Below are 70272 nucleotides of genomic sequence, written 5' to 3'. Positions count from 1 at the left end.
GACTATATATTTAATTCAATCAACATATTTCTTTTGTGTTTTTGCTATTCCTATGTTATGTACTGAAAATAATATAAACATAGTTTTACATTCATCTATATCAATAAATAAATATAAAGAAGATTTACTTTTTTTGTGTTCATATTTATTTCTCAATTTAATGATATTTTTTCTTTTTTCAACAAAGTTAATATTTTTATTTTTAAAAGATATATATATGTATACAACTAAATATTATTTACACTTTTCTTATAATAAGTATAAATTTATTTCGTATATTAATTTAGTTAAATTATAATATAATTACCTATTAATATAATATTATATTATAGATATTTAAAAATACAAACTCACATGTGTTTTCATTAGTATATATAAGGATGATTTTATTTTTGTTGTTCACATTTGATTTTCAGTTTTATCTATCAAACATTTTTAACAAATAAAATAATTATTTTATCAATATTATTTTATATTTATAAAGAGGACTTTTTTTTTGTTTTCATATTTATTTTCCAATTTTACTTTTTAAATATTTTTTAAAATTAAAATAATTTTCTTATCAATATTATCACGGTTTGTTTAAATTTAATTATTTTTTTAAAACTTACAATAAAATTATAAAAATTATTTTTATTCAACACAATTATAAATAAAAATAATTTTATTAATAATTCTATTATTTTTTATTATCATAAAAAACCAATTGTGTCTTCCCTATTTACTAATAAAAAATTTGTTATAAGATAAAAATATGTAACTGTCATTGATATAAGCTATTTTTATTGTAATTCTTTTAAATAAAAAGGAGTTGGTATATAATTGGTGTCTTAAAAAAATTATTAATAAAAAATTTAGCCGTTAAAAGAAGGACGACTGTTAATATATATTGATTTTTTAGACAATATTAATTTTTTTAATATATTTTAAAATATCAAATAATTTATTTTAAAAGTATAGGAAAAAAATAAGATAAAATTTCTGTGGAGAATCTAAATTTTAATGGGACAGTGTTATACATAGGGAAGAAAGATAATAAATAATAAATCATCAATATATCGTAATGCAGAGATTTGATTAATTTAGTTAATTATTTATATAATATTTATCAGTTGATTTGGTCATTCATTAAAAATGATGTAACCGTGTTTCATTATTTGTCGGTGATGATGGATTGGATTCTGAAAGGTGAAAAAGATGAGACGAAGAATACGCAATTTTTTTAAAGTAAGATTTTCTGAAACTTAATTTGTCGTCCCTACCAATATCACAACTTGGCTACAATTTAGGTTGGTGGCCAATTTCTTTTTTAAGATATATCATCACCACAGCCTTGTGTATGGTTTGCACTCTTAAAACTCAATAATTAAAAATATTTTGTTTAAACAAACAATAATTTCGCTAAGAAAAAAGCCATTTTGTTATAAAATGACAACTTTCCGTTTTATCTCTTGTAAAATCAAAATAAGGATAAATGAATTGAGGAATATGTAATTAATGAATAAAAGAAAATAAGTTTTTGGATATATTTGGATAAATCTCTTTTTAAGTTTTATTGGAGAAAAAAAATATATTAAATGTAACTTTAGGTCTATTTTTAGATCTAAAATATAAGATCACCAAATTTTAAAATAATTTGTCAGTGTGAATAAATTACTTGCATTAAGATTATGATTCATAATTGTTGAAATTTCATCTATTATTTTTTATTTTAAATTTTTTTTGGTGTTGAAAATTACAAAAACAAACTAAATTAAGATAAATTTAACTGAAAATTAACGGTTTGAATAAATATTAAATGTATCAAATTTTAATATAATTTGTCAGTAACGGTTTGAATAAATTACTTGCATTAAGATTATAATTTTATAACTAGCTAGAGCTTATTCCTAATATCTAAAAATAAGAGAAGAATCAATTAAACCACAACTTGGATTATTTTTTCAAAAGTAAGTATAGATAAAAACTTTTACAAAAACTCTTTAAAAGTGTCTCAAAATCTATCCCAAAAGGGTTTGTCTAAAATAGGAGTACAACTTTATTTTTATAAATTGTTCAAGACGGTGTTCGACAATGCACTTGTGACTGACTCGGTAGAGATTTCCTTCCTATGTATGTTTGCTTTTATGCTTACTCTCATGTTTTGATGCTAAGCTTCTGAGCAATTTCTTTGAAAATGAGTCTTTACAACTCAGCCTTAGATTTGATGCATGAAATTTTTTCTTCAAAAAAAGTTTACTCTTTCGTGACTCAATCTAAATTTTACTTCCGAGCTACACCAGTCTAGTTTGTCCATAATTGTTGAAATTTCATCTATTATTTTTCATTTTAACTTTTTTTTGGTGTTGAAAATTACAAAAACAAACTAAATTAAGATAAATTTAACTGAAAATTTACATAATCAAAATAAAATAAACATCTAATTCATTTCAAAATTATAGTTTAAATTAAACACTTATCAAAGTTAAATTAGAAATAGTCTAAGATTTTGATTTTGAGACAAGTTAAAAATCCTTTATTATGAAGTTATAGATGCGACATATATGTATTCGAGTTAAATGTACTCAAGATATAAAATTAAATTGAAGATGTTTCATGATGAACAAATAAAAGTCATACATCAAATTATACAAATATAGACAAGTTGTCAAGCACAAGTCAATCTTGACAAGAAAGGATTTTTTTTTCAACTTGTTCTTCTTTACCTAAAACTTAGTGTTTGCATCCATATGGGGTAATAAAGGATTCGTGTGAAATTTGTTTATATAAAAATTTAATTATAAGGTGTGGGTGCGTCCACATCTGTGTGAGAAATGCGCTCATACAAGACAAAATTTGACTAAATAAGTATAATTAGGTGTTAAATAAACCATATTAGACTTTGTCCTCCTAAATGTAAAAAATATATGAAAAAATAACACTTTAGATTCATTTATAAAATTTTACAGCTAAGGTTCTATTACAGGAAGTAAAAAATAAATTGGTAAATTTGGTGGAGAAGATTTTTTACTGATTTAAAAACTAAAAACATGTAAAATCCGCGTTTTACCTTGAAACTATCAGTTTCATCCAAAACGGTCCAAAGGAAAGAATTTGGATTTTACTTTAACCTTCAATTTTCTATTTGTTCTTTATATATTACTCATATACAAGATTATTTTTGTATTTTGTTTTTTTTACTAATTTCTTTAAACTTAAACAAATTTTTTAAAAAATATTTATCGTCAATTAAATTTCATTAAAGAATTCAAAATTTTAGTTTATTTCTTATATATATTTCTATCAGAATATATATGTGGTCTATTTATTGCATCTACTCAAAAGATGATGTTGTGTAATTTTTGAAAACAAATAAAGTTCATTTGCCTTTTATTTTCAAAAAACTGTTTTTAGTTTTCAATATAAAATAGGAAAAGCTGCTTATATATATAGTTGGTGATGAAGGGCTGTACAAAAAAATATAGCAGATCGTAAAATTGAAGGAGAAGTTAAAAATAAAGATGGAAAGTAGAAGAAGATTTTGTACTTGTTTTTGCTTTTATTTTTATTTTAAAACACCTGTTTAATTTGAAAATAATTTTCAAAACTCAATATATTTTGAATGATAAATTGATTGTTTGTGAAAATTGTTTCTATTTTTAGAAAATAACTTTTAAAACTTACAAAAATGAAAAGTGAATCAAACAAGCCCTTCTATTTCTTTGAATTTCAGGCGTATATATTCATAAACTCCCTTGTAAGTCATGGTTTGATGGTTCAGTACATAAGAAATATTCTAATTATTTTAAAAAGATTGAATTAAGTTATAAAATTATTCTTCAATTATAATTAGAACGGATCTTAGCTACAAAAAGCAAAATTTGAAAATTGAAATCATAGACTTTTTAAACCTTTATATGAGGCATGCACATCAAGTTGGAAAAATCGTATTATTTAATATAACCTAAACTGGCCCGACATATAGTGCCACACTCTCTCTGCTGAGGGCACCACACACAAACTTTGGATGCTACATTTATCTAACAATAGTTTTTAGAATAATATCTCTATCCATTTTCAATATTATATATTTCTGAGAAAACATATTAACCATTTCTGCCTATATTCTTCACTTTTTTTGTCTTCTTCCGCTTTCTCTTTTCTTTCTGTGCTGCCCTTTGCAGAAGTCAAGAGCCGTAATATCCATCAAACTCTTCATCAAGCAGCATGGCTTCTCTGTCAACTGAATCCCTTCAAGTTTTCAATTTTCTCACACACCATTCTTTCTGCAATCCTACTTCTAAAAAATCAAGCTTTTTTATTTTTCTTCATATTTCTGTTCTCTGGATGTTGAGAGTAGATGTTAGCTAGCCAACTGTTCAACACTCCCAATGAAAGGCGAATCAAAGAACACCCAAAAAAAGTCTTTACTATGTGATTATATATTAATGCTTTAGACTATTCATAAAGGATTCAAAAGGGTATATATATATATGCTATAAAAACAATAAAATGTACAATATTGCAGAGTGATAGTTAATCTTGTCTTTGTGTTAAATTGAGGCACCAATAAGGCAAATCCATGCATATGATTAGAAGATATGATTAATTAATCAGAAATTTGGGCTTGAAAATGCATAGGGGAAGGTGGAACTGGGGGAGAAAAACATCTGTCAGATAAGTTCAAGATGAATAATAAAGTGGTGTGTATGGGTAGAGGAAAAAAAAAGAAAAAAGAAAAATGGTGAAAGTTACATGAACATATTGATCTATTACTCTGATTATTTCCACGTAGCGGGTGATGTCATCATGAAAAAACGACCAAACGAACGGTGGATATGCAAAATGGCTTATAAAAAATAAGGAGTGAGTACGACAAGGCGTATATATAAATGTTGGTAATGGTTGCATAGGAGGCAGCAAGCGATAGATAAAGAAAGAAAGAACCCTGGAGAGAAAAGATTCCATTTACAGAAGTAGTGGTGTGTGAAAATGGTTCAACAGGAAGTGCGTAAAGGTCCATGGACAGAACAGGAAGATTTCAAACTGGTGTCGTTTGTTGGCTTGTTTGGAGACCGTAGATGGGACTTTATTGCTAAGGTATCAGGTTTGAAGGTGGCGGGAGACAGTAAAATAGGCGTTAGGCATGCATTATGGAAGAACCACCCTAGCTTTAACCACCTCACTTTGTTGTAGGTTTGAATAGAACAGGTAAAAGTTGCAGATTACGATGGGTTAATTACCTTCATCCTGGTCTCAAACGTGGAAAGATGACACCCCAGGAAGAAAGACTCGTGCTTGAGCTTCACTCAAAATGGGGAAATAGGTTTGATGATCATAACCAAACATATTATATATGCTCAACTTCACTATACTTTCTTAGTTCCTTTGTCTTTTTTCTTATGTTGTTTCAAACCAAAACTTATATACATGTATATATAATTAGTATTTCGGCAGATTGCTCAGGTAAAACTTCGAATCAACAGTCTGAAACCATTATAACTGAGTTTTATGCTTTGTATCATTGACCCTTTGACTCAAAATCTAATGATATGCAGGTGGTCAAGGATCGCTCGCAAGTTACCAGGGCGCACTGACAACGAGATCAAGAACTACTGGAGGACTCTGATGAGGAAAAAGGCTCAGGAGAAAAAAAGAGGAGAAGCTGCATCATCATCAACACCGACAAAACCATCTTGCAGTGTTCATTCCTCAATATCAGTATCCTCAAAGAAGCATGAAGTGGATCCACACGCTTCAAAAAAGGCAGGAGAAGAGAGCTTTTACGACACAGGAGGAGCTTCAACTCAAGATGAAGGTGAAGGTGAGTTCTCAATGGATGATATATGGAAAGATATTGACATGTCAGAAGAGAACAACAGTTTTGTTTATGGAGAGAGTGAAGAGGGTTGCAACCCATCTGCATCATCGTGGGAGTATTGTTGTGACCATCTGTGGGTGATGATGGATGAGGAACCATATTTTTATGCATTAAGCGGCTAATAGTATGATATTCTATTCTTTTTTCCAACCAATATTTTGTTGATAGCGTATGTGTGGCAGTGGCATGCAGCTAAAGTCTAACCTGTATAGCATTGTTGCGTCTTTAAGCTTTTGGAAGGGTTCGGTTTCACAGTAGGTAGTAGTAGTAGTGAGTGTGACCCAGCTGTAATAATTTTCAGATTAGGCGTAACTCTAGTTTATATCTCAATCTTGGTTTCAGTGCTTCTACTTTCTAAAAACACCCAATAGGATAGCTAGTTGGTCATTCTCATTGTAAAATATCAAGCACTTGTTTGCATCTCAATTTCAGTTTTAATTTCAGTCTCATCTACACTTCTCCCACATCTCACATGCTCCTTTTATTAACAACTGTATCAATAGTATAAAGCTATGCGATCGACATGCAGATGTCAACACAAACATATGTGCTCATTTCGATCCAAAAGGGTCTCATAAACAAGCTTTAAAATGAAGCTTAATATCGAGGAAACAGTGCTATGATTCACTGCCGATGAATCTTAGTTTTCACGGAAACACACAGTAGGAAAAAAAAATAAGAAAGTTTTATCTTAAAAAATAATAATAAATATTTATAAGTTTATAATTAAGTCTTGAATCATTCTTAAAATTAATTTATAAGTTTAAAAGGTTAACATGTATATAAAAATATAAATAATAGATTTTGTAAAAATATTAAAAATAACACATTTATAAAAAAGGGTCTGGTAAACAAGCTTTACCTTGTTCTTTTGAGTGGATTTGAGGGGATTTGAGAGGATTTGAAGATAATTTTTTTTTTGTCGTTTATTTGAATGAATTTGGAGGTAAATGAGAGTGAATTTGGAAATAAATTTTTTTAATTTGTCACGTCAATACAATTCTATACTAATTCTCACAAATTTTATTTTCAAATTCACTCTCATTTACCTCCAAATTCATTCAAATAAACGACAAAAAAATTTATCTTTCACTCCGATAAATCTTAGCCTCTGTTCGCTTGAAGGTGAAACACTGTTTATGAAGAAAAGAGAGCAATGATTTGCGAGGCACAAGCTGTTCGTTTGCGCTGATTTGTGAGCGAAGAAAAGCGATCATTTGCGAGATGAAGCTCTTTTTTTTATCTCGCTATCAAGAGGAGATTTGCGCTGATTTGTTCACAAATGACATATGTGCCCTCTAAACTGTCTGCACATTATTCTCTGTCCACGTCTCTCTTCCTCGTCCTGGTGCTGCCAAATCTACCGTCGCGATGTTGTTGTTTCTCGCCACAATTTTTGCCAACAAATCGACCTCCTGGAGCTTAGCCGCCATCTCGCCGTTTCCGTGGTGGACCTCCACTTGCGGTAGGGAGGCGGGAGGAGCACCACCGCGTGTTTGAGAAGATGATGAACAATACCAGTCTCAGCCGTAACCGGTTACATCCTTTGGTTTATCGGTTACAGTGGTGTGAAGGAATGTGAGCATTTCTGTAATCGGTTACGTCTACGTGGTAACCGATTACAGAACTTCGTTGTTTTGGTTACTTGGAGGGGTATTACGTTGAAACTGGAAGCCTGTTTCAAAGACGCGTTTTTCCCCATTTTCAACCACAAGATACCAAGTACGCAAGGGAGCAGCATCGCCGGCGGACGCGATTCGGGCGCGGCAGTCCTCCGGTTCCCTATCACCGGAGACGATCTTCACCGGAGCGAGCACCATCTGTTACAGGTTCCGCTGTCGGATTCATCGTCTTCGTCGGAGGCGGATGAATTGGAGGGAGTCCCGGCAGCTACTTACTCCATATGGACCGGGTTTCGGGCTGGGTGTGTGGGGTTTGTAGGCGGGGAGGGGAGAGAGTTCTGGGTGGTGGGAGGGTACGGCGGTTGAGGAATATTTTTCTGGTGAATGAGTATTACAGAGATGCGGATGCAGTGGTGAGTATTACAGAGATGCGGATGCAGTGGTGATGGAAGTTGGGGGGTGGCGGGGTGGCGGGAGGTTGGGGATGTGGGATAAATTTTCTTGAGTATTACTGCGGATGCAGTGGTGATGGAAGTTGAAGAGGGGGGGGGGGGTGGGTGGCGGCAGGAGGTTGGGGATGTGTGGGGGGATAAATTTTCTTTCTTAATTATAGGTTTTTAATTCAAATTTTATGGGATAAATCTTCATTTTTTAAAAATTCAAATAAAAATAATAAAATGCTCTTTATATTACAAAGTTACTTTAAGAAATATTTTTTGATTCTATTTATTTGGACAGAAATAAATTATTTTTGTGAAAAAAAAGAAACATTTTATTATAAAAACAAAACAAAAAAATATGTTACAAACAAATACTACATTTAAAAATAAATTTATTTTACTACATTATAATTTTTATAATTTTAAAAATTATTTATAATTTTTTTCTCTTTATAAACATTTTTATAATTAAATATAACATTAATAAATAACATTTTATATTACTTTTATAATTAGGGGCATTTTGGTAATCTTTAATTTATACCAATTAAACTAATTTTTTAAATCTATCACATCAATCAAATCCTACACTAATTCTCACAAACTTTACTTCCAAATCCACTCTCAATTAACCACAAATCCACTCAAAAAAACAACAAAAAAATTACCCTCAAATCCACTCAAATCCATTCAAATCATCTCCCCCAAATCATCTCCCCCAAATTCTTTCAAAAGAACACACTCTTAATTTTCACGAAAACACAACCGTAGGGAAAACAGAAAAAAAATGAAAGTTTTATCTTCATTAAAAAATAATAAATAATTTTAAAGTTTAGAATAAAGTATTGAATATAATCATTCTTAAAATTAATTTATAAATTTTAAAGTTGATATGTCTACAAAAATATAAATAATAAACGTTTGTAAAATAAAATAAAACATTTATAAAAATACAATAAACTTTGTAAAAACTAATTGTTGAACTCGTCTAATTAAAATATTAACAAAATTATTTAATATATTTGTTTAAAGTAGTTGAAATATATATTATTTAATATGGACAAACTTGCGTAACTTTGTCTAATCATATAAAACAAATAAAATCATTGTATTACTAAATTTATTTCATATATATTAATTGATTTATTTAATATTTATAAGACTGGTCTTGTATTATAATATATAATAAATATCTTTTGAATTACTTCTCAATAAAATAAATAGATAATAAGATTAATTTGCTAGTATTTATTTTTATAATAGATAACTTTTTCTTATAGTACAATAGATGTCAACTATTAACTAAAGTGTTTCTTCATGAAAAAAAAAGAAGAAGATGTTTTTGTTAGCTAAAATTTTATATAGAGTCAAGGAACTATATATATGTTTTCAGAGTTAAAACTGTCAACTATAGGAACATACACTTTATGATTTTTAAACCTCATGAATCTGTCTCAAATCACCAATAAAATAAATATATAATTAAAATATGAACTGCATATGTTTAACACGTTATAATTTTTACTTTTTTCCTTAGTATTTTATTTTAAAATATTTAAAAACTTTGAAAGCATCTTGATGTTCATTTAAAATATACACAATTTGATAATATTAAATAACTCAATTTAAAAAAAAAAAATCAATATCCGCATGATAAAAAAGCTTGATATATACCACTGAAAGATAGCATTTGCATATAAAAGGAAAATGATAATGGAGTGTAATGCATACTTTTTTTCACCTCACTTTCTCCCCAATGTCAATACAGAAGAAAAAAAAACATTTTTTTTTTACATTCGTTTTGTCCTTTTAAAAAAATTCAAATATCTTATTCTCTGTAATTGATGATCTTCTTCTTTTAATTTATTCAGTTGATTTGTTTTTCATTCATCTCTTTCACGTCCAAATAAAGGGCGCCATTAAATATTTTATTTAAATTAAGATTCGAGTCCTGAAAATAAAAATTTAAACTGACAATGAAGTTTCGCTAACAGCAATATATAAGATGAAATGAACGTCACATAATGAAAAAAAAAAGAGATGTTCTTGTGTTACAAAGTTGAAAGGAATGAACAATAGAAACAGAAGCAAATGCTAGAGAAAGAACAGAGGAATGAGAAGAAACATAAGCAGAGAGAAAGGCATGGCAGTTCAATTAATAATCAGTGACGGGGAGCTGTTCATGAGTGTTTTGGGTGATGAACAAAATCTCGTAGACAACAGCAGCAATGGCAGCACCGGCGAATGGGCCGACCCAATAAACCCAATGGTTAGCCCAAGTCCAACTGACAACAGCAGGCCCAAAAGATACAGCAGGGTTCATGGATGCACCGTCAAAAGCACCACCGGCTAAGATGTTAGCACCAACTATGAAACCAATAGCAATGGGAGCAATTATGCCAATGTCACCCTTCTTTGGATCCACTGCAGTTGCGTACACCGTGTAAACCAAACCAAAAGTCATCACAATCTCAAACACCAGAGCGTTCCCTGCTCCAACACCGGAAGAAAGTGCAAATGCAGATGTTTCCTACAATTTAACACACAAAACATAAATTTAACACAAGTACGAATGATGTTGAGGAAAGTGAGGTTGTTTATGTTATGTTATGTTATGGTGTGTACCATTCCACCAGTGGCAAATTTAAGGAGCAAGCAAGCAACCACAGAGCCAAGCAACTGAGCAATCCAGTACAAAATGCTTCTGAAGAGAGTAATGTGGCCTCCGACAAAGGCACCGAAAGTGACAGCAGGGTTCACATGACCACCAGAAATGTTTGCACCAACTGAGACAGCAACAAAAAGTGCAAATGCATGTGACAGTGACGCTGCCACTAACCCTGCTGGTGTTGCTGAACCATTGTTTGTCAGCTTATCTGCCAAACCATTACAACTTAGGTCTTAACAAGGTGATTAAGAGTGATACGAAGAATTACATCATTAATTCTCCTTGTTCAGAAGATAACCATCAACCAATTATATACAAACTATGATACTGTTATATATATTGTTGTTACTGCTACATGCATGTTCATAGCAACACAAAGTTTAATATTTAAAGAGAAGGTGCTCACTAAAAGCCATGCCAGAGCCTTCCCCGGCGAAAACGAAAATGAGCATCGAGATGAACTCGGCAAGAGCAGCCTTAAGCGCGTCCACATGGCTCAACTCCGAAGAATTTCCAACGGCAATTCTAGAAATCGGCATTTTCTTCTTCTTCTCTCTGATTCTATGTTTTTGTGAGTTTGGAATGGAAGAGAAGAGAATGAATGCCTTAACTTGAATGATGTAGTTCGTTGTGAATTTTTGTGGAGTGGTCAAGGTTGTTTTATAGTACTACAAAACACTAGTGTTAGCGAAGTTTAAGGCACGAGGAACAAAATGTTAAGGTAAAAGAAGGAAATTCAAACTTTTGCCACCTGTCTATTGTCTAGGGTGGCGGAGGGAGGAGCCTCCCGGTTGCTCTTGTGATGACACGTGTACAAGATGATTTGGACCGGTCACTGGACACCGACCAATTGCGTATGCGTTGTGGGCCCTTCAATCAATTGGCAGCTTTTGGACCAAACCTACCCTTTGAATTTTTACTGGGCGGTGATGTGGACCGGCCCAATAATGTTGGATTCATTATTATTCATCATTATTAGCTCACTCTCTAAAGTAACCTTGTCAACTGATTTGTTTTGCAAACAAAACTTGATTATTATTAATACCTGTAATGGGTGTGTGAAATGCAGTCAATGAATTTATTTAGGTGGATTGGTTCATACGCATACAATTATTTCTTCTTTTCAAGAATGGGAAATGAGTCAAATACTAGTGTAATTGATTTATCTAGCAACTTGTTGTGAAGTTGGAGTTGTGCCAGATTGGTTTCAAGCTGTGGGATGGAAAAATTGATTAGGTTCAACATTATTGAAACATTGCTCTGAAGAGGCAAATATGAATGGAGTATTCAATTATATGTGAGCCTACCAATATGATGCATGAGGAGCCACAAGTATTTTCAAACATTCCTGACCTACAGCCTTTAAATTATCTTTATTTTTTAGCTTATCTTATTCTTTCTTTATTGTTATGGTCGGCTTAAAGGACCAAACTTTGAAACCAAGCTTGCATTTTCTTTTTCTGGTCTGCCAATACTGAGAGAAGAAAACTATTTCAAAATTATGTCGCAACTTGGAGGCAGCCAGCAACTCCCCTAACGTATGTATATGTATGTACGAATTATCTCTAAGGATTAAAGTAGATTTGTATTTTAGGATGAACGGTCTCAAAAGTATCTAATGTTTTATTTTTAATTAATCACAGTTTTCTGTGATGATCATATTTTCGTTGATATACTACTGTATATTTATAGTATAATGTTGTAAATTATTTAGAAAAATAGTAAACTGTTCATTTAGTATTTAGAATTTACTCGATATTAATTTAATTATTACAAATTTTATCTTATCAAATAAGTCCATCAAAGAATTGTTTAAATGTCTAAAGCTAATTTTTCAATATACAAGCATGATCTTTCAGTTAAGTTACTTATAATTAAAATGGCTGTGAGTAATACTCATGATAGCTTTAGAGACGAAAACATATAGATAAGGGAAATGTAAAACTTAACTTTCTTTCACTCGATATATTTTCACATATCATAGAACTAAAGCCATATTCATGATAGCTAGTGAGTGGTCATACTTGATTGAGCTTATACTAACCTTACGCATCAAGATAATTGGATTAAAAGCTAACAACAATAATAAAAAACAATCATTTGATTTTCTCGAATTTATTGTTTAAAGTTAAAAACAGTTTTTGAAAACCATAATTTTAAGAATCATAACCTAATTCGCAGATTAAAACATAATTTATTCAAATTCGCACGTCCTTAATTTGGATTCTACATCCCAGATAGATACCCCGCCAAGGGATTCATCCTAACAGATAATAAGAAGACGAACAAAGAACTAAGTGAAAAAATCAGAATTGAATGCACAGCATGTTTTTCAGATAAAGGCTGCTGAGTATTTCATAATTGCTCTTAGTATGGATTCCTCAATCACATTAAGTAAATAACTGAAATGGAAATGGGAAAATGGAGTGTATACAACGTCTTCATTTATTACAATTTGTAAAACTTAAACAAGAAAAGCTCTCTTCAGACATCTAATACGATGTGCAAAGGCGGTGCAAATCTTCCATTCCGAAATCACCTGGAAATATTACAAACAGCATAAATTTTCCATGCAAAGACTTCGTGAAAATTTTAGAGCAGAGTATGTTCAGAACATGATCTCCTGACATAAATGGTTTGGGAAAACTACGGTATAGTATTAAAAGCTGCTGAAAAGCAAACTACAGAAAGTCCCAAAAACATACACGATTGATAAAACTATTTTCCCTTTGGTGTTAGCAATCGAGCATCATTGTAAGAACAAAAACTCCAAGGTCCCAATAATTATCACATTAAAGTAATCATAGAGTGCATCCATTCATCAGAACTGCTTGTTATGAACTACTCAAGCACGTTTAAGTAAACAACCAAAATGAAAATAGGAACACGGAGAGAGTGTGCAACATCTCTTTTATTACAATTTGTAAAACTAAAACAAACAAAGCTCACTGAACACATCCAATACAATGTGCAAATCTTCCATTCCAAAGTCACCTGAAAAGATAGGTATAGCATGGCATCCTATTAATTGAATCTACAAATTTATGTGTGAATATGATTAAGAGATAACAGGACAAACAATTGCCAAGATTGCAAGAAGTGGTTCAAACATCAAAGTCCATTGCAAAATAAGATAAAAATATTTGTAGAGATATTTAACATTCGGTTCCTCGGTAAGGTTAGCAACAACTAAGCAAACCCAATATCATGAAAAATCATTCATATTATTGAAATTAATTCTTAAATCATCGCCTGAAATTCCAAACCTAAAACACCTCATGATCTTTCAAAAAAATATAATATCACACATTGATCTTCACCGGAATCATGCTTCAGTAACAACTCATTAAATAAACCGCGCATTAAATAATTCACATCCATAAACTTGAAAATTGCATACACTTAGGCACATCCACAATATAAGATTTGAATTTTGAATGACAGTCAAGTTTAAGGGCCATCACACTTTTAATACATCAACAGAGCCACATCAATGAAACTAAAGCAGAGGAAAGACAGTAATGCAACATATAAAGAAATGGGACTAAGAAAGAGGATGAAAATGAGTATGAGAAGCTTTGAACTGCTGTAATAGTTCATAACGTGTTTGTAATGGTATACCATTTTGTTTTATATCAAATCAACCACGTCAATTGAACAAATATAATGACTGCGTGGGCCAGATTATGCATACTTTCAACCACAGATGCTCTCATTTTACCAGAATTCATGAGCATTTTTACCAAACTGATTGTTCGGGAAAAAAATTATAGCTAAAATACTAGAATGTCCAATTTCCGGCACACGAAGAATCTGGTATATTGCATCAGATATGTGCATTGAACTCCAACGAGTTAAAAATTAAATATCAAAAATCGAATACACGAGAAGCGCATTTGTATAAAAAGAAAATAAAAAAGGGCAAAACGTGTGAAAAAAAATCTAGGGTTTGGTGGGAGGAGCGTTACCTCTTGTGTGCCTGGACGAATTTTGAATTTTTGGCGTCCTCCTCTGCGGAAAATGAAACCATGGGAAATAAGATTCAAAACAAAAATCAAATTTCAGGGGAAAAAAAAAGAGGATTGGGGATGAGAAAAGAAGAAAGTGGATTTACCAGTTAGGCCAAGAGAAAATTTGGTGATCACAGTTCCGGTGACGGCGAATCCGACCAGGAAGGGCCAATTTCGCTTCCATTCCCGCTTGAAGAAAACAGACCAAGGATCGAACAGACGCATTTTTTCTTCGCTTCTCTTTCTCTTCCTTTCACTCTCAGCTCCACTCCAACATCTAATACCTGCTATTCTCTTCCGCTATTGCCTCACCCTCAAACCCAACGGGCTTTGCTAGGCCCAACACTCTTTAGTGGGCTTGTTATCGGGACCAATCAAAATTACCTGTTTTAGAAATTTTCCTTAATAAACTTACTATAATTTCTGGAATATGATTTCTGGAACAGATTACCAAAATAAGATTTCTAAAGTAGGGTTTTCCAAATGAAATTTCCGACATGAAATGCATTCAAAATAAGTTTACTACAATAGGATTTCCAACTTTTTTTGAAATGGAATTTTCTGAAATGATATTTTTTCTACAAGACTACCGTCTCTTATTTTTGTATCCTCAAATATTGTTTATAATTGTAATTTTAAAAATATATTGTCTAATGCAAATGACAAGAAAATTGATTTCATTTAAATGAAGTATCGAATATATTAATTAATTAGACTTGATATATAAAGATTAACTCTTATATTACATACTGATATTAGACTCCTAATAATCCATATTATACTTAGAAACAAATCAAGAAGAGTGTAACAAAGAAGATTAATTACTTAAATTTTATGAGAAAAAGAAAAGTGATCCCAACTACTATTTAATTATTGTAAGACACAAATAAGGCATCATGCTTATAAAAAAAAAACAGTGAAGAACATCTTTAGCTCTCTTGTTCCGCTGTAATCATTAATCTTCCTCGTGGTCTTAATTCCACCGTTTGTAGTTTAACTAATAATCATACTTCTTTACAATTGAAAAATTTGTCCCGAATTCCATAAGAATATTCAAAGGCTGAATAATGATTAATGAGGGGAACAAAAGTGTCTGTTTATCTCATCCTCCAAGATTATGATCTACCTTGTTCGTTGCTGTCTTTCTTTTCTTGGTTTTGTCTCCCTTGATTCCATTTTTTACCTTTACAAAACATTGCGAATAATCATCCCCATGCAATCGCACACTTGTTGAAATGATTATGACGGAGCTTTTGTTCAAACTCCTCCACTCAATAACGATTTTCATTAAATAGTGTAGATTTTGACTAATGAAGCGTCTGAAATCATTACAATTGAAATTACTCTCCACTTGTTGGTTCATCATTGACTTATGCTGATTATTTCTTCACCGGAGCCCTCTTCACCCTTTTCACAAATCCCTTCTCTATACATAGACAGAGGAAGAAGAAAAAAACTCAGTTTGTCTTATCCAATTACATGATAATATTTTATAGATAAAGAAATCTTATAATATGAAAGTTTGTTCAGTATGAGAATCTTAGTCTATGATTAAAAAAAAACGATAGGATAGTTGAACAGTCAAACTAAACTAGAGTTAACATTAAAGATGATTAGGTTAAAGTTAAGTTAGATCACTATCAACTAGGTCGTAAATAGTTTAATACTAACTTTAAATTTATTTCTAAATCTATAAATACAGATATTTATGATATTGTGGTAGCTTGGTTATATTCATTGCATATTTATTGTTAACACAGTCAGAATTCTTACTAACTTAACATCAGAGTGTATTTTACATATAACTCTCCATTTCAACTGATTAATATAAAATGAAGGAAAAACTTTAACTTGTACTTAAAGTTTGAAAACTATTATGATAAAAAACTTAATCTCAATCTATAAACCGAAAGAAAAATTGTTGTTTTTATCAAACAAATGATATTTGTTAATATTTTGTTACCGTAAAAGAGTTTAAATCAATTACTTTTTATTCCTTTTTCAAACTCTTCAAAGTAACATTATCTCCCAAATTTTATAAGAGAAAGTTAAACTCCATACTTCTCCTATTTTTCTTTTTAAATTGTTATTAAGTCAACCATATAACTCCTATAACATATGTGTACGTGTAGAGTATGATGGAACTCAAATATATTCTTCTGCCTATACAGCGAACGTATCAGGTAAAGAAATTTTTATTAATTATGATTGAAGAAGAAGAATATACAGTTAAAAGTAAAATAATGTAATCATTAGTTAGCAATTATTCACGTGCAACTATAGTTCAGATTTACTGATTTCATTCTCTCTTAAACACTCTTCTGAGTCTGCACATTCCATGTATAGAAAGACAAGAGTTTGACTCCATTTTGAACCACCATCATACACATATTATCTCATTTCTTCTTTCATTTGAAAATCTGTCCCCTTTTCTTTTTCAGTGAATGCCTACTAAATCAATGCTTCTAAACGTAATATTTTTGTTTTCTTCAGAAAAGGGCTTTATGTATTCGTTTTCATACTGAATTACTTGATGAGAAGGGAAGACCACCATATTAAAATCTCGGCTCTTTTTCTGCCGCCACCCACCTACTCATTCGCCATCAGTGATTAGTGGTTACTCATCAAGAAGATAAACACATTTCATCATTCTGTGAGTGTGATGTTTAAAATTTGGACTCTGCAAGCCCTTTTAAGCCTTTTTGATATCGGTAGCTTTTTCCTCCTTTCTTGGGGGTTCAGTCAAACCGAACTCCAACCACCTTTTCGTATGTGTATAAATATGGTCAAATAAATGTTGAAAACGAAGGTTTGCTTTTTGACAAAGACATTCACTGTTAATCGTTTCCTGTTACCTTTTCAGGATCCAATGTTAAAGTAATCGTTTCTGATGCTCCATTGGTTGGTGCCATTATCACACTTTCGGCATCTTAATCAACTTTCTCCGCCAAGCTCCACTCACCAAATGTGTTCTAGTCTGGGAGACAAATATTCTAATTCTAGCCATAGTCTTTGTAGACTGATCACAGAACAACTCTTACGATTCCATGGTAAAAACTCTACTACACATGCTTTACATATATAAATTCAACCGAAACCTTTTTTTCATACCACGTCTCTCTCATTTCTTAAAAGCAAGTATAACTAATGGCCGCAGGCCACAACTTCAAGTTGGATACATTTATAGTGTTACACAACACTGTTGAAGTCATGTTTTTATATCAGCACCGTCACATCCGATAGGATTTCTACAGTGTTCGCTCTCTCTCACTCTCTTTTTCTATCCAGTTTGGCATAATCACGTCATTATGAACATGCAAAACCAATGTAACAGACAGTTGGAGAGAAAAACACGAGGCCAAAGGCAAGTAAACTATATGGTTCAACGGGTCAGCCAAAATTTCGTGGTAGTTTTAATTAGATTTCCAATTTAAAAGTAGACTGTTATTAAACACTTAAATCATATTTAATTGTCGTATAATTTATTGTTCAAGACAGGAGCTGAATACAAAGGCTAAATTAAACAAAACCATGGTACCTTGAAGTCAAGGAGTTGGTCGCAGCCACGTGGTTGATCCTACCGAGGTGAATGGGCATATACGATAATAGCACAGCACTTTCGCACATGTCCCGTGGCGTGCACAACGAACACGCGCCAAGCGTCGAGCCAGAATTAGAAGGGCAATGCGAGGCTCGCGTGTGTGTGTGAGTTCGCAGGTTTTTGCTTTTGCTGACTCGGTTTTCCCTAAACGTGTCTCAACCTGGGGGCTCCCACGTGACTTATACCTAATTGCCATGTGCACTTCTCCCATCAATAGTCACCACTGCTCCTCCAATAGTTTTAGTTGCATGCAAAACATTGTACCAACAACACCACCCATAATACACACTGTACATGAACGGCTGACCGAATCATCTACGCCAATAACACATTTGAGTTTGAATCAATAGCTTAGTTGGATTCTAATCATGACGGACCGTTATAAATTTTTAAACACTATAAATATTATCAATAATTAATTTTATAAATAAAATATTTTTATCAAGTATTAAGTCATGATTAAGTTTATGTTAATTATAATCATGATTAAAATTTTATTGTATTAATCAAATTGTTGTAATATTGACTTGAACTTCATAATATATTTGTTACATACACTCTCACACAACTTAAAAACAGAGTATTAAAGATTTGATAACACTTTATAATTGAGACTAAAATTAACGTGAGACTTGAATAAAAAAATTAACGTGAGATTTAAATAAAAAAACATACACAATATACAAACACAAATTTGTGGAACAATATTATATATCACTGTTAATCTTAATCTTATACTTTTAAAGCAATCCAACTTCACGTACTAAAGTGACAATGTACCATACGACAGGTAAAGTGGTTACCCGTTAGTGGTAACCCAATAACTTCACGTACTAAATACATTTATCACATTCCGTTACATTTATAATTCGTCAACTACATAACGTCAGTTCCAGAAATCAATATTTACAAATTATTAGCACATTTGAGGTCGAATATATATAACTTATTATGAAAGATAAATATATATAACACGAAATTACTAATCATAAAAAAACTTTTAACTTATAATAAAAAAAAGGTACTTTCGGTGAGCAATATCTTCACTATACCACATATTATATTGCTAATAAGTGTTATATAACCAGTTAATTCCTCTTATTTATTTAAAAGTTTTTGAATGCCTTGGTTTTAGGCAAGTAGAATAAGGCTTCTTGTAGTACAAAATTCCAATCAAGAGTTAGGAAAATAATTTTTCTCGACTGTAAATAATTATTTAAAGATACATTTATTTGGCATAAATAGTGTCTAGTCAATTTCTAGTATCTATAAACGTGTTTTCAACCTAATGTCTTGAAAAATAACAATTTTTATCAGACATTCATCTCATTTTGTTTTTCATTCTTGCTACCACTTTAATTTCGACTTTCCTACCACCCACACTTTCCTAGTTTTAATCCTCCTATATATTAATCACTACATATATATTTAACTTAGGAAAAGTTCAGACCTGGCTTATTACATCATCAATTTTAAATATATTATCCAACAACATTGTGCATAATTATTAAACAATTAAGTAAAGTTAATCATTGACCCAGATTTTTAATGGTCATTCAACTCTTCTAACTCATTCTCTGATATATTTTTTCATTTCCTCACTTCTGCTTTTACATATGCTAATTATTTCACTAATATTGTTACTTTATTACAAAACATAAGTCTTGTGGTATAGCCTAAAATTTTATTGTTGGCACAAGGTTATGAATGTTGGGCAAAATCATATCTACCTTGTAGATCTTCCTAAAGGAAAAATTCATATTGATTGCAAAATGAATGTACAAAATTAAGCATTATGTTAAAAGTATTGGTCAAAACTTACAAATAGATGGAAAGAGTGGATTAATTTGATACTTTTTTACTTGTTGCAAAGCTTAACATTGTTTGAGTTTTATTTGTTTAATTTGTCATTAAAAGATTATTTTGAAACAACTAGATAATATTTTTCTCCACGGAGATTACGCGAGAAGGTATATGTTGCTCCTCTTGATATTAAAGTTCAAGGTTTTTTGGTTTAACGGATTTATTTATGTCATAAAACAAGATAATAGAAAGTGATATTCGATATTATTCATTGTTCTTTTGTCTTTCAATTATAAGCAATTATTTACTATATGTGAACATCTTTTACAATATCATTGACTTATGTTGATGATGTAGTATTGAGAGAATATGCAACAAATTACTAGTTTTAAGAAATTCCTAGATAGTAGTTTAGGGATTATTTTGATCGTCTAATATATTTTCTTAGTCTTAGATGTGTTATATAAGGAAGAAGTATTCTTAATAAAAGGAAATACACAATCGAATTATTGAAGGATAATAATGATCGATAAACTAGTTCAGACACTTTTTGAACCTAACCAAATTACAATCTAATAATAAAGAGAATTCATAAATCTCTTGTGATTGACTTATATAAAGTTGTATGCACTGAAGAGTATACATTCATGCGACGACATGTATTTATTTGTAGCGTATGAATCGTGAATTAGAATGTGTTAAAGATATTTTATACGCCGCAGAATTGCGTGAGGTAAACCTTTGTATGTGCTAAACACAATTGACAAAACATAACCGCTTAGATTGCATGCACATGTGATCACTTACAATGCATGTGATGACTCTCAGGTAGATACATTGAATTCAGAATATGTCACTTTTAATTAAGCACCTTTGTCTTATGCAACTTTATTATAGAATTAATCTGATTTTGGACTTTTCTTGCTTTCAACCCCAAACTCAAACAACCAAAATGTTTTCACTCATATTTTAATTGCCTCCTCAAATTCTATGGGTAGATTGAGTTATACAACATTAATTAAACTGACACTACGTGAGTTTGATTATTATATCTATTTTCTATTATAGATGATACCTAAAGTGGGTTTCTTCATTGTATTAAAATTTAGAAATAAATAAATAAATAAATAAATATTTATGTGTGTACTATTTTGAGTGTTGGTTTTAACTGAAACGACAGAACATGTGCCGATGCGCGGTTTGTCTGGAACTAAAATAAAATATTTGTAGTTTTTGAACAAAACTCTTCATCCACGTTTGTTGACGTTGTTATAACTCAGAACACGGTTGTCTTTTTTCGTGTTTGTTTCGTAGTGACTATAAATTAGAAAATTAAATGGAAAAATAATAATACTGAAAATAATTTTTTGCCGACAATACTGCTGGATCTGCCCAGATGATAATTCTAAAATAATGTTATTTTGAGGGGGTTTTCTTTTATAGTATGAAAATAAGCTTTGGTGTTTTCACTGCAGGTATATGAGATGGAGTTTTCTTTTAGTAAATAGCAATAGCTTTTATTTGTTTTCTTAACAGTAACACAGATGAAACATAATGGTTGTCGAATCGAAGCTTTCTGTTTATAGTATAGCAGTTTGCGACAAATCCAACAGGGTGTCCATGTCGCTTAGATAATAAGTATTTTCATATTTTCTTTTAAATTATTTATGTAACACTCCACAATTTTCGTTATTTCTAATTTAACTAGATAATAAAGTCACAAAAATATAAGTAAACTTTTTGACATTTTTAACAAGTGTAAAAAAAATAACATAAATATTTATAATTTATTAAAATTAGACTTCATTCACTTCGTTACATGTATCCACAATTATTCTATATTAAAGTTAACACACAATTATATTTAAATCTTATTTTTAAAGACTTTCAGTTTAGGATAACTAATTCAAGATTTTAATTTCTTGAATTAAAAAAATTGGAATCATGAGTTAAAAAAGTATAAGATTAGTAATGAATTAAGTTTTTTATTTACATACAAACATTTTAGGTGTTCAATTTCATTTTTAGGTTCAAATCATATTTTCTAATACATTAATGACCACAAATCAAACATAGGACAATCCACATCAAGCATTAAGTATGAAAATTAAACGCTAACAATGAATTGGATAAGCATATATTATTATCAACCCAAAATTACACAAAAGTTCAATGTTTTACAACTAATAACAACAAATAAGAATAGTCCTCTACGGTAGAGAATTTAGAGTCTTACAAAATTAGAGAGACAAGGAAGAAATTGAAACTATAAATGCATGCACACCCTTCTAGCGATTATTGACAACTACTCCAAACTCCAATCGTGTCTCTCATTAGCATCGACATCTTCAATTTCGTAGTCATTCCTCCTATTATATTACAAAAAGAGTAAAACCACCATGGATGATGAGACCCGAGGAGGGTTAGGAAAGCTTAGCACCTATGTACCTCCAAGAGCTTCTCCCCAACATCCTAGGCAAGCTACGGAAAAAAAAGGAGGGATTGGTCTGAGATGAGTTAAGACCCCTTTCTCTTTGTCAAGACATAAAGAAATAGACAATTTTATGTATCAAGATTAACATTTTTCACCTAACAACTAAAATTTTCGTCCAACGAGCTAGTAAACTTGCATAAAAGTGAATGGTGTCGCCTAGCAAGTGAATAATAAATAGCGTCACCCAATGAGTGAATAGCGACACCCAACAAGTGAATAGTAAATAGTGCCATATGAATAGTACTACCAGAAATAATTTTGTTTACTTGTTATGTTTGAATGTGATTCTTATGATATACATTGTAGGTATTCACCTAAAATTTATCTTTTATTATTCAGTCATGTTTCCTTAAACTCTAATTTGTTTTCCTCCATTAAAATCAATTTCTATTCACTTATTTCAAATACTTAAACATATATCATAATAAAACAAAAACATATTAATTAAAACAAAAAAATATAAAAACACATTAAACTTTAGAATAAAAATAAAAACCATGTAAAAGTTTATTTATTTACAAAATTAAAAAAAAAAACTTTTAAAACCAACTATTATCATTATAAGGCCATTTTAATACACGTGACATAGAACTTGTTTGGTTGCTTTGAAAAATTATTAAGCATTTTGTTTAAGAGACCTTATATTATATTAAATGGAATGAAAATTTAAGATGCTCAAATGTTTTATTATGTAAAAGATTCTCAAACATGTTAAAATCCCACCATTAATTTCTTTGCATTTCTTTTTTATATTAAACTTTATTGAAAACTGTTAATTAGGATTTCATTTACTATGATTTTTTTTTTAAAATTTGAACTACATAGAAAAATAACTTAAACATAATCGTTAATTATCTCATAAAATTGAAATAAATAATAATAGATAAAAAATAAAAAATATATATTAAAATGTAAAAAATAAATAAATTATAAATTACAATTAAAAGTTAATTGAAGTAATTTATAATATAAATTAAATTTTAGAATAAATTACTTTAGAGTATTTATGAAAGAGTTTCATAATTTTATGTTGATAAATTAGCTTAAAACTAAATAAATAAATTAGTAATTAATTTTTAGAGGTATTTATGTTATCATAGATTAAACTCGTAACTTATACTGTCACAAACTTAGTATATATCCAGTCAAATTCATTGGAAAATGATGATGAGTAACATATATACTGATGTGTTAATCACACTTGTAAATTTGTTTTGTTTTATATTTATTACAATTAACTATAAATAAAAGATAAATTAATTGAAATTTAGAATCGATTAAGAATTCAAAGAAAAAGTAAAAAAAAAAAAATTAAAACAAAGATACATAAAATTGAAATTATATATATAAATATATATGAAAACTTTTAAAGTTCAGTTTCACACTCAAACCTGTTATTAATTTAATCCACGACTCTAATATTTTTGTGTTCTCTTTATTTTAAACTTAAAAATTAACTAATATAATTTTTTAGGACAGAATATTAACTAATATAATAAATATTGTTTACGTAGATAAAATTTGCATTATATTGTTTGAGTAAAAAAAACAGACAATGTAATTGTGTGAAAAATTCAATTAAATCTATAAGACGATTTCAATAGATCCTTTTTCAAGTCATATACTACAATCCAGAATAATGAGAGTTATTAAATATAACTATAAAGAGTAACAAATAACACATAAAATAGAAATAAAATACCCGATAAAAATGAACAAACTAAGTCTATAACTCTTTTCTAACTATCAATTCTCTCAAGTTCAAAATGACTAATATTAGAAAGTGTTTATTTAAAGTTTACCAACTCAACATTATGCACGCACTAAAATAAAATAAATCACTGAAACTCTACTTGAGACAAACATTAGTGCATCCATTCATCAATTAGGATTTCACTCCATCTAAACATTTTCCACATGAAAACATGAAAAAAATGTGATATACTTGATACAAGAGTATAAAATATAAATAAATAAAAATAGGCAAAATTTAAACAAAATATTATATTATTAATCTTAAAAATAAAAAATACTGAATAGAAAATTAAAATGTTTCAGATCAAATATCCGAAAAAATAACTATGATATATAAGGTAATTATATATCTACCTAACAAGAAAATATGACTGAGTTAATTATCCAATTAACAAAAACAAAATGGTATGAGTACACTAATTATCTACATTGTAAGTACAAATATTTAATTGCCCCATTTGATCATGTGTGTATTCCAAAATTCGTAAGAGAGAATTTCAATTGAGATTCGAGAATAAGGAAGAAAATATGAACACTATATCTAATTTTTCTCCTTATTGTAAAGTTAAAAAGAAGAAGAAGAAGGAGGGGATAAAATAAAAAAGTTGTGTTTGGACTTTTCTTCCAAAATAAATTCGTTTTAGTAAATTCTATATTAATCATCCCTAGTAATTCTTTCACAAATATCTCTTATTTTCTCTTTCCTAATATTTATTTCCACTAATTTTTTAAAAGATTACATTAATACTTTTTCTAGAGGAAAGAGTGCATACATGTCAATATTTTCGTTATAATAATATCTTATATATATATATATATATATTGGGATGATTTATGAAAGTTTATACGATATATAAATTATTTTATACAATGTTTGTTTATTTATTTTCAGAAGATTCTCACAACATCTTTCAACAAGGTCTAGAAAAATACAGACGAGAAGGTCTATAAATTATCTGTACTGATTTGTTTTAACTTTTTGGCTTGACCAAAATCTTAAATTAGCAATAATATATATTAAATCATTTATTCTTAATCAAGGATGAATATTACTTTTTATATAAAATGATTATATTAAAAAATACTTAAAGTCTTTAAATGGTAATTATTATTTCTGACAATGAATGATTTATATCCATTCTCATATTATATAGTTTAAAAAAATATTAAGCACTTAGCAACAAAATTTTAATGTATAGAAAAACATAAATAAAGAGAGACAGAAAACATTGATGTTTTTGTTTTGGTTTTGTATTATATAAAAGGAGTGCAAAAGGGACAGGGAAGCTTAGAGGGTCCTAAAAGAGACGGAGAATTTTGGGGATTTTCAAATGATATTTAGCTGAGAGAAAAATATCAGAAAGTGAAAACTGTGATTTATTTATTCATTTTTTTGCATTCTTTAATTTTCAATGATATGGTCAAGTTCTGTGGATAGTTCTGTGAGTATACTCTTCTCCCATGCCATCCCTTTGTTTTGTCTTATGTACCCTTTCTCTCTCTATAAATAACCTTTTTCCTTCTTTCCCCAGACTCCCCTACCAACATACTACTGCTATTCTTCTTCCCTTCTCTCTGCTCCTTTTCTTTCACACCATAACCATGGAAGATCCCTTCGCTTCCATTCTCAATTTTCAAGAGGTGGGTCATTGCATATTTTCCTTATCCTTCACTACTTCTAATCTTTAATCTTAATCACACATGTTTCTGTCTTTCTTTCATGCTTTTCAACTTTCAAGAGGGTTTAATCATTTCTTCAACGTTATTTCATGATTCATTGTGTTCTTTCTCTTCTTTATTATTCTCGCGTCTTTTATTGTTTTTACAGTTTTTTCATTCGTACATGATTAAGAGTGTAGGTGAAGTTGGTTCTTTCTGGATAGGATATGTTTCGTGTTGGTTCAATCTTGCAAGGATGAGACATGTCAAGAGAAAAAATTGTGGCGACTAATTTTCCCGCATTAATTTTCAGGGCCCAAGATTATATTTTTACATTAAAGACTTATTATTTTTTTGATAATTTTCTGTTCCTTGATTTGTTCTGCGCAAATATCTTCATTAATAATATATGTTTTTAAATATTTTCTTGCCTTCTTGTATAAGGAAACATCCATCGTTGACCCCTTTTTCCTGTAACTTTGTTTTTCATTATTGTTTTACAGTAAGTATGCAAATTTTCTGGCTGTTTCTAAAAACTTCTCTTTTGGGTGTTGATATTTCTTTCACCAAAAAAAAAAGGTCGTGAACTTTATTTCTTCTTCTTTTGGCGATTATTGAGAATTTTCTGGCTCGTAATTAGAATCTACGATTAATCCAAAAGTAAGGCAGGTGTCGATTGTCTTTTTTTTCTTGCCAAAGGGTTTTCACATCAAAGTTGTCACTTTCTTTCTGTAGTCTTTTTACCTTTATCTGTGTTAGGTCTGCACAAAAATCTCACACTAACATGGTTGCAGTCAATAATCTCGGTTTGCATGAGACATGCGTGTGAGAACCGAACGTTAAAAGTAGTTACGGTTCATTGACTTCATTATTCAAGACACGATTTTTCCAAACCCCACCAACATTTTTTTTTCTCCTTGCAGAGTTGCGATGGGTTGAGGCAAAATCTCTTGGCCACCACACTGGAACTGGAGACGATGAAGAACGCGAACAGGGAACTTATGAATCACTTGAAGATGGCTTGCAAAGAGAGAGACGAAGCAAGACAAGAACTTCAGAAACTGTTCAAAAAACTAACACCCTCCACTCTGCTTGAAATCCCTTCCTCCATGATGATTCCAACACCAACCAAATCCAGCATCACAGAATCCAACAGCCCCTCGCACGTTTCCTCCCCCGTAGATTCCCTTCTCGAGGCAGCTTCTCCTCGGGAATTCTCCAACATGATTGTCGACTCACACAACAACATGGCTTATCATCTCAAACAAGCTTTGGTTACGAGGGTGTCGCAGAAGCGCACGTGCGATGTTGGGGACGAAGTGATCGAACACCTTGCCAAGAGAAGAACGTTGCCCCAAAAGGGTATGCTCCTTAAGGCTGTGGTCGATGCGGGTCCCTTGCTTAAGACACTCCTTGTTGCGGGCCCACTTCCCACGTGGCGCAACCCCCCTTCTTCGCAGACCATAGAGACTCCATGCCTCAATGTTCAAGACTTTGGTTGCAGCAATGTTAATACCTTCAATTCACTGCAGAAACCAACGCTTGCATTTGCATCTTCTCGTTCTTTGCAGCCTTCTGTGTTCAATGTTTCTGCTGCGAACAACAGTACCTTGCAGATGAGTTCAAATACTTCTTGCAAGAATCTCGCTCCGTCGAGGATTCCACAGAGCCATCAGTATCTTCTATGAAATTGAATCGCGCTCACAATTATTTTTATTCTGTAAAGTGAGTTAGAAATTTTGGTGTAAATGGCATACCCCGGCTCTGATTTAATTGTCAAGCTGACCTATTTTGGTTCTAGTTGAAACGGAGTTCTTATCTCCAAACACGACAATTTATTGCAAGATTTGATTCAGATTATGTCTTCTTGCTCTTTTTACCTGTAACTTTCATTTCTATCTGTTCATAAATATTTGTGTTTTAATAGGTAGTCTCTTTCAGGCCTAATTTTCTTGGTGATACCCAAGATGGTATTATCCTAGATCACTTGTTTAAGGGGCAGAGTAACTTGTTAATCATATTTAGTTTTATACTTAATATCAGCTTTTAAGTTGATTAGCTATGTTCAATAAATAAAATTGTATTATTATTTCACTATTTTTTTTAATGATGTTATTTTGGGCATGCTCTGTTTGCAGTTTTTTCTCCATAGAGAAAATAACATTTATACATGCGAATGACTTGGTATAATTTGAGAATTTGGAATTAATCCTGCTTCTGCAGGACATACGAATACATGAGATTCTTTTTAACATGTAAAGGAAAGGATAACGAAGTAGGAAACAAATACAAAGCAAAAACCCTTAAAATAATCTCCAACAGTGCGTATGTATGTGGCAGAACTTTTATTTCAATGTTTTACAAGATTATGCGATTTTCTTATATAAACAAACAATCAAATTGAAAACTTTTACATATTTTGAGTAATCTTACATTTTCATAAATCTGATTAAATTTTTGTACTATATACATTGTTCCTTACAGTGAGTTAGAGCAACAATCTTGTGCAATTATTTCATGAACTCAGTCGTAGAAACAAGACTGTAGAAGAATAATTCTTATTAAGTTTGGGATTACATTGATAGATTTACATCTTAATGATAAATATAAATATAAATCGACAGGTAAAATAAAATTTATTAGATACTGAATGTTGTCATAAGTCTTGACAATTTCAACATTAAAGAAATTTGCACTCGTGATGAAAAATGAAGTTCTGTCAAGTATGATGACGATTTCTTTAAAAATACATTTCAACTGAAGTCATTTGAAATCGTGAAGAATTCCAATTGAATTCTAAAAATTGAAAAACAAAAAAAAATAGTAGTGACTTATTTGAAAATAAATTTAAACTGAAGTGATTAGAAATCATAGAGACTTTCAATTGAAGTCATAGGACTTGTTACGACTTTACATATTAATGTTCATCAATATAAAATCGTTAGAAAGGTAAGTTGACAATTTCTATTGTAGTTTTTCTTTTAATTGATGTATTGTTGTAACACTTATTTAAACAATATAACAACACATTAATTTAAAAAAAAAACTAGAATAGAAATCAACACTTTTTTTGTAACTTTTATACCAGTGAACATTTGTCACAAGTCCTAATAACTTTAATTAAAAGAGTTGTGTTGTGAGATTAAGTTTAATTAAGATGAACCAATTGTTGCAAACTTGGTTATATCAAGTGGATTTGCTGCGTGATAAATCATTGAGTATTATTATGAAATTAGAATGGCTTGGAGTGCAATAATTGCTATAACATGGGTTTCTCGTTTACTTGGTGAGTTGGGAACTTAGGATATTATTGTGAAGTGATGGAGTGGGAGTGGCAAATAAATGTAAATGACCAAAGCAGCCAGCCAGTTGAGGAATTCACCATAAATGTAAATACGTGAAGAAGTAGGATCACGACCATACTGACACAATCCAGACGCTAAACGACCACTTGAACAAACGTTTTAATTTCACCAACCTCGTATGTTTTAGCAGGAATTATTAGGCAACGTAAGTAGGAGCATCGAACGTCATTTTTTAAAAATTAATGACAGTTGATAGCATAATGTGGGAAGATTAATTTGGATAAATGATTTCTAATAGTTTCTCCTATTTTAGTCTTATTAATTTATTCATTCTGACACCTTTTTACGTCTAATATATACATGACACTACGATATTTTTTTTCAAACAAAATGTTTACGCAAGTTGGGAGTTTATCAGAATTAATACAAGATATAGAATTAAAAAAAAAACTACAATAACATTTACACGTTATCAAATGAGAAAGTACTTGCAATCATACAAAACTTAAACAATTATATCATGTGAGTCATAAGCCTAATATATCTTAGGATTTGTCCATGTGAACTTCATTATATAGTAATACGTTTGATGAACAAATTTCCTAATGTGTACTCCTAAAATTGACTTATACAATGCATTCAATATATTCCGAAAACAAATTCATACGCCACGCAGTCATAAAAGTACATTGTAAAAATAAACTTTCAAAATGTTAACCCACTTGCACTTAATCTATAATAAACTGATGGAAGAGATCAGCTAGGATTGGGGCTAAGGGAGATTGTAGGGCAGGAAGAAAGAGACATGTAAATGAAAAGTATAACAAACAGAACTTCATTTCACCTTTAGCAAATTAACTACCATTCATGTGGCATTTACCCAACACAACCAAGTTTATTCTAATTATTTTAAAATGATATCCTTAAGATTCGAATAGTAAATCAAAGTAGATAAAATAATCGGGAAAAATCAACTGGTTCAGGGACCTGTTGCTACCGATCACAGAATCATCCCACGGGTTAATGTTTAGAATTGCAACATGCACATTTTCTAACCCACTTAACCTTTCACAACAATGTCATCAAATAAGATATCAAATCAACCAGATCATTTTCAACAATTTTCTTCTAAAAGAAACAATTATGTTCAAACAATGTACTATTACAAAATAGTCTTCATAACATTCCCACAAAAAAATAGCACAACTTCTATAAATTTATACTTAGCAATTCAAAAAAATAGGAAAACATTTGTTATTTCACCTTCTAAAGACGTAATTCAATAAGAAATTTTAAAACTTGATATTTCCATTCATACAAGTGCCTTATCCATGTTAATGGTACGTAATAATTAAATTCAGTATACCCTGTGATACGTCAATCATTGAAAAAGTTGCTCAAACTACTGGAGAATGAATCATGATAACTCATTTACTCATCAAACTGGAAATGGTAACAAAGATAAGTTTAATTCCAATTGAACTAAAATACACAAGATAACAACCACAAAACTTAGAACTTAATTTTCTTTGAAATGTCTACCTCAGATCACCACAAAACAAACTACGATCTAAACAGAAATTGAATTCGGTGATTCCTGGAAGTAGTTTAGATAATTCCAATCTTATTGGCCACGTCCAGGGCATCATAGTCAGGTGTCAATCTGACATAAGCCTTCTTAGTCCCATCAGGCCTGCAACAGAATAATTAAAATTCAGAATACATTTTATATATGGCATGAATGCAATTTTTCAACGCAAATTCCTTCTTTCATTTTCATATTATTGCTTCTTTGGATAATGTTAAACAGATCCAATACATGTCAAATTGCAAAGTTTCACAGTGCACAACACGTCAGGCTGCCACAAGCCAAAAAAACAGAGCATGAATGTCTCGGTATAGTTAATGGTTGGAAGCCAGACCGCAATATCAAATCCAATGCAAACATACTATTGCGACAAGCAATTATGAACGGGCAAACAAATTCTAAAAACATCACTGCATAGAGGCTCACCTGATCAAGGTGTTAACTTTCTTTGCCTGAATATCATACATCTTCTTCACTGCGTCCTTGATCTTCTTCTTGTCAGCCCGCAGGTCAACAATGAATACCAAAGTGTTGTTGTCTTCAATCTTCTTCATTGCGGACTCAGTTGTCAGAGGATACTTCAGTATCTGATAGTGATCGAGCTTATTCCTGGGTGGAGCACTGATGCGTGGGTATTTGGGGTTCCTATCCTTTTTCAAAGTCTTCGGCCGATGGAAGGTAACAGAAGTTCGGATCTTTTTGGCCTTCTTCTTAAATGTAGCACCTGACTTAACTGCTTTAGCAGTTTTCAAGGCTTGTGCCTTAGGATCGGCCTTCTTTGAACTATCAGCTGCATTAAACAATTTCTCTAGTCACACATCACATTGAATACAAAACTAACTTACTTTTATACAGCATAATCTTAAATACAATGCAGGGAATTCACCGATTCCATTACAGTGATACTGAAAGAACAAACCATGCAACACACACAGAATTACTACTTAATCTCAATGCCTACAACATTCATGAAATCCCTAATTTTCATTTTCCGACAGTGAGCCAGAGGATTGAAATATCAAAACCAAGATATTAACGAGTATTTAATCATTGGTGACAAAATTTGATAAGGTAGATTTCGAAATACAAAATAATACCTTTGGGAGCCATGAGTCGCGAAAGGGGAAGGACCCTGGTTCTTAAATCTTCGAAAACCCTAAGAGAAAAAACAAAATAGAGATAAGGTTTCTGAAATTTATTGAACTAAACGGAAAGAAGGCGGGGACTAGGGCGGAGTAGAACCTGCAATTGAGAAGCAGTGCCAACCTTAGGTTTAGGGTTTGGTTCCGAATTATATACGGGCTACCTATGAAATGCTTTAGATCATGACCCATGGGCCTAGGCCCATTTACAAGCGTGGGCGTCCAAACATAAGACCATGAACATTATTTTTCGCTGTATTAAAAGATATTTAAATACTTGTTTAACTTAATTCGAATGTTTTATATTTTTATTGATAATATATTTTTGTTTTTCTATATACAAAAACATTAATAAACAATATATATATATATATATACACACACTAATATTTTACAGTGATAAACTTTGGCATGAATATTTAATTCGATATCTGTATTTTTAATTTAAAGGATGAAAATTTGGATAAATTTTGAACAAATTTTTTTTTTTAAAAATATAAGTATCATTAAGCTACAATTGTACAAGTTATAAAAAAATTTAAAAGAATTATAAAAGTTTAGAAAATATCAAGATGTTCATTTATAAGAGATAACTTGGAGATTGAGAAATAATAAATAAGAAAAAAAAATGATGTTGGTTGAACTTCAATCTTATAAACAAAATTCAATTCAGTTTAGGAATTCGTTGCATTTTGAAATCAATTGAATTTCAAACTTTTATTTAAAAACTCATTAAATTTAAAATTTTGATTTTGGAACTTATTAATTGGTGGAACGCGTAGAGAGTTTGGTAGAGCATGAGATCAAATAGGTTAATTAAATAAGACATTTACGAAGTTTGATTAAGTCAGTGGAGGAAGTGGAATGCCTATGTTTTTTGGTGGAGCAAGTGAATGTCATGAAAACTCAAAAGGGAGTTTAGGTAGCTCGGTAGAACATGTAGACAGCTCCACCAAGCTCTTTTCATGCTCAACCGAGCTCTACTCATGCTCCACCGAGTTCTCTACATGCTCCATTGAGCTCTTTTTATGCTTTACCGAGTTCTCCATGTGCTCTACGAAACTATTCATTCTATAATATTATGTTGGTTAAATTATGCATTTCTTGTTTATAAAAATGTTATTGCTATTAATTGTTAATTTTGTTATACCTTTTAAAGTGCAACCATGAAGTTTTGTTGCATAGGAATCTTTGTTGCATACGAATCCATCAAGTGTAGCCAATTATAGAACCACTACATATTACAATTTCAACTATATTATCATAATCAAACATGCATTGAATAATATAATTCAAATAAATGATATTACGTTAGACATATCAAAGACAACATTTGTAGAGTTTGGATTGTTTTTTACATTGTGCATAATTCCAATTACATCTAAATGGATAAGCTAAACAATTAGCATACATATGAACAATAACAACATAAGAAAGTAAACTTCACATACCAATCAAGATTCCAACATAAAAGTCATCATCCATGATTTCCTTGATACTTTTAAAATTAAATGCTTTCATAGAAATATTGGAAAGTGGTTATACTTTAACAACGGTAGCACTAATAAATAATAACTTACAAACATAGTTACATACTCGATATTGTGTATGGTTTTTCAAAATTTTAAAAATTATGCATGACATAAGTCTTATTCTCTACCAACCTATCCTCCCACACAATTATATCTTATTTATTAAACATAATCGATATAAGATCACCCTTCAACACATATAATCCTGTGAAAATTTTAATAAAGTACACATAACTAAAGTGACAAAAACTTTGATTTACGATAATAAGATTGACAGGAAAAAGGTAAAGTCCAACTGATTAATCCAACAACTTGTGGATTGGATTATAAACTAGTGGATTAGTCCAGCCTAACCTAACCTATTATGAAAGAAGATAAATATAATTAATCTTTGTCAAACCCAAAAAAAAAAATTTCATTTCTTTTATGTGTACATGGTAAGATGCGAACACCTTCTTTGTAAAATCTGCTTTTTACAAATGATGTACTGCATTATAATTGTTCATAGTTTTTTTATAATAATAGTAATTTCAAAATCTCCTTTCAAAACTAATTTTCTGTTTAGTTTGCCATCCCATTAGGATCGATGTCGATTGTGATAAATGTTAACTTCACTAGAAATTACTAGATAGCCGAACCTAGGTATGCAAATTAACGTGTTTTTTAAAATGAAAATCAATTAGAAAATATGCAATGTAGAATTGAACCAAAATCATATGCATGTATCCATTAATAAAATTTTATTGTATGAACCAAAAATATTTAGTGTTCAAGCATTCGTTCCTTGCATTATATTTTGAAAAATAAACGTCGTGATTGTCAATATAAAAATAAATAAAATAAATGAAGCAGTGAAATCCAAGCAAACTAAGTTGCAAACTGTAACTACAGTAAACTGAATACAGTTTTCAAAAATGAATTTCGTCCAATAAATATTTTTTTTACAGTATACGAGATTTTGTTTTTGCCGTATTTTTGTGTAGATTATGTATTCTCCAATGAATCTACGTTATTTACAATAGAATCATTGAATCCATGTAAATCAGACCCATAAATATGACCCATTTTGGTCCTTTTCGTTTCCAGGTATCGTTTGTTTTCCTCAGTGATTGGCGTCATCACAGGAACACGTCCCACCACTGCCAAACCATATCCTTTCAGACCAACGAACTTTGCAGGGTTGTTTGTCATAAGTCTCATAGTTCTAACTCCTATGTCCCTCAAAATCTGCACATTCCATCACTTATTTGTCACCATCAACATATATAGTTAAATATGATTATAATTGTAAGATTTGGTTAGAAGTCCTGCCTCAGAGACGATTAATTTAGTTTTGTAAAGTTGAATTAGGCTTAAATCTAGTTCTTAACAAATTTGTATGAAAAATTGAAATTTGCTCTTATCAAATTCTAAGTAAAATATTCATCAGCTAACTCTTTGTTGGTTGAAATACTGACCTGTGCACCAATCCCATACTCACGAGCATCAACGGCTAAACCAAGTTCTATGTTTGCCTGGACCGTGTCATGACCCTGATCCTGCAAATTATAGGCTTTAAGTTTGTGACCAAGTCCAATGCCTCTTCCTTCATGACCTCGAAGATACACAACCACTCCTCTACCTGCTTCTTCTATCAACCGCATTGCCATATCTAACTGGTTCCCACAGTCACACCGAGCTGATCCAAATATGTCACCAGTTAAACATTCTGAATGTACTCGAACCAGAACATCTTGACCATCTCCTATGTCTCCCTATGTAATTTGCAAGTGATCATCATAAGAGATCATAATTAATAACATATAATTCAGTTTCTTAGCAGCTTTATACTAAGAAACTAGGGGAAATTGTGAATCCATTTTATGCACACACCCCCTTCTTACCTTTACAACAGCAACATGTTCAGTTCCATCCAACTTTGAGCTGTAACAATATGCTTGAAATAGACCCCATTTTGTAGGTAGGCGAGAAACAGAAGTTCTTTCAACCAGTTTTTCTCTCTTTCTTCGATACCTTGAAGAAGACACAAATATATCACATCACTACGTGATGCTGATTAGCTTGTTAACTATTATTAGAGCCAGTTGTTGTGTTCAACTAGCAGAAGTTAGTAATATTCAGAGAAGGAATCAAAATCATTTACAATTTCTCAAAAAATGAAGGTAAGGTAAAGGTCATTGATTGTTCATGCACATGCAATTACCTTATCAAATCAGTTATTGAGACAATTGGCAAAGTGTGTTTCAGTGCTAACTTTCTTAAACTGGCCAAAGATGCCATAGAGCCATCGTTTTCATCAACAAGAGCCGAAAGAACAGAAACTGGGGGCAAGCCAGCCAGTGCAACTAAATCCACTGAAGCCTCAGTGTGACCTGCCCTTCTAAGAACCCCACCATTTCGGTACTTTAGAGGAAACACATGACCTGGTTTTCTGAAATCTTCTGATTTGGACTCGGGAGATGACAGAGCAACAACTGTTTTCGCTCTATCAGCAGCTGATACACCAGTGGAAGTTCCACATTTCACATCCTAAGGTAAAACAACAACTTTCATGATCTTAAATGATTGTTCTCGAGCTTCAAATTTATGCACCAATCTGCAACTTTTTACAGTATATGATACTTACCACTGTGATAGTGAAGGTGGGAGCAGAAGAATCCTCGTCTTCAGTCTCTGGTGACATGAGAGGGAGGTTCAGTCTTTGAAGATCCTCCTCTTTCATGCCAACTGAAACAATCCCTGATCCGTGCTTAATCATAAAGGCAATATCATCGGGACTAGTAAGAGATGCTGCCATTATAAGATTTCCTTCAACATCGCCGTTTTCATCATCTACCACAATCACAAACTATAAAAAAGTAATTGCACCAGTTGTTCGATTAATCCATCATTCTCAAAAACACCAATTTAAGAACTTCTTTCAACACTATTCATCAAAAGTGTAAACACGAGCATATTTATTTGTGTACTTATCTTGGAGAATCAAACCTTATTATGGTCTATACAATCGTGTTTCTAGCTATTATAATCCCGACCAGTTTTCTAGTGATCATGCAGTCAAGTTTTTTAATTTATAAAAAAGACTTGATAAAACTCAACTACTGGTGAGATTGACCGTAATCATAGACACGTGGTGATCTTGAACAATACAATAATGTCCAACTTATACAATTTTTAAGTATTCACAGAGAAGTCTGATATTTGAGGCTAGAAAGGCTATAATTATGAGCTATGGAAATTGAAGTTAACTTATGCTAAAATTTGATTCATGATTCATATTGCTTCATTATCATGTAAATGATTGTTAGTTAATATTTTGTGACATTGAGCAATTGCATAGAACCAACCTTTCCTTGGCGTAATGCATTAAGCGCATGTTCAATGGAAGAGTAGCCTTTAGAGGGGCAATCTGGATCACCTTCGGCATCACTGACAAAGAAATCAGTGGTCTCGGGTGTTATTTCAGCGTCTAACGTTCTGAATGGTGCCAAAGAAGGCTCGTTATTTAACGCACCTAAGAGGGAACCGTTCTCATTTCTCTTCGAATTGCTATCGTCAAACACATCTTCTGTTCCAACAGCAGAAAAACCAACAGCACAACATGCTGAGTTCCACACCTTGTTCTTCCATAGGCCAAGTCTTGCACTCTGATGAGTACCGTAGGAGCGATGCAAGCTTTGGACAATATAAGAACATTCAGATATAGCTTGAATATAGAGAAGAAAACACCATTGCTACGTAGAGAAGATGTAAATTTTACCTTGAGCTAGTGGTGACGTGGGAAATCAGAGGATGGGGGAATGAGGCAGAGTCCATAGGTTTGGACTTCAAATTTTATTCTCAGAAACTGAAAAAACACTAAAAACTGTGTTCTTATTTCATGTACTGCACAATAATATGGAAGGAAAATAGAAAAAAGGGGTGAAAAAGATGAACCTCTTGTTATGGATATGTGCTTCCAAAAGGAAGCGTTATCCAATATTTCTAGCTGTACTTGACTAGGAGCCACAACCTTTTGTTTTGTAGTTGAACTTATTTGTCTAACAGTTCGTCACCTTAAACAATGATTGCATATCATTCTGTGCCTCTGTCATACAAAAATCTTTCGTATTACATGACAACGCTGTTTGTTTTAAGAGAATCAACATATGCATAACATTAAAAAATGTAATAAAAATCTATCTGTATGTTTGGAAAAATAAAATGTATCATAGGAAAAAACACACTCGTCAGAAGGAGAATTAAATCAGAAAAGCCCGATCAGGAAAGAATAAAACATCAGGGTCACACTTGCACACCTTCATCTTCTTCCAAAGTTTTCACCCCATTGCCACTTTCTTGTACTATCTTGTTCATGAGTTCTTTCTTATTTTTGAACGTTGTTTCCTAGCTTTTTTTTCTTGTTCTAAGTTGAATGAAAACTGTGCCAGTAACATATACCAATATAACTAAATTTTGAACACTAATTTACATAATGCATCTGAACAGGATATGCACTGCAGAAACTAGTCATGTCGTATAAATAGAGCAGATTTTCGCAACAAAACTACTTCCTTTAAAGGATGTATTTTGGTTAGAAAAATTGATAGAGGTGTGAAGAATTAAAAGAAGAGGTAGGAATAGAATGCCTCCAAATGCAATATTTATGTGTGAGACTAAATTGGACCCAATCCAATTCATGGTTTGTGTGGTATGGGCCTTGGGATGGTTATGTTACATAAAGCATAACAAAAGGGGTAGGGGTTGACCAGACCAAAATGGAAAGGGCTCTCTTTTCATGGCAAAAAATCGACAACAGTCAAACAAATGAACAAAACAAATCCGATACCGTGTTGTCGATGGTGAATGCATGGTGACGTGGCAGTCGAGTTCTGCTGCTTGTTTTCATAAATCTCGCAGAAAATGATGGCGAAGAAAGCGATGCTTATGAGGCTCAGTTCATCTCTCTTTAACAGAACACCAGACACAAAACTAAACTGTGTCTCTGTTAGTTCGTCTGAGACCTTGAGGTTAAGAGTTCAGTTAAGACCTTGTGTCACTCCCTCTGTTTCACGCACACTCACATTCCCGCTTCAAAATTCGATGTTGGGGGTTAGATCCCCTAGGTGAGGACCCCCACAGTGAGTTTTTGTATTTATTCGGTTTTGGGATATGGCGGAATCATCTACCAGTTCTGCTGTTTCAGTTGATTTCATTTCCAGAGACAACAACAGGTTGTGGAAAGGGGCATTTGCTGTGGCTGGAATCATGGTTACCCTCGTCACCTATGGTCTCTTGCAGGTTCCCTTTTTATTTTATTTCATCGATTTACTTGCACCTCTCTTCATGTGTGTCATAACAGTACTAGGATCTATCTATCTCTCTCTTCGATTCTATTCTTCAATTTCGTTATTGTTGTAGAAATTGAGATTCTGGGAGGCAGTGTGGCATTTCGGAACCGAGTGAAATTGTGGACCTTTTAAAATTGAGGCATCTTCAAAAAATTTCCTTTTTTGGGTCGAATCAAACTTAACAACAGCAACTGTCTTACTCTTGTTGACGAGTCAAATCTTTACCTTTTAGCTTGGGCTGTAATTAACTTAGGAATGTACTCGTGCTTTGGTAATTTGGAATACCATTGGTAATCATATTTGGATGCAAAACATGAATGTATAATCTGTTTTTAAGGTTTAGTTTGGTAAAACTTAAATAGAAGGAAACTAGAAAGCACTAGTGTTAGAAACAAACTTGATTGGGCTGCTAAGTTCTTTTGGTTGGAATGGAGTAGTCTTGGTTCTGAGTAATTTGATGCTTGTTTAGCTATATAATTTACCTACAAGATGTTAATGAGTTTGTACTGATTAGACCAAATTTCTTCTTTTGAATAGATTAAATCAAAGTTCTCTCTGAAACCAACATCTATCAGTGACTTATACTTTTGGTTCTTGCAGGAAAAGATTATGAGAGTACCATATGGAGCAGAAAAAGAGTATTTCAAATATTCACTGTTTCTTGTTTTCTGCAACCGCATCACAACATCTGCTGTTTCTGGTGGTTCTTTGCTGGTAAGTGTATGCCACATGCAAAAAAGTACGGTCACTTGCATGTGTAGGTTCGACACATTTTGCAGTATTTGAATTGCAGACCTTTCCTGATACTAAATTTATTCTTCAATGTTTCTTACAGGCAAGTAAAAAGGCTATGGACCCGGTAGCTCCTGTTTTTACTTATTGCCTTATCTCGGTATCAAACATACTAACTACAACTTGCCAGTATGAGGTTAGTGTCATACTTTCTGTTGTCCTGTAATCTCACAAATAGCTGCCAACATTAATGGTTGCAAATTAGTAACCCTATTATCTGGAATAATCATATTTCTTTTTGCAGGCCCTCAAATATGTTAGTTTTCCTGTTCAGACCCTTGCAAAATGTGCAAAAATGATACCAGTTATGGTAGGTCAAACTTTAATACTGTATCTAATTAATAATTTTCATTTATGGTGATGACCGGCTTATTTCTATATTCATTATATCACATCACTGGTATTTGTCTTGTACAATTGATTTGCACCTTATTTTTCACCTTCTCGGTGTGTTACTTTTATTGATAAAGAATATTAGTGATTGGTTTGTGTTTTTTTTTTTGAAAAAACGAAAATTCATGCTGTGGGTGTGTGCTGATACTAATTGTGCCCCTTTTGTTCAGATTGGAACACATCCACAAAGACAAAATGTATTTGATAGTTGAATTTTTTATTACTTGAACTATGTAATGAGATAAAAAAAATCATTTTATTGATAACAGTCACCCAATTACATTTTCATTACGTCTGTTTATGACACTAGGTGAGAAGAGGGAACAAAAGACAAAGACTTAATAGAACTAATGTCATTTAGGACACATGTGGTAGCTAACACAACGTCTCTCCAATAGGTTGTGAAAACAGAGCTTGAGCTACTTATAAAAGATGGCTATTTTATACTTTTGCAACCCATTTCAGTTGTGGAGTATTTACACTTGTTAGTTTATGAATAATATGATTTTGAAACGAAAATTTGGAGAATTGATGATTTGCATATTCATTAACATTATTAGACTAATTTTTTTGATGGTTTTTCCAAATTGATTTTGGACAAAATGGAAAAAACTAAGATTTGAAAGACTTGAAATTTACTTTTCATAATTGATGGGTTTTTTTTTATTGTCAATAAAAGTAACAAACCATTTGTTAAAGAAATAAAATTCTAAAGCAGGTTCCCAAACATGAATATGAATTAAATCAGACGGAGAACTACTCTTTATTACTAATGAGATAGGATGCATAGTAATGCTTTGACATTTTGACAAATGTCATATCTGTTTTGTTTATCTTCAAATTTTGGTACTTATCCAATTTTATCACAACTCATCAAAAATTTGTGATACTCTGATACAGGTAGTGAACTTTGTTTGACATTAAACACCCTCCTCTGATGTCATAGTAGGTAACAAAATCCTTCTTAAAAAAAAGTATTATTTAAGTCATCCCGTATCTCTATTTCATGAACCATGGAATGCCACATTCAGGTCACGAACAGTGAATCATCATTCGAATGACAAAATTTGAGTCATTTGATCCCAATCCTCCACCATAGATGTGATCTAAATATTTACCATCCCTTGAAAATCCTCCAAATGTATTGGCTCCACTGCAAATAACTCTAGCCTTCAAACATGTGGGGACCTACCACATTTGGAAGATCATTAGGACCCCAAAGGGATGAATTTCAACTCGTACATTGAAAAATTCACAAAACAAAGAGAATCTGTCTGGCAAAAGAACCAAAAAAATCATATTTACTCAAATCGGGCTCAATGGAACATCATTGCCTCTTAGAATGAGCTATAGAGGTCCCAATGACCTTGTCTATGGCAGTGGCAGTAGTAACGAGTGGGCTTCGTTGGAGTTAGATGCATGGACTACACACACTGATTTTGGTGGTGGCTCATGACAACTCCATTGGCGACACAACTGTTGGTATTGTGATCGTTGATGTAGGGTGCATCTTTTTGGGAACTCTAATACCAACTTGAATTATATAACAAAATAAAGAATTACACACTAATTACATTCTCATTGCCTCTATTTGTAACCATTAAAAACAAGGGAAGAAATATAGTATAATGAATAGGATGATTGTATAAATATTTTCTCCTAATCAATATGGAGATGATGATGATGATATTTTATCTTCATAATCTGCTATGTACAACAAATCTCACAATTTTGCATTATCTCCGTTATCTGAAAAACAATTACTTCAAATAACTGGCCCAATTCTCTCTCTTTCTCACCATCTTTATCTATCTTGCAATCGATAGATCAGGGAGAAGAGAGGTTGGGAAGATGCTGACCTTTGCATGTTCCTTACAATAAACTTTAAGAAACAAAAATATATATCCACTACATTCTATACCGGGATTCTAAATATGACACCTGAAATTGATTAATTAAATGACTTTAAAGTTGGAATGAGGCATTAAGTTGTGATGCACAGGTTATAACGAAGCTCTAAGAGGATACTATATGAATTTTGAAAGTTCTAGAGGATTTTTTTTACTTGTTAATCCTGTTGGTTGTGACTGTAAAAGGGCTTGTTATGCCATATGTTCTTCTACATTTTTTACTGGTGGAGTTTCTACCTTGTAGAGTTTGTCTAGTTATCTGTTTAGCAAAGGTTACCAGTTTGTTGTTGACTGCATGAGCCCCATTTCTTCGTTCTTGACTGACATCTTTTGCTATTCTTGCACCTGGAATCTTTCAATAATCCTCCTTCTGTGTGTCATACAGGTCTGGGGCACCATCATCATGCAGAAGAGATACCACGGACCTGACTATTTGTTCTCTTTTTTAATTACCCTTGGCTGCTCAGTGTTTATCCTGTATCCGGTAATTCTTGAGTCTTTGGCCTACTTTGTTTTTTCTACTGCCTTATTACATTTGTCTGCATACAATTACTTTCTATCAAAGAACTGGCTATGATTAACCATACGCTACCTTTTTAGCATTGTTCACTGTTTCGACATTGCATTTGGGTGGTATTGTTATTTCCTTCTGTATAAGAGGACTTTTGTTGAGGACCTGATAAGAAATTCTGCGAGTGTATTATTGTACTTTAGACAGAAGCCAAAGGAATGACAGCTTTTTGAATTGTAGAGAAACACTCCTAAGAAGCTATAGGCACCACTTTGTCCCTTAGAGGTGAAATTTATAAAAAAATTTACATTCTTATCTACTTAACTGAAGCAAATAAAGATTGACTTGCCTTTTCAAGATTTACCCTTAGGCTACTGTTGGTATGTGGGGGTAACAGGCTAAGATTTAAGGGAGTACTATTTTTGCCGATTTTAAGAGTACATTTTACTCCAACTAAGACTTGATTAAACTTTTTCTTCCTAACACTCAAACTCAGAGTGGCATTGAAGACGACATGACAGCTATGGCACTAAGGTCAGGTGACGCAAGCAATGTGTGAGAATTCCAAATAATTGAGTCTTAACCAAAGCAATTCCGTTTCCATTGTTCCAACAAGGAAGACTGGTGAAGGTGGATGCAAAATCCTTTGAGGAACTTTGTGGTAATTGCCATCAATGGAGATTGCATTGGAAACAGAGAGTTGATGACCTCAACTAATTGAGTTTAATGTGCATGGAAATTGATAAAAATCAGTGTTGTAAAATTCAAACTTCTAGAGGTGTCTATGGATGATGGATATTTCCGTGAATGTTACAGATTTTACTTGACGAAAATAAATTATGAACAAATACAATAAACAATTAGTTTTTTCTTTGTTGATATTTAAGAACATTTTGATGCATAAATTTTAGATTAATACTAAACTTAACATCATAATGAGATTTTGAACTAGTCATCCCAACTGATATTGAAGCTTGCAAATGGGTTCTCCATTTTTATTTCACTGCTCATTGTTTGTTCTGGAACTGGATCCGGTTTGACGATTACAACTTCACACTATGATATCTTGATAGCATTGATCCATAGGGAAAAAGTCATTTGAGATAGAATAGACACTTCTGATCAATTGGGTTATTAACTGCTGGGTTGATATTATTTTTTTAACTTGCAACTCTGACCAGCATATATCTGACCAGATTATATGCTCATGATAATTATAGCAATTGATATCGTTGACATGATTTTTTTTCTGGCTCATGCTTCAATTTTCCGGAGTACAAAAGAAATATCATTTTCTTACTCTTTGAAGGCTGGCAGCATTCTGCAATAGGCTAAACTAATGCATGTTATTTTTATTGTAGGCAGGAACAGACGTAAGTCCTCAAAATAGAGGAAGGGAAAATACAGTTTGGGGTGTTCTCCTAATGGTTGGGTATCTTGGGTATGTCACAGCACTTAATATATCCTTTTGTGATTTTTTATATATTATTTGAGGGGGATATAGAATCCAAAAATGAAGGCTTCCACCCCTTGTTGTGAAATGGGATTGTTTGTGAAACTCTTCTTGGTTTTGGGATAAATAATAAAGTTACCTTACTCACCAGTTAGTTTGAATAATTTCCTGCATATCCACTGACAATGTTCATAGTTATCATTGGCTACAAAGTCATTGAGAAAACATTTCCTTGAGTTGTACTGGTGATTTGAAGTGCGCATTGTATAGCTACAATCTTATATTCAGATAGCATTCTATTTTCAACTTTCAGACTCGAATGCATGCTAATCTGAAGAATTTAAAATTTTTTAACTCACATACCACTCAGACATTGCATCAAATACTAATTTTTTTTTATGTATTAGGTTTGATGGCTTTACAAGCACATTCCAAGATAAGTTGTTTAGAGGCTATGACATGGAGATACATAATCAGATATTTTACACAACATTATGTTCTTGTATTCTTAGCCTGACAGGTTGGTTTGAAATTTTTGTTCAATCTTATTCTCGGTTAAGCATTCTTATCTGGAATGTAATATGAAGATTTGTTTGCTGAGGTTGTTGAGGACAGCTTTGTGATAGATAGAATTTCTAGAAGTATTGATGGTGTTTGGAACATGCATAACTTGCACATGAAGAGTTCAAGAATGAACGCATTTAATACTATAATGTTTGAACCTCGAGCATTTAAAAGGGATCCTTTGCATTGGTATTTATTTTGCCTTTTGGCCTTGCTTTCTCTTTTCTGCTTTCAAGCACTTCTCAGGTGACGACTAACTTCAAAATGAGTATAAACTATCTTCACAGCCAATATTCTGAGTTGATACACCTTTCTCTTGACTTGTTTGGATAGTCTTTTTTTTTTTTAAATGTTTGTACTCTTGGTAGTTTTCATTTTATGATCATTTTTGGTTCAGTTTTGTTTCTATTAGAGCTTCATAATCAGCAATCCATTCTTTTGATACTTGATTTTTTTAGGTCTTATTTTACAAGGGCATTTAATACCAGCAGTAGAATTTGTTTATCAGCATCACGATTGTTTCTTTGACATAGCATTGCTTTCGACAGTAAGTAAACTTCCTCCATTTGTTTTAGTTTTTATAATGCATTTTCCTTTTCAGTTTGTTTCTAAGATATTTTTAAAATAGATACTAATCCCAGGCCTATGGTGATTTTACAGTTCTTTTCCCCTTTGGCTTCAAAAGCAAAACCAAAAATATTCCCCATTTTCTTCATATTATATTTCACTGAAGAAAATTTTAAATTGTTGGTTCCAGGTTGCAACAATTAGTCAATTCTTTATCTCGTACACAATTCGCACTTTCGGTGCTCTGACTTTTGCAACCATAATGACCACAAGACAGGTAAGTTGCATACAGAAATCCAATTTCCATTTTCCAGAAAATCTATTTTTTCATCATTTTTATTCTAATTATTGTAGTTGTTGAGCATTATGCTGTCATGTGTGTGGTTTGCCCATCCTCTTAGCTGGGAACAGTGGATTGGAGCTGTAAGATTCACTTTTACCTTAACATTATAATGAATTCAGTCATATTATTCCTGCACAATGTTAGATCACACCCCTACTTGCACATGTCAGGTCATTGTCTTTGGATCCCTTTATGGAAAAAGCTTTACGAGGAAACCACCTCAAAAGACAACCTCATCATCAGCTGAACTTGTTCAAAATGGGGATTCAAATAATTTGAAGCACAATCCATGACTTAGATGGAGCTAAATTTTACCGAACTGACAACTGCTAATGTCTGCTGTTGTGGTGTGGCTTCAGCTTTAAGTTCAGAGTTGCTCTTTCATTATCATGATCGTGGATAGCTTCATTATACAGAGTTGGTTTGACTTAAAATCCAGACAGCACCAATTGCAGCTAGGTTTGCAGATATTGGTATAACAGTCATAACAACAGAGAACTTCAAAGAATTTTAACCCCTCGTTTTTCTGTTGGGGAGATCAATTACAGACTGACCAGAGCCAAAAGATGTTTATAGACTGAAACATGTACAATGATTTGATCAAGCAAAGTTGCTACTTTGTTCTATTTATCAGAAATTTGTAGAGGAGAGATAGTAGTTTGTGGTTTCCAGGACTCATTTTTTACTTAAAACCGTAACTATTAAATTCATTATGGTCTAATCTGTAAGCATACTGTTCAGAATTATAACAGGCATTGAATATACTAACATTGTTCGTGTGGATGAAGCTGCATGAGGTAGCATAGTGTCACTTTTCTGTGTATTATGTCTGCTAGAATGAAACACTTCATCCATTCTCTCTCTCTTCTATTGAAACACATTTTGTTCATTCTTAGGAAGACAACATCCAATAAACAAGAGACGTCTAGCTGAAATGAATTTTTTGACAAGTTTTTAAAAGGGACAACACATTTTGTTTCAAATCTGTTTTCCGGGACAAAAGCTTGAGTCACCTGTATGATGATTTGGTTAAAAACTTGTTTTAATATTTTTGTGAAAGTGGTGAGTGAATAAAAGATTCGTATATTTGGTACATAAAAATAACATTTTTCTAGTATAAACCATTTTTGAGAATTGGTTTATAAATAAATGTCAATAAAGCATTTCCATCTTCAGACGTATAATATATAAAAACTGTTGAATAATAATGAAGCACACTTGATAAAATTTATAAGGAATCTTATTCCTGGGAATGAGAATACTTTGAAAATATTTAGTTGGGAATGAAAATTCCCTTGGCAATGTGTTTTTTTTTTTCAATCTTCTATTGGGAATCCTGCTCTGTATCAGTGTAAGGATAAAGATGGTTATTGCAGTTATATTTATTTTAATTGTAGGATCAAGTCCAATAATTCTCAAGGTGTGCAGAAAGAAAAATTCAACTTCTATTTGTTTAACTGCGTTTATACTCGAATGTATGTATGAATGCGAGATAGGTACGTGAACTATGAAGGCTATAACAAGGGCTAGGGTGCTTCGCTGCATGCTCTTTTCTTCTACCTCTCATTCTCAGCACTTTCAATTTCGCAACGATATACGGAATAATCTGGAGCCCAAATATCCTATCAGTGAGAATAACAACTTTGAAGAAACCATTGATGTTTTATGCCAGCAAAAGCGCGTCAAGGAAGCTGTTGAGTTGCTCCATCGCATTGATCATCGACCCTCCGGGCGTGTGTATTCCACCCTCATTGCCGCTTGTGTTCGCCACCGCATTCTTGAATTGGGTAGAAGGGTCCATGCCCACACCAAAGCGTCTAACTTTGTTCTGGGGGTTTTCATGTCTAACCGTTTGCTCGACATGTATGCCAAATGTGGAAGCCTTGTCGATGCCCAGATGCTGTTTGATGAAATGGGTCAGAGGGATTTGTGTTCTTGGAATACCATGATAGCTGGATATGCCAAACTTGGCCGACTCGAACAGGCTAGGAAACTGTTTGATGAAATGCCCCAGAGAGATCACTTTTCTTGGAACGCTGCAATATCTGGCTATGTTAGCCATGATCGGCCTTGGGAAGCTCTGGAGTTGTTTAGAGCGATGCAGAGGTGTGAGAGATCGAATTCAAATAAGTTTACCTTGTCCAGTGCCTTGGCCGCTTCGGCTGCCATTCCTTGCTTGCGTCTTGGGAAGGAAATTCATGGTTTCTTAATAAGAACCGAGTTGAACTTGGATGAAGTGGTTTGGAGTGCTCTGTTGGATTTGTATGGCAAATGTGGGAGTTTAGATGAAGCTAGGGGTATTTTTGACCAGATGAAGAGCAAAGATGTTGTTTCGTGGACTACGATGATTCATAGATGCTTTGAAGACGGAAGAAAAGAAGAGGGTTTTTCATTATTTAGAGACTTGACGAGGTCAGGTGTTAGACCGAATGAGTATACATTTGCTGGAGTTTTAAATAAATGTGCCGACCATGCTGCTGAACACCTGGGAAAGGAGGTTCATGCGTACATGATGCGTGTTGGGTATGACCCGTGTTCATTTGCAGTGAGTGCCCTTGTTCATATGTACTCGAAGTGTGGGAACACTAGAGTTGCAAGAAGGGTGTTCAATCAGATGGTTCAGCCAGATTTGGTATCATGGACTTCTCTAATTGTTGGGTATGCTCAAAATGGTGAACCAGATGAAGCTCTTCATTTCTTTGAATTACTACTCCAATCCGGCACCAAGCCTGATCAAATAACCTTCGTGGGGGTTCTCTCAGCGTGTACTCATGCTGGATTAGTAGATAAAGGGTTAGAATATTTCCATTCAATAAGGGAAAAGCATGGGTTGATGCATACTGCAGATCATTATGCATGTGTTATTGATTTATTGGCACGATCTGGACGATTCAAAGAGGCAGAGAATATCATTGATAACATGCCCATAAAGCCTGATAAATTCCTTTGGGGATCCTTACTTGGAGGATGTAGAATACATGGGAACCTTGAACTGGCTAAACGAGCAGCAAAAGCATTATATGAGATAGAGCCAGAGAATCCGGCTACGTATATCACTCTGGCTAATATTTATGCTAATGCTGGTCTATGGACGGAGGTAGCCAAAGTTAGAAAGGATATGGACAATAGGGGGATAGTGAAGAAGCCAGGTAAGAGCTGGATTGAAATTAAAAGAAAAGTGCATGTGTTCTTAGTAGGAGATACATCTCACCCAAAAACAAGTCATATACATGAATTCCTAGTAGAACTCTCAAAGAAAATGAAGGAAGAAGGCTACGTTCCTGACACAAACTTTGTGCTACACGATGTGGAGGAGGAGCAGAAAGAGCAAAATCTTGTTTACCACAGTGAGAAACTTGCTGTTGCCTTTGGAATACTTTCAACTCCCCCAGGAACTCCAATCAAGGTGTTCAAAAATTTAAGAACTTGTGTAGATTGTCACACTGGCATCAAATACATATCAAAGATCGTTCAGAGAAAAATAATTGTGAGAGATTCTAATAGGTTTCATTGTTTTGAAAACGGAATCTGCTCGTGTAAAGACTATTGGTAGTATTCCATATCAATAGACGTGCCAAGCATGGAGTGAATTGCTGTCTTGAATCCATGGTTCTGAATACGCAGCCTCTGACATTAGTTGCATTGGTCAAAATCTTTTTCCTCCTTTCCCTATCGTTTACATGGTGCTGTTTCCAAGCGAAGCTCTTGGTTACCCACTGCACCATATACCAAATGATCAATAAAGATCGAAAAAACATTATGCAGGAATAATCAATGATAAATGGGATCTTTTACAGATATATTATTTATCAATGTCTAACGTAATAACAATAATGGTGGGGGCCATATGTTCAAAATTGCAGTATTGACTACTGGCACGGTGCCGCTTGGCATGCTTTGTTGGCTTTTATTTGTTGGTTCTTAGTTACAGAGGAAGTGGTGACTTAGCAAGGTGTCAAATGTGGCAAATTTTCAGACAATTGTGTACTTTTCGTCAATGCTTTTCAATTTTTTATGCTAATTGATGCAGTTGGTGAGCATTATGACATGTCACATGTGTGGTTTGCCCACTCCATTAGCTGGGAACAGTGAATCAAGCTGTATGGCTCATTTTTACCTCTACATAACATTATAGTGAAGTGAGTCATATTGCACTTGCAATCTCAGAACCCGCTTTTTATTTATCCTTACATGCAACTATTTTGAGCCTTGTGTAATGTGAGATCCATTTATCTGCTCAATAAATTTTGTGGCAAGCATTGTAATAGATGTATCAGGTCATGTCTCCGGGAAAGTGCCTCAAAATGCAGTCTCCTATGTAGGCACTTGCTCAAAATGGAGATTCAAATCATTTGAAGGACAATTCAAAGCTGCAATGGAGGTAATTGACACCTGCTAATGTTTGAAGTGGAAGGTTTCAGTTCAGAATTGGACATTCAATATTTAAGATCATGGATAGTTACATTATACAAAATTGGTTTGACTTTAACTTCAGCTGCAGCTAGATTCGTGGATTTTGATATCGGACATAACAATAGAAAGAGCTTGAAAGGATTTTCAGTGGGGAAGATCATTTATAGACTGACCAGAGCCAAAAGATGTTTATAGATTGCAATATGTACAATTCATTTTCTCAAACAAGGTTGTTACTTATGTCATGATTTTCAGAAATGTGTAGAGGTGACTAGGAAAGAGATTTTGTGTGGTAATTTCAAGGACTCGTTATTTACTTAATACAGTAACTAGCAATTTTATGATGGTATAATCTCCGTGTATACTGTGCAAAATTATAACAGGCAAAGAGTGTGTACTAACACAAGGGAACCTTGATTCCCCAGTTCATTCCATTAAAGAAATTGATGAGTTAAAATTAAAAATAAACACGATTTTCTTTCCCTTTTGAGAAAAAAAATAGTAGCGAAGTAGTATTGTGATCATTCGTTATTTATTCTAGAGAACTGTATGTATGTTTAGGATTCCCCCTCATAAAAAAAGGTTGCACAATGAATTGGAGGGAGTTGCTTTCTGTACTCCGAAAATTGCTTGTTGCACTAACTTGGAATTATTCTTTTATCTTCCAGATTAACCCATCCTAAATGTAGAAAACGTAGAAAAACATTTTTTGGTGCTAGAGGTAACTGCTTTATTGGAACTCCTAGAGCAAAACAGTCAAATAAAATCAGCTACCTCATTGGCTGGTGATAAAATACTCAACAGCATGTGATTATTTTTCTATCCAATGTAAATAATATATAGAGGTGTCAATTTGACCTATGACCTCGAGTTAGTCCTAACCCATTCTTGAAAAAGCTCTCTCTTAAGAAGTCCCTCAAATGGGGCCAAATAAAAGCCCCAACCCCCCAAAGCCCTCTCTCAAGGGGTTAGGATCAGGGTTAAGGTGGGTTTAGTCCACTAAATTTTTTTTTGGAAACTAAACTTCAACATTTTTAATAGTAACTATTAAAAGTACTAAATTTTATATTGATGTAACTGATTTCTTATTTCAAATTATTAAATAAAACTAATTAATTATAGTATAATAGAATATTTAATATTCAAAATAATCACTTTTTTAAATAATTAAAAACAATTGCAAACCACACACTTAATTTTATACAACTAAATGGTATTACAAATTCATTTTACTGAAATATTATAAAAATGTTTTATTTTGTTGTCAATTTTAATAAAATTATGTCTTATGTGGCAGACACTAATTATTAAAAAATTATATATAATTAGTAATATCAAAATAACTCCAAAGAGAGATAATAACATTAATTTGATTTAATATTTACACTGCTTTTACAGTTCTTAAAAACAATCACTGTTTTGTTTCCTCGACTTCTAAAATATCACTCAATATGCTTTTAATTACTTAAAATTAAAAATAATTCAAAAATTTATTATCTAAATTTTTTTGATCAAAAATAGTATTAATATTTTATGTGTAAATTAAACTTATGTTTTATTTTGCTTTTTTCTCTGATAAATGCTATAGTGTTTCAATTCTTTAACTAACACATTAAATAATTTATTTTTAACTTTCAATTAGAACACATAACATAAATCTATGTTTATGTTTATATTTATGTTTATGGCATTTAAAATGTAAACATTTTGAGTGAGTAGTACGACGAGATTGAATTCTATGGGTGAATACAACTTTAGTCTGCACAAGGTTTATGAGTTTTTTCTTTTTATTTATTATTTTTGTTATGAACATGATTTGTTGAGTATAAAATGAAAAAGAAAATCAATTATATTTAATTTTTTTTTCAATAACTTTCTAAGAAAATAAAGAAGCCTATTTTTTTAAAATTAAGAGCTTCAATTAGAGAAAATCTTCTCTTAAATTTCAATTAGGATAATTTTAGATAAAAAGTTAATTTCTTACTTATAGCTTAAAAAAAAGTGAACTTAAATATTTAAATTTTAAATTTATAAAATGATCCTTTAATTATGTACTTAGAGAATCTAACTCAATAAATATTGTCATTTTGCTTTTGCTTGATTTTAGAACTCTCCTCTTATAAAGATTTAAATTTATTTTCTATAATAACTATTTTTGTAACAAATTAGGAGTTAATTATATTTTTTCTTGTATTCAAAAAATGAACATTTTTTCTAAAAATAAGGCTCATGGATTGGTCCTGGCCCACATGACTTTTGAAAATATTTTGGCCCCGTGGACTTTTTCTATGAGGGGCTTTTTGGGGGTGTTACTCCCTCCACCCCCACACGTCTCTTCCTCCACCTCCCCAATTTTCTAAAATGCCAATTATATCCTCAAAAGTTAAAATTTTTTATTTTTATTATTTTAATATTTTAATTTATTTAAAACTTCTGATTTACTTCCCTCTGCACCTCTTCCTCTCTTCCATTTTCGTTTACCTTTCTCTCTTCCGTTAAGCTTCTTCTCCACCTATAACAAATTCATATTTTAACAAAATTATTACGTTTAAAAACTAACCATATATAACATTTAAAATTATAAATTTAAATATAAATTACTGTAAATAAAATAAACAAATAAAATAAAAACGAAACGTAAAAGGAACACTGCCTCTGGACGGATGACATCCTTCAACGGATGTCAACATCCGTTGAAGGCAAAACGGATGTCGACATCCGTTTTGCCTTAAACGGATGTCGACATCCGTTTTGCCTTAAACGGATGTTGACATCCGTTGAAGGATGTCATCCGTCCATAGGCAGTGTTCCTTTTACGTTTCGTTTTTATTTCACTACGTTTTGCGGCTCATGCAAGGATTATAGGCTTGGATAATAAAAGGATTATTGGAAGTATGGGAAGGATTTAGGGTTTAGGATTATTGGAAGGATTATGACTACGTACCTGGAGAGGAACCACGACAAGGACACTACACCATAAACGCACTGCACCACGTACTGCACCGAGAACAAGAAGAAGATTGTTTGATAATTCTTTTCACGATCACCAAGCTTTGTAGAAAAATATTTTACTCATACAAGAAACTACGTAGGTTATCAGTGAAATATGTTATAAATGAATAAAATTAAAAAACAACAATTTTAAAAATAAAATTTTACTGAGGGACAAAATAGTAAAGGAAAGGTGGAGGAAGGGGCAAAATAGTAAAGGGGAGGTGGAGGAAGAGATGTGTGGGGGTGGAGGGAGCAACACCCGCTTTTTGGTCCTGTAAATTTTTTGGCCCCAACCCACATGGATTAGGGCCAATGTAAGGAGGGCCAAATTAATAAGTCTAGTAACATCTTATCCGAGCATGACTGTTATCGTTTATTTTGAAAAGGTTATGTTTACTCAAAAAAGCTTTTCTCTTGCTCCAAATGCAAATGTTATAAAGCTGTCGTTATTTTGTCCATTTATTTTTTAATAAAAGCAGATGTTCCGACAGATTAAAATTGTAGCATTTTTTGCTTCGGAATTATTTTATATTAACATGGACATTGAAAACTTTTTTTTTCATCATAATTACAGTATAAATCTCTAAATAATTTCATAAATAAAATCAAGGTTTTTTCCACAATATAAAATAATTGATCTAAAAGCCACATTAACCAGACAATTGATTTTCAAGCAGATTAATTTTATGCAATCAGTTTGAATTATGATTCCCTTTTCACGAATCCAAAAAAGAACTCCACACTTTTCTTCTTAAACTCTTGACATGAAATAAGCAAGATTTGGAATCATTATTCTAAACAAAATTTGCCTCCATAGTTTCCCTTTAAATTAAACAAGTCTTAAACTTTTGAGAGATCTCAGACTCAAATCTTATCCCCCGTTACCATTGTTTCGAATATTTCCAATTGTCAGGACGCAGGGACAATTCTTTCCGAGAAACAAATTTTGTACAAGACCTACTAACATTTTTTTTCTGACGACTATGCCTCTTGTTTATATCCTAAACTAAACTATCTTACATTGCGGAATCACCCTTGTGTTCTCATAACTATCGACTTCTGTCTTCCCATCCCTTACTGAACTCTTCTCTATCAGGTATTGATCTTCTCAACTAAGTCATCCAGTATCCCTTCAGCTAATGATTATGGAAAATAGAAAATATGTCCATTCAGGGAACCACAAGTAAGATTGACAACAGTTTGCAGCAAGTACCAGAGGAATAGTTGCTGGCAGCTAATGAAAGCGTAATTAAACTCATTCAGATTTCAGACCGCAATGGATAAACTCTGTTCGAACCCCATAACACCCTCATGACACCAAACTTTGTTTCAGCCTCTGCAAATGTAGTGCCAGTGGCTTCTGATGGATAGGGTAGCCGCATGCCTTTATCAGCTTTGAGCTCAGAAACATCCACAACGCAGGTGGCTGATTCCTCCAAACTCTTCCCATACCACTTACCATGCACCTGAAACACTTTTCCTCTGCCAAGTTCATCACCTCGTGCACCAACAAGCATAACATACTGACCTGCATTGTAACGACCAAATTCTGGAGAACCAAGATCAACAAATCGAGCCAGAGAAGGCTCTGGTTTATTATCGCCTGAAGCTATTCTCACAGCAAGTGATACGTCACCTGGACTCTCAGGTGAGTCATAGGACCCAGGTACTTGCCCTCTTTGCTTTTCCAGGACAGGATTGTCAACATCACCTCCTGCTGCGCGAACATCCCTAGCTGTGCGAGCAAGCCTAGCTTTGCGGTTGTTCAACCTAATACAACAAACATGAAATCCAATTACAAATCAATCCGGATAATGCCAATTGCTTAATAATTAAGGCTTCACAACCGAGTTGCATGTAATGTTTCAATATCCAAGAAATGCACAATAATATTGAAGAGACCAATAAATTCAATGCTCTGCTCCCCATCCCAACTAAGCATTATTAAAATATAATTACAAAAATTATTTACCTACTAATAGTTTAGAGCTTTGGATAAGATAATAAACAGGTCTCAATAATTTGTTAAAGAAATCTTGATATATGATATATGTCCTGAATTCCAACAAAAGAGAATGTATAACAAGAGAAACAAAAAATACAAAATTAAAAAACTATATGATAAAGCTTCATAGAGGCATACCAATTTTTAAGCTGTGAAGATGTAACCTCGGAACCCTGGAAAACATAATGCAAGAAAGTATCAGGAATTATGTCAATCAAATATTACTCAAAAATGTTTATTTGCTTTTAACATACATGCACACTTAGTTTTTCAGCCCATGATTGAAGTGAAACTGCATTTCGCTGCATGTCAGGCTCATCTTTGAGTGCCCTCTCAATCAGCATCACCTGTTTATCATTCATTATTGTTCGCTTCCGTTTTCTCCTTTGTGAAAGCTCAATCTTTTCATCCTCTGGATTTTCCTCAACCGCAGTTCTTTTAAGACGTTCATTTGATTTTGAAAGTTCTCCAATATCCATATGATCAACAACATTCTTTCCTTTTGCAGAACTAGTATCTGAACCACTTGTTTCAACATTCTGAGCATCCTTGTCCATATCTCTTGCTCCTCCTGATGCACTTTTACCAGGTATGCCTTTATCATCCACCTGATTTTGCCTATTTAAGCCCTTGCCTTGATTTGTCTCTTCAACTCGGGTATTATGTTGGTCCATGTCCGGAAATGAAGAATTCTCAGACATTCCTTCCTTGAAGTTACCACCCTTCTTATTAAGATCAGCATGTTCTTTTTCAGTTAAAGCTGGTGGACATCCCCCTGCACTCTGTGCCTCCTAGAGGAAATCAAACTTTTTTTTGAGTTACTAAGTTCAGGACAAGCTACATGCTAACCTAATAATAATCCAATTTGAGAACAGTTTTACTTGTATTTTATTATTTGACAGGAATTTTCTAGTTCTAAAGGAGATATAATTTTAATTACTTTATGAACAAAAATGTAAAAAATACAATTTGATCATTAAAATGTTAGTAAAAAAAAACTTGCATATACCTGATAATGTTCATTGATGTTGAACTTAGAAATCTTGTCCCAAGACAATGACTCCTCAAATTTGCTATCCTGAGTTTTCCCAGCAGAATGATAAAGGCACATTTATACAAGAACATGAAACCATCCGAGTAAAAGAGAAAAAGATATATATCGGAAAAAGACATTAATGTTTCAAATTATAGGAAAAAGATTTACTTGGACTTGATTTTCCCCAAATCCATTAGCTGCAAACAGTGATTGTAATTCACCAAAAAACACTCTGCAAGCAATTCACAAAACAAAGTTATTTGTTAAACTAACATGACATTTATGACAATACAATTCGGGACATTAGGAGCTAAAATAATTACAGAAAAATAAATGGCAGATAGGCTTAACCAGGGAGCAGAAGTGACTGGGGATGGGGGAAAATGAAGGTGAGAGGGAACAAAGTCACCCAAAAAATATGAAAAAAAGAAATGATAGAAGTAGAAGTCGATTTCCAAAAACATTTGTTGTGAATAGTTTAAAACTAGATTTATTAAAATTTTGGTTTGATTTTTTAATGTCTGGTCCATCCCAGCATCAGATTTACAAATTGCAGACCATATTATTGCAGGCGCAATATTATACTTGCATAGCTACCCACAATTGCAATGTAAATTTTAATCACATGAACTGTTGCAATGGAGCAACAAAATCGCAATTGGACTGCAAAATGACCTCAACACCATTCTTTAAACTATTTTGTCACAGAAAACAACAGTTCAGACTTTAATTAAAATGAATAAAAATATATACAACCTTGTAAAGAAAATATGTCAATAATTAGAATAATTATAGAATTGCCTTTCGCATTTGGTGCAACCATATAATAATTTTACACACTAGCTCTTGCCATCTGCATAACAGCTGCAATGATCACTCTCCTCAGCATGATAGTTATTCTTGTTTCTCCAATCTCCAAATAAATTGAGAAGATAGCAATGCAATTATTTTAATTTTTAAATACTTCTTACTAAGTAAATTTAGAAGGGGTAGAAAGAAATACCCAAAACTGACTAAAGTTAATTATTGGAAGTCTAACATTGACTAGAGATAAAATCAATTTATATATATATATATATATATATATATAAAAGTGAATGCAAACCTCACCTTACAAACCAGTTTCATAGGATTAATTTAGGCCTAAAATCCACCTCTTAACATGGTATCATAGTCATGAGTTAAAGTCTATCCTAACGAGATTTGTTGTTTGTTTGGCATATTGTTCCATATGCTATTGGACCACTCATTAATGTTTAGTCTCACGAGAAATATATACCTTAGCGTGAGTGAGGTGTGTTGAAAGCCCTACATTGACTAAAGATAAGGTCAATTTAGAGTATATAAGTGAGTGTAAACCTCACCTCACAAGCCGGTTTTGTAGGATTAAATTATGCTTAAAGTCCACCTTTTAACATGGTATCAGAGTCATTGTTAGAACCTATCCTAGCGAGATTTGTTGTTTGTTGGATATATTGTTTCACTAGCTATCATGCCACTATCAGACCACTAATTAATGTCGTCTCACGCTCGAGATGTATATATATCTCGGCATGAGGAAGGTGTGTTGGAAGTCCCCTATTGACTAGAGATGAGGTCAATTTAGAGTATATAAGTTGAAATATCACCTTACAAAACCAGTTTTGTAGGATTGAGTTAGGCTTAAAACCCATTTATTAACACTAAAATATATATATATATATATATATATATATATATATATATATATAAATGGTAAATGCTCCAAAATCAGAAGAGTGTATTCTATGCCATTTTGTGTATATGACATAATCTCCATTCGAAAATGAAAAAGAATGTTCAAATCAACATAATCCTTAAAAAACATTCCTACAAATAAAACCAAGAAGGTTAGGTTCCTCAATTAGCCTCAAATCATTTTCCAGTTTAATCAAGTGGTATAAAGAGCTACCATAATGCTCATGCATCACACTCAACCCCACTTATATTCCTTATACATGCATAACCACTTAAACAAGAGTTTAAAATCTGTCACGCTAAAGGCAAAGTACATAGTGCTACAAAGAAATCTAAAAGAAGGTAACCTTAAAAGTTGCACATCCTCCACATTTAAGAATTTTGGAATCAAAGATTCTGCATGACTTAACAATGAGCCTACAAAAAGTCATTACAAGTAAGAAAATAACCATATGTTGCTCATAACTCCAAAATAAATAATTGAGAATGATTATTACGAAGGTTTTTGCAAGCAATGGCAGCTTTAGGAGCATCAGAACCAAAAGAAAATCCAGGTAGCAAGTTAGATAGATCCATTTGAAGGCACTCCATGACCTTGAGAACAAAAAGGTTCCTCTCCTGCTCTGGGGATTAAAATTACGAGAAAAAAAAGACAAGGATAAATGGAATGTGGAAATACATATACCGGTAAAACAATCAAATATGGCTCAGAAATTTTGGGAATACTGACTAAGAACCAACCTTCGCATATGTTGGGAACAAAACAATGAAGGTTTGCAAAGAACTTGACAAACAATGATGTCCTATGATGTGCATAAGAAGCCTTAGGCATGCTGTTAGGGACTAGGTTGAATTCCAAATTTGTAGCTTTTCTTACATCTAGTGTAGTATTATCTAAAATCCATCCAACTGCAGCAAATATATCATATTCAAGACTGGCATCTTCCTCCATCTCTGGCAGATTAGATGAACACCAACAGGATAAAAAATCTCCATGGGAGAGTGAAATTATTGCTGTCAGAACTTTAGTCTGGAATCACATGCAAAGGAAAAAATCAAATTTCCTATGGCTGATTGTAATATATCTAATAAATCAAGTAAAATATCATAAAGCAGCAGTTATAAATGAAAAGATAAAACAAGGAGTGCATATTATCTTGTCTCTAATTAAATTTAGAGTAGTTTTACAAACAAAACAGAATGATGTTTATACCACCTAACACTATGTTTACAGCAAATTTGATGTGTATGTGTAGTCAATGATACTAAAACAAGTCAACACTAATATAAAATGGACTTACAAAACAAAGTATCATGTAAGATCGAAAGTTTGAATCATCAGAGAAGATGTCAGCAAGACGCATTGCATTGAGCTGTACAAACCCCATTGGGTCACTTCTGTCAACAGTGAGATGCCCTGGATCTCTTCCAAAAGCTTTCTTCAACAAGTCAAAAACCTACATCATTCATCGCAAGTAATAAAGAGATTGTCATGCTTTGTGGCATTGATGCATACTGCAGACCATAAAAGATTTGTACATTACTCAATAATCCATATATGTTTAGTACTCAGAAATCAAAACCCAGTTTATAATCAAATGACAGGAAGTAGCAGAAAAAGTTGGCAACAATTTTCATTGGTTATCAGAAAAATCTCACCAAAACTGCTTCCTTGTCTTGAATAGTTTGCAATAAAAGCTAACAGCAGAAACCTAACCTCTAATGCAACAGATTTAGCCAAATCCAAACTTCGTGCTGAGCTAGCTACTTCATCAAGATAAGAAATGCTTTCTGCTTCACACAAACTCAGCAGCTGAGTAAAGAAAGCAGTGTTGTGTTGTTAACAATATGCATAAATTATAAAGTACATTAAAAAAATCCTCTATTTGGTCCCCCAAAGTTAGATGTGTCACCTAGTTAGTCCTTCAACATCTTATATCACCAAATTAATTCCTCAAATATTTAAATAATAACCATATCTGTCCTCCAAATATTTTGTCAATCTATTTATCCCTCAAATATTTAACCATCACTAAATTAGTCGTCTTAAAAATCTACAATGTCATCATTTTTGTCATTAAAGACTAAAATGGTGACAAAAAGATTCTAACGGCTAATTTGGTGATAAATTATCTTTTAGAAACTATTTTCGCAGAAAAATCTTGTGAGGACAGAATGGAAACAAAAACTAATCTTTGATAGACCAATTTGTAGTCAAATAACTTCGGATGACTAATGTGATGACACACATAACTTCATAAAATCAAATTGAGGCTTTTCTAAAGTTAAATCCAATGAATTATAGCAAATTTTGTAATTGGACTCACAATAGATAGTATTTTTGCCTTTAGCCTAGAAATAGCAGCCATGACCCTGGATGGAAAAGATGGCTGAATGTGTAACTTCAAAATGGATCGAGCCAGAAAAAGAATGCTTCCCTTTTCACATAATTCCTGTAAGTGGAGCAAAAACACATGAGCTCATGCAGATATATATACATATAGAGCTCAACAGCTCATCAATGAACCAAATCAATGCAATGACCTTAAGCATATCCACTACTGACTGTTGAAAGTATCTAGTTTGTCAAGTGGAATTTCCAACACCTAAAACTTTTACTTCTCCCTCTATATAGTTAATGCCACAACACAGTAACTAAGTTGGTAGATTAGCCAACTCTAAAGCAGATTAACAAAAATCATAGAATTTTGGAACATAGAATTCAAAGCATTTTATGAAAGAGTTCCAAAACCTAAAAGTATTCAAGATATAAGGAGAACAATAGAGTATTCATACTAGATAATATGGGCATAAAAGAAGGGCTGCTTATAAATATTAAAAGAAATGAGAACATTATTGCTTTTATAGGACTAGCATTAAAACTTCTAAATCAGAAATTTGAACTCTAATCCTCAGTGTTGACTATTCTAAGAAAGCTTCTTCTCCATAGGATCCTCAGTGTCAATCCAGTTTAATTAAAAAAATTAACTGGTGAAGGAAATAAAATGCATAAAACAGTGTGATATTTGACGGAAAAAAAGTACGAAGAATATTCCATTAGATCTAGACGCAAATAAGCACATACAAAAAATTACCTAGAGGTAGGTCACTATTCCGTTTTAGAAAACTACCTGTTATTATCAACAGAGGTGTCAAGTGTTATACCATCACGCAAGAAAAACTCATGGTTGAAAATTTATATCATAAAAAAAATTGGTTGTGATGCCTAGAGAAAGGTAAAGCTGCTAAGGAAGAGGAGAAGATCTAACAATAATTTTTCCAGGGAAGTGGAAAAAAAAAAGTGATACAAAAAAAAAATTATCCTTCTTAGAAAGGAAAAACTACCAACCAACTAAGAAAACAAAACAAAGTGTCAAGCACCATGTAAATAGACAAAGAGACTTGATAACATGTGCTAGCCAAGCACAACAATGAGTAAAAATGTCCAAAATTGACACACTGCTACGTTTTTGGTTGTTTCTCAATTAAGGGGGAGAGGGTCGTTTTGAAGGAGAGTAAAAAGATGTAAACTGCTGGTGACGTTTTCTTTCTAGAAGAAAGGCATATTTACATAACCTTAATTGAAGGAATTTGGCTAGAATTTGTTTACGTAGGTACCCAATTTCAATAAATTATATAACAACCAAGACAGGGGATGCAACCAAGCTCCTTGTCTCCTATCAAACTCTAGACGAATTTTGTCAAGTATAAATATACATTCAGACATATATCTATATATCTATATATCTATATATATATATATATATATATATATATATATACACACACATACATACATATATTCAGAGACACAGATTTTCCTTTCCATATTTAAGAAGATTGTAAGATTCGAAACCTTATTCTTTAGCAGGCGCTCCTTAAACAATTTCTGTTGGCAAAGTGCCTGAAGAAACTGCAGAGAAGCTTCACACTGCTGGCAGAGATAATAAACTATTTGTTCTGCAGTAAGATTTGATTCCACAGAAACATCTTCTTGATATGCTCCAAGTGTATTCTCAAGAAAACTAACAACCATGCGAACTGATCCAAAAGCTGCATCCATAAATATGTCAATCTGTCATATAATTCATGATTAGCCACAGAACCACAATGTATTACCAGAAAATAAACAAAATAACATAGTTAATAGATGTATTTATTAGACATTATAAAACCATTCATATGCTTTCACCTCATACCTTAAGCTTTTGAGGAGAATTGGTTTGAAACAGAGGTTAAAGGAAAAAAAAATATTATTAGCTGACTGGAAAGAAATTCTAAAATGCATGCAACAACTGGATTGAAAGAAATGATACCCAATTTGTATTGTGTTCGTTTTTATTTTTTAAGTTTAGAGAGCAACAGAAATTTCAGATAGAAAAGTGAAATTTAAGAAAAGAGATATAAATAATGGTGACATTATAATAAGTTTGTTTTTAAAAAATGCAACAAATGGACACTAGCAGAATAATATTTCAGAATCGAGTGTCCAAAACATAGGGTGGAAATGAACTTGTACCTTGGGGTGCGCAAGCAATACATGAACGATATCTTGCCATTGTGTTGAAATGAACCCTGTCAATAGATGTAAATTGCATGCAACAAGAGTTGAATGCAAAAGAGGCATATCACTGAAAGCATGGCATTCCTGCAACATGAGTTAATCTTAATATCGAAACAAGACAGAGAAAGATCTACTGTAATGAACCAAACAATTTAAAACCTTTCTGTATCCACCAAGAACAATTAGCATGTAGAAAACCAAGTCAGTCAGCTGTTCCATAATTTTCACATCATCTAGCAAAATCTGAAATCATATTGTGATACAAAAATCAGAACCACAGCATCACTATAATTTTCAAAAAGCAATACACACACATTGAATAAAGTGTGCAGGGTCATGAAAACTCAAAAATACTTATATTTCTTTGCCAAACAATGACCCCCATATTAGTATGATGTGAACTGCAAAGAAATTAATGTAATAAAAGTAAATATTCCATGCAGGTAAAAAACTCCTACCAACCTAATCCCTTATTTTTAACAAAAGGGCATTATTTAGTGTCCGACCAATGCTGTTCAAACTAAAGAGGAATTTTAATAAATATCGTTCTTCAACATTTAAATAATGTGTCTTTGCCACACACGTGGAAAACACAAAAAATTTTAACAACGAGCAAATAAGATAAATTGTAAACAGGCTTATTAATATTAACCTGCTCGAATTTAGAATTTCGGGAGGCTAAATCACACAAGGAATGCAATAGTCGAATGCCACGTAACAAGTATCTGAACAAGGCTTCATTTCTGACAGCTGACATCAACAGGGTACTGAGATGCAACGGAAGAGATCCCGCAAGTTTTTCCATATCAATCTGTGCATGTTACAAAAAATAACAATATGATAAAAAAAAATATCAAATAGCATTATGAAGTTGAGTATAAGACAACCTTCAGCGTTGATCCTTTTTCAGTAAGGTGCTGAATAGTGAAATTTTCAGAGTCTCTCAATAATTTATTGAGATCCAGAACAGTGACCCCTTGCAATTCCTTCACTGCTGATATCAAGCTTATTGCCTGTTCAAGTTAATAAATAGAAGATATTCACACTCCAGCCATTGAGAATGATAATAGGGGGTAGGAGGGTCTCATGGATCCAAGTTATAATTAAGAGTTAACCACTTGCCTGTGCAGCACTGCTCGATGATTCTTCCTTGGCAATCCTCATTCTTGAGAAACGATAAGAAGACTGGAAAAACAAACATTGCGTCATTATCAAGATGCAACAAAACATGTAAGACACATACATAGATCAAGTAATTAATATCCAAGGGCATGACTTGTAAGCCTAAGATAATAGAACATTTTACAATTTGGAACAGAAGTTGTCAGTTCATGTCAACAACACTAGGAAGAGCCAAAGGCTTGATGGCAGACATTTCTTGCACCCAGAACAGGCTAATATTTCATGAAAAAAAAGTATCGATGAAGCACAAGAATTTTAACTATTTTTCAATGTCGCATCTTGTTTAGTCATCAAAGCAGATTTAACTTCCTCTCCAGAGGGCAACACATGGGCACACCACATGTTCTAAATATGAGATTGACCTTCAGTGCACAGAATTACAAAGCATGAAGCAATTCACCAATAAAACAAATTTAACATCACAAATTCATCTTCAAAGTTATAACGGGGTAGGGGGTTCTCCAGTATTCCGGTCCGACATCTATTACTGCAATCACTAAGTTTAGCATTTATTAAAAAAACTCTTTTACCTATATAAATTTTCGTAATTTTGTTAGAAATTTGGGCAAATCACTAAAGAGATAGTATTTAGTACCCACAGCAATTACACTTTTCGGATACTGGACAAAACATGTAATTTGTCATCAATAATGTTCATCTAGGTCATCCAGCAATCTCCCCCTATGGGACATATAACTTATATAAGATCTCAAAAATGGAATCAAATAAAATACAGAATCATGCATTTAATCCCTTAACCAATCTGTAGAAGATATTGATGTTATCTCAAGAATTTCCTAACCATGCAGATTATGCAAAATGTTATTCTGCTTAAAAAAATGACATAGACAATAAAAGAAATAGATTTATAACTCTTACAGTGTCTCCGAATTTGATAGCCTCAATAAAACCACAATCTAGGTCACAAAATTCTAACCATGGAAAGATTCATAAATCCAATCATGAAAAACAGTGACCAGAGAAAATTGGTAATTACCAAAGCTTGAATATTGACCCAAACGATAAATCTGGTTTCATAAAAGCATCTGTCAGTGTTGTTTGGCACTGAGAAAAAAGGATGCAGCAGCTCGAGAGGATAGAAGGGTTAGTCCAATAGGGTTCGTATGATGAGAAAGTCTAGTCGAGTCTTCTAGTATGTCTTTTTATACACGTAAAACGTAAGCAATTCATTTACCATTTCCCAGTGCAAATATTGACTCATTAACATAACATTCTTATACTTAAAATTACGTTAAATGTTTGTAATTCTTAATGAGAAATGGGAAAATTCTAAATTTTGATATATTCTAATTTTTAAATTTAAAAAATTGATATAATCGTCTTAACTTAATACTAAATATTTTTTTAGTATTAAACAATACTTCAAACATTTTAATAATAAATCATTCAAACATCCGTTTAAAACATTATTTCACAAGTTAAAAATAATTTTAATAATTAAATTAAAATAACTATGTTTATTTATTTTTAAATTTTAAAAATTAAACTATATTAAAATTTGATATATAAACACATTTTAATTTTACGTTAAAATTTAAAAATATATTTGATTTTTTAAAAGATTATGTTACACGTGTTTTCAATTATTTACATATAATAAAGAATTTTGTTGGTTATAATTTTATTTTCCTTTTAATTGTGAACATTTCTATCTTTTCGTTCTTTTAGCAAACAAATATTAACATGAACCTTTCAACAGGAATATTTATTTCAATTAAATTTCACATTAGAATATCACCCTAGTTTTAATTAAATTTCATCCTTGTTTGAACTTTTGTAAACTTCTTAACAAGAATACCAAAATTTAACTCTTTAATCAATGTTCAATATTAATAGCATATAGTTATTGCAATATGTTTTAATTTATAACAATTAATAGAGGTGATTATTATGTTTGTTTGGTGTATGCAGATTTTGTTCAAAATTATCCTTTTAAGATATATTTGTTTCTTCTACTCTCACGTGAAAGATTTTAATACCTACAAAATTATCTTTAATCGAATTATATTTTATAATTTTCATTAAATATAAAACTTTGTAGATTTAAATATATAATTAAGAATTCGTAAAAGTAAAGGGTGTTGTCAACACTAATCTTAACTAATAAGATGCATGGTTTATCGTTGGTGTATAAAATTATGAATATGTAATTGTGCATCGCGTTAAGTGTTCTTATGTGATTGTATGTTGGAAAATGTTAGGTTTGCAGGTGGCTAGAGTTTCTTGTCATTTCATAGATGAGTCTAAGAATACACATTATATGAGTTTGTTAATATATTAGTTAGATTAGTAACAATATGTTAGACGAGTTTATTTCACTCACATAATAGATGAATCTATTAATATACATTAGACAACTCTCTCAATTCTATGACGACATTATTAAAGTTTGTTTATATACCAAGTAGACGAGTCTTACAATGTACATTATTCAAATTTGTTTATATACTAATTAGACGAGTCTAACAATACATATTAGACGAGTACGTCCATATATTAGTTAGATGAGTTTAACAACACATATTGAATCAGTTTGTCATTACATTAATTAAACAAACATAACAATATACATTACATCAATTTATTCGTACACTAATTTATATTCGTAGTGAGTCAATACTACATATGCTTTACACATGTTTAGTTTCTATTCTATTTTTGCACATGTTTTATTTTTTTATTTTTACAAAGTCTACTATTTATATTTTCATAAATATAAAACATTGTTAATGATAAATAAATCACTAAAAATATTAAAATGACAAAAAATAATCATATCAAATGTGAATCCAAAAAATCCAATTTACATCCACAAAAAAAAAAAGTCTCCAACCCAAAAAATTAAATTTGCATCCATAAAAAAATATATCTCATATTGAGTAGGAAATAATAATAATTTACAAGAATAAAAATAATTCTAACAAAGTTAAGTAAAACAACAACTACTATCCATGTAAATGAAAAAAAAAAAACTAGTCATCCTGTCTTGATCAAGTTAACTAAAATTAAATTAAAAAATACAAAGAAAGTAAATATGAATTTAAAAAATATAATTTTTTATTCTTAACTAAAATTTGGAATTTTATAATTTTAAATATCTTAATTATTTTGCATAAATTTCTATGATTTCAATTCCCTTATTTTTTTTTTTAAAATAACACATTTTATCATAGAATGTTTTAGATTATCTAAAAGAAACAATTATCTCTTAAAATTTCCCATCCAGATGTATTAAAGAAAATAGAAATATGGGAAAGGTAGAAACAAACACCACATTAGCTCTTTAATCATGTTACAAATATCAAACATCCTCAAAAACTAAGATTTCAATTTCTACCAAAATTTCAAAACTTCTAAGAAGAAAAAAAAAACAATTTATTTTTCTAACCTCACCATTCTTGATTTCTTGGTCTCCATCTTTTATTTAAACCAATCTAACAACTTCTAACCTATCACAGACTAATTATTATAATTAAGAATTAAATATAATTAAATATAAAACTTTGTAGATTTAAATATATAATTAAGAATTCGTAAAAGTAAAGGGTGTCGTCAACACTAATCTTAACTAATAAGATGCATGGTTTATCGTTGGTGTATAAAATTATGAATATGTAATTGTGCATTGCGTTAAGTGTTCTTATGTGAATGTATGTTGGAAAATGTTAGGTTTGCAGGTGGCTAGAGTTTCTTGTCATTTCATAGATGAGTCTAAGAATACACATTATATGAGTTTGTTAATATATTAGTTAGATTAGTAACAATATGTTAGACGAGTTTATTTCACTCACATAATAGATGAATCTATTAATATACATTAGACAACTCTCTCAATTCTATGACGACATTATTAAAGTTTGTTTATATACCAATTAGACGAGTCTTACAATGTACATTATTCAAATTTGTTTATATACTAATTAGACGAGTCTAACAATACATATTAGACGAGTACGTCCATATACTACTTAGATGAGTCTAACAACACATATTGAATCAGTTTGTCATTACATTGATTAAACAAACATAACAATATACATTACATCAATTTATTCGTACACTAATTTATATTCTTAGTGAGTCAATACTACATATGCTTTACACATGTTTAGTTTCTATTCTATTTTTGCACATGTTTTATTTTTTTATTTTTACAAAGTCTACTATTTATATTTTCATAAATATAAAACATTGTTAATGATAAATAAATCACTAAAAATATTAAAATGACAAAAAATAATCATATCAAATGTGAATCCAAAAAATCCAATTTACATCCACAAAAAAAAAAAGTCTCCAATCCAAAAAATTAAATTTGCATCCATAAAAAAATATATCTCATATTGAGTAAGAAATAATAATAATTTACAAGAATAAAAATAATTCTAACAAAGTTAAGTAAAACAACAACTACTATCAATGTAAATGAAAAAAAAAAACTAGTCATCCTATCAACATGTCTTGATCAAGTTAACTAAAATTAAATTAAAAAATACAAAGAAAGTAAATATGAATTTAAAAAATATAATTTTTTATTCTTAACTAAAATTTGGAATTTTATAATTTTAAATATCTTAATTATTTTGCATAAATTTCTATGATTTCAATTCCCTTATTTTTTTTTTTAAAATAACACATTTTATCATAGAATGTTTTAGATTATCTAAAAGAAACAATTATCTCTTAAAATTTCCCATCCAGATGTATTAAAGAAAATAGAAATATGGGAAAGGTAGAAACAAACACCACTTTAATCATGTTACAAATATCAAACATCCTCAAAAACTAAGATTTCAATTTCTACCAAAATTTCAAAACTTCCAAGAAGAAAAAAAAACAATTTATTTTTCTAACCTCACCATTCTTGATTTCTTGGTCTCCATCTTTTATTTAAACCAATCTAACAACTTCTAGCCTATCACAGACTAATTATTATCTCATCTACATTTTAATAGTAAGATTTTAATTTTAAACAAATAATTAATAAATAAAATACTTAATAATCAAATGCACAACCTTGCATGTTAATGTCTCTTGTAAATTAAATCTCAATTAAATTAAAACAAATACCTTGTTATTCACACATTAAATTAAAAATAAGCTGCAAAAACTATATAGTTACAAATAAGTATCATTTAATATAGCGCGTGTAAATCTTAATTATTTGATACAGAAACAAACACCAATAAATATTAAATATATCTAATAAGAATTAAATATATTAAAGTTTCTTAGTTGTTTTGTTTGATAATTTTTTATTATCATTAATTGAAGTGTTTAAAAAGAGAAAAGCAGTTGAATTACCTACCTGCATTGATTTTGGATGAAACGTGAAGTGTCACTAAAATGCTTCCGTTTCTGTTACACTCACTTTTATATATACCACGGTGTTTTCACGCTTCGTATAGGATATCAAGTGTAAACTGCAAAATCTCTGTAATCTTCTGGTCCATTGAACTAGCGAAGAAGATGGAGATTGGTCTTTCTCCCAAGTTGGCGAAGAAAGTTTATGAAGGCGTTGGTGGGTCCTACTTCGCCTGGTCCCCCTTTAAGCTTCCCATGCTTCGCGAAGGTAACATTGGTGCAGCCAAACTTTCTCTGCACAAAAATGGGTTCGCCCTTCCTCGATATTCTGACTCCTCCAAAGTCGCCTATGTTCTTCAAGGTATCTTCGCTCTGTTACTTCTTTTAATACGTTCAATCGTTGTCCTCAATCAGTTGTGTTTTTAATATTATACAACTGATCCGAATTATTGGTATGGGAAATTTCTCGGTGTCAGTTATTTTCTTCTGAATTTTTATTGGATGATTCTTTTCCGATGCATCGATTTGTGAAGGTAACTTGTCGTATGTGAAATCGGATATTGATTTAATAGCTTATTTGAGATTTTATGTTAAAAAAATGGGATCCTTAGTGTTATCTCATTTTTGTTTTGGAAATTAAGGATCTAATTAAATATTCTTTTTGACTTTGTAATACTTGTTTTGAAGTCATGTTTACCTTGACCTATCCGTATTTTCAAATTAAACTAAATTTTTGTAAGGGTGTGTTTGTATTTTATAATTTTTTTTTCAAAATCTAGCTAAAGAAGATTGCTTAGGCAAGGAGTGAGAGAGATTGAAAAGGTTGAAAAGGGAAGATGTGAAAAAGTTTTCTCTATTTCTGTTTTGTTGGTTTTTAGAACAATTATTTCAAAATATTTCTCAAAACTTAACAAATTAATAAGAAATTAATTGCTGATCAATGTGATATTGATTTAGATGAGTTTATTTTTATATTTTTATATTTTTAAAATTCATTTATTTAGAAAAGTTTATGAACCTGAAATAAGACAAAAAGGGGATTAAACAAGCCCTGAGTGATTCTTTGTTTCAAATTATGAAATTTATGTTATTGTACTGATTATTTGTGAATTTATGTATTTTATAATTTTATTATTTATTTTTTTCAAAATGTAGCCAAAGAATGCTTAGGTAAAAAGTGAGAAAGATTGAAAAGGATGAAAATGGAAGATGTGAAAAAGTTTTTTTTTTTAAAATTTCTGTTTTGTTGGTTTTTAGAACAATTATTTCGAAATATTTCTCAAAACTTAATGAAATTAATAAAAAGTTAATTGTTGAGTTTATTTTTATATTTTTAAAATACATTGATTTAGAAAAGTTTATGAAACCTGAAATGAAGTGATTATTGTACTGATTATTTGTGAATTTGTGTTATGTTATTGTACTGACATAGGAAGTGGAGTGGCTGGAATAGTGCTGCCTGAATCAGAAGAGAAGGTTGTTGCAATCAAGAAGGGGGATGCGCTCGCACTCCCCTTTGGTGTTGTAACATGGTGGTATAACAAAGAAGAAACTGAGTTGATTGTTCTGTTTCTTGGGAACACTTCCAAGGCTCACAAGGCTGGTGAATTCACTGACTTTTTTCTGACTGGTTCCAATGGAATCTTCACGGGATTTTCCACTGAGTTTGTGGGCAGAGCTTGGGACTTGGAAGAG

At 31.9% G+C, this 70272-nt stretch overlaps 10 protein-coding genes across 15 annotated transcripts in view; 5 read left to right on the top strand and 5 right to left on the bottom strand.

The window, feature by feature from the left end:
• Nucleotides 1–4874: 4874 nt before the first annotated feature.
• LOC124836385 (transcription factor MYB48-like) lies at nt 4875–6309 on the top strand. Its single transcript, XM_047311537.2, has 3 exons — nt 4875–5086; nt 5176–5305; nt 5538–6309. Exons 1-3 carry the CDS (start codon nt 4972–4974, stop codon nt 5980–5982), a joined length of 690 nt encoding a protein of 229 aa, XP_047167493.2. The 5' UTR covers nt 4875–4971; the 3' UTR covers nt 5983–6309.
• A 3614-nt stretch (nt 6310–9923) lies between these two features.
• LOC124836386 (aquaporin TIP1-2-like) lies at nt 9924–11230 on the bottom strand. The gene is made up of 3 exons (XM_047311538.2): nt 10997–11230; nt 10548–10798; nt 9924–10452 (listed from the first exon to the last, which is right to left on the bottom strand). Exons 1-3 carry the CDS (start codon nt 11127–11129, stop codon nt 10078–10080), a joined length of 759 nt encoding a protein of 252 aa, XP_047167494.1. The 5' UTR covers nt 11130–11230; the 3' UTR covers nt 9924–10077.
• Nucleotides 11231–12884: 1654 nt separating this feature from the next.
• LOC148196802 (ATP synthase small subunit 6-A, mitochondrial-like) lies at nt 12885–14885 on the bottom strand. 2 transcript variants are annotated; one of them, XR_015780082.1, is made up of 3 exons: nt 14705–14803; nt 14559–14601; nt 12885–13129 (listed from the first exon to the last, which is right to left on the bottom strand). XR_015780082.1 is itself a non-coding variant. In XM_088092366.1 (2 exons), the coding sequence occupies exons 1-2, from the start codon at nt 14823–14825 to the stop codon at nt 14555–14557; spliced, it is 168 nt and encodes a 55-aa protein (XP_087948492.1). In that variant the 5' UTR covers nt 14826–14885. The 2 variants fall into 2 exon arrangements, 1 of the variants encoding a protein (XP_087948492.1); XM_088092366.1 differs by lacking the exon at nt 12885–13129 and having other exon boundaries at nt 14555–14601; nt 14705–14885.
• A 10791-nt stretch (nt 14886–25676) lies between these two features.
• Nucleotides 25677–28006, top strand: LOC124830826 (uncharacterized). 2 transcript variants are annotated; one of them, XM_088092495.1, is made up of 3 exons: nt 25677–25695; nt 25786–25894; nt 26836–28006. In XM_088092495.1, the coding sequence occupies exons 2-3, from the start codon at nt 25856–25858 to the stop codon at nt 27598–27600; spliced, it is 804 nt and encodes a 267-aa protein (XP_087948621.1). In that variant the 5' UTR covers nt 25677–25695; nt 25786–25855; the 3' UTR covers nt 27601–28006. The 2 variants fall into 2 exon arrangements, with proteins under 2 accessions (XP_087948621.1, XP_047160630.1); XM_047304674.2 differs by lacking the exon at nt 25677–25695 and having other exon boundaries at nt 25701–25894.
• Nucleotides 28007–30623: 2617 nt separating this feature from the next.
• LOC124830825 (large ribosomal subunit protein uL23) lies at nt 30624–32123 on the bottom strand. Its single transcript, XM_047304673.2, has 4 exons — nt 32048–32123; nt 31903–31961; nt 31232–31595; nt 30624–30910 (listed from the first exon to the last, which is right to left on the bottom strand). Exons 2-4 carry the CDS (start codon nt 31913–31915, stop codon nt 30826–30828), a joined length of 462 nt encoding a protein of 153 aa, XP_047160629.2. The 5' UTR covers nt 31916–31961; nt 32048–32123; the 3' UTR covers nt 30624–30825.
• Nucleotides 32124–34365: 2242 nt separating this feature from the next.
• RIBA3 (monofunctional riboflavin biosynthesis protein RIBA 3) lies at nt 34366–37388 on the bottom strand. Its single transcript, XM_047304672.2, has 7 exons — nt 37240–37388; nt 36827–37154; nt 36106–36327; nt 35683–36008; nt 35363–35492; nt 34937–35233; nt 34366–34706 (listed from the first exon to the last, which is right to left on the bottom strand). The coding sequence occupies exons 1-7, from the start codon at nt 37293–37295 to the stop codon at nt 34464–34466; spliced, it is 1602 nt and encodes a 533-aa protein (XP_047160628.1). The 5' UTR covers nt 37296–37388; the 3' UTR covers nt 34366–34463.
• Nucleotides 37389–38076: 688 nt separating this feature from the next.
• On the top strand, nt 38077–46125 carry LOC124830823 (UDP-galactose/UDP-glucose transporter 5-like). Of its 2 annotated transcripts, XM_047304671.2 has the most exons (12): nt 38078–38584; nt 38665–38759; nt 39410–39523; nt 39645–39737; nt 39846–39911; nt 42290–42388; nt 43777–43856; nt 44276–44388; nt 44891–44979; nt 45190–45276; nt 45354–45422; nt 45513–46125. In XM_047304671.2, the coding sequence occupies exons 2-12, from the start codon at nt 38727–38729 to the stop codon at nt 45633–45635; spliced, it is 966 nt and encodes a 321-aa protein (XP_047160627.1). In that variant the 5' UTR covers nt 38078–38584; nt 38665–38726; the 3' UTR covers nt 45636–46125. The 2 variants fall into 2 exon arrangements, with proteins under 2 accessions (XP_047160626.1, XP_047160627.1); XM_047304670.2 differs by having other exon boundaries at nt 38077–38759.
• A 487-nt stretch (nt 46126–46612) lies between these two features.
• On the top strand, nt 46613–50107 carry LOC124830822 (Pentatricopeptide repeat (PPR) superfamily protein). The gene has a single exon (XM_047304669.2). It carries the CDS (start codon nt 46850–46852, stop codon nt 48893–48895), a length of 2046 nt encoding a protein of 681 aa, XP_047160625.1. The 5' UTR covers nt 46613–46849; the 3' UTR covers nt 48896–50107.
• A 3431-nt stretch (nt 50108–53538) lies between these two features.
• On the bottom strand, nt 53539–64399 carry LOC124830820 (sequence-specific DNA binding transcription factor ATNDX). 3 transcript variants are annotated; one of them, XM_088092696.1, is made up of 19 exons: nt 64250–64399; nt 63193–63255; nt 62958–63083; nt 62723–62881; nt 62230–62313; nt 62026–62154; nt 61363–61581; nt 59834–59959; nt 59224–59319; nt 58808–58963; nt 58248–58536; nt 58004–58129; nt 57854–57923; nt 55959–56022; nt 55764–55832; nt 55009–55545; nt 54893–54927; nt 54386–54519; nt 53539–54277 (listed from the first exon to the last, which is right to left on the bottom strand). In XM_088092696.1, exons 2-19 carry the CDS (start codon nt 63232–63234, stop codon nt 54009–54011), a joined length of 2730 nt encoding a protein of 909 aa, XP_087948822.1. In that variant the 5' UTR covers nt 63235–63255; nt 64250–64399; the 3' UTR covers nt 53539–54008. The 3 variants fall into 3 exon arrangements, with proteins under 3 accessions (XP_087948822.1, XP_047160619.1, XP_087948821.1); XM_047304663.2 differs by having other exon boundaries at nt 53539–54519; XM_088092695.1 differs by lacking the exon at nt 64250–64399 and adding an exon at nt 64132–64183 and having other exon boundaries at nt 53539–54519.
• Nucleotides 64400–68630: 4231 nt separating this feature from the next.
• The window catches only part of LOC124830831 (glutelin type-D 1-like), a 2775-nt gene continuing 1133 nt past the window's right edge, over nt 68631–70272 (top strand). Inside the window, exons 1-2 of the mRNA XM_088093122.1 lie at nt 68631–68938; nt 70010–70272. The exon at nt 70010–70272 is cut by the window's right edge and continues 458 nt beyond it. Of these exons, the coding sequence (XP_087949248.1) occupies nt 68743–68938; nt 70010–70272 (459 nt within the window). The 5' untranslated portion in view covers nt 68631–68742. The remainder of the gene's footprint in view (nt 68939–70009) is intronic.

This window comes from Vigna umbellata, chromosome 6 (assembly GCF_029865625.1).
Source record: "Vigna umbellata cultivar VRB3 chromosome 6, Vumbellata_1.0, whole genome shotgun sequence".
Taxonomy (NCBI): domain Eukaryota; kingdom Viridiplantae; phylum Streptophyta; class Magnoliopsida; order Fabales; family Fabaceae; genus Vigna; species Vigna umbellata.
This window is presented reverse-complemented; position numbering and strand designations above follow the sequence as displayed.

Bases quoted from the DNA above. Each gene is read 5' to 3' on its own strand.
- LOC124830825 (XM_047304673.2), bottom strand. The intron at 30,911-31,231 runs GTGAGCCTCTAT...ATTCTGTTGCAG, and splicing joins AAAGTTAACACCTTGATCAG to GCCTGATGGGACTAAGAAGG.
- LOC148196802 (XM_088092366.1), bottom strand. From the start codon at position 14,825: ATGCGTCTGTTCGATCCTTGGTCTGTTTTCTTCAAGCGGGAATGGAAG. The intron at 14,602-14,704 runs GTAAATCCACTT...CATTTTCCGCAG, and splicing joins ATTTTCTCTTGGCCTAACTG to AGGAGGACGCCAAAAATTCA.
- LOC124830822 (XM_047304669.2), top strand. From the start codon at position 46,850: ATGAAGGCTATAACAAGGGCTAGGGTGCTTCGCTGCATGCTCTTTTCT.
- LOC124836386 (XM_047311538.2), bottom strand. From the start codon at position 11,129: ATGCCGATTTCTAGAATTGCCGTTGGAAATTCTTCGGAGTTGAGCCAT. The intron at 10,799-10,996 runs GTGAGCACCTTC...ATGGTTTGGCAG, and splicing joins AGGCTCTGGCATGGCTTTTA to ATAAGCTGACAAACAATGGT. The intron at 10,453-10,547 runs GTACACACCATA...GTTAAATTGTAG, and splicing joins AATTTGCCACTGGTGGAATG to GAAACATCTGCATTTGCACT.
- LOC124830823 (XM_047304670.2), top strand. From the start codon at position 38,631: ATGGCGGAATCATCTACCAGTTCTGCTGTTTCAGTTGATTTCATTTCC. The intron at 39,524-39,644 runs GTAAGTGTATGC...TGTTTCTTACAG, and splicing joins TTTCTGGTGGTTCTTTGCTG to GCAAGTAAAAAGGCTATGGA. The intron at 44,389-44,890 runs GTTGGTTTGAAA...TGATTTTTTTAG, and splicing joins TTGTATTCTTAGCCTGACAG to GTCTTATTTTACAAGGGCAT.
- RIBA3 (XM_047304672.2), bottom strand. From the start codon at position 37,295: ATGGACTCTGCCTCATTCCCCCATCCTCTGATTTCCCACGTCACCACT. The intron at 36,009-36,105 runs GTAAGTATCATA...GTTTTACCTTAG, and splicing joins CCACCTTCACTATCACAGTG to GATGTGAAATGTGGAACTTC. The intron at 34,707-34,936 runs GTCAGTATTTCA...TGGAATGTGCAG, and splicing joins AGTATGGGATTGGTGCACAG to ATTTTGAGGGACATAGGAGT.
- LOC124830826 (XM_047304674.2), top strand. From the start codon at position 25,715: ATGCCATCCCTTTGTTTTGTCTTATGTACCCTTTCTCTCTCTATAAAT. The intron at 25,895-26,835 runs GTGGGTCATTGC...TTCTCCTTGCAG, and splicing joins CCATTCTCAATTTTCAAGAG to AGTTGCGATGGGTTGAGGCA.
- LOC124836385 (XM_047311537.2), top strand. From the start codon at position 4,972: ATGGTTCAACAGGAAGTGCGTAAAGGTCCATGGACAGAACAGGAAGAT. The intron at 5,087-5,175 runs GTTTGAAGGTGG...ACTTTGTTGTAG, and splicing joins CTTTATTGCTAAGGTATCAG to GTTTGAATAGAACAGGTAAA. The intron at 5,306-5,537 runs GTTTGATGATCA...AATGATATGCAG, and splicing joins CACTCAAAATGGGGAAATAG to GTGGTCAAGGATCGCTCGCA.
- LOC124830820 (XM_047304663.2), bottom strand. From the start codon at position 63,234: ATGAGGATTGCCAAGGAAGAATCATCGAGCAGTGCTGCACAG. The intron at 62,882-62,957 runs GTTGTCTTATAC...TAACATGCACAG, and splicing joins AAAAAGGATCAACGCTGAAG to ATTGATATGGAAAAACTTGC. The intron at 62,155-62,229 runs GTTTTAAATTGT...CTCATGTTGCAG, and splicing joins TTCTTGGTGGATACAGAAAG to GAATGCCATGCTTTCAGTGA.